This window comes from Strigops habroptila, chromosome W (genome assembly GCF_004027225.2).
Source record: "Strigops habroptila isolate Jane chromosome W, bStrHab1.2.pri, whole genome shotgun sequence".
Taxonomy (NCBI): domain Eukaryota; kingdom Metazoa; phylum Chordata; class Aves; order Psittaciformes; family Psittacidae; genus Strigops; species Strigops habroptila.
The window spans coordinates 35833578-35887893 of record NC_044301.2 but is presented as its reverse complement, the minus strand read 5'-3'; the positions used below and the strand labels follow the sequence as shown (position 1 = coordinate 35887893).

General features: G+C 42.9%; 1 protein-coding gene across 1 annotated transcript; it reads right to left on the bottom strand.

Moving 5' to 3' along the window:
• Nucleotides 1-11669: 11669 nt before the first annotated feature.
• Nucleotides 11670-36778, bottom strand: LOC115619023 (zinc finger protein 366-like). Its single transcript, XM_030511038.1, is given in 6 exon segments — nt 11670-11951; nt 11953-12119; nt 26132-26306; nt 35829-36056; nt 36058-36312; nt 36314-36778. Coding segments are annotated over 6 exon segments (1572 nt in total).
• Nucleotides 36779-54316: the final 17538 nt, after the last annotated feature.

Genomic DNA, 54316 nt, shown 5'->3' with positions numbered 1-54316 from the left:
TGGGCCTTCCGGGTAACTCCCCCCGGTTTATATACTGGGCATGACGTGCTGTGGTATGGAATACCCCTTTGGCTAGTTTGGGTCAGGTGTCCTGTCTCTGCTTCCTCCCGGCTTCCCCTCCTCCCTGGCAAAGCATGAGACTGAGAAAGTCCTTGGTTGGAATAAACATTACTTAGCAACAACTAAAAACATCGGTGTTATCAGCGTTGTTCCCAGGCTGAAAGTTAAAAAACACAGCACTGCACCAGCTACTAAGCAGGAGAAAAATGACTGCTATAGCTGAACCCAGGACACCACTGAAACCTTAAACAGCTGTAGGGAATGGACAGTAAGCTTGTTAAATTTTCTTGGACTTAAAGGATATAAGGTATCTCAGCAAAAGGCACAAATAATGAAGCAAGAAGTCACCTACCTGGGGTATGAGGTCTCAGGGGGGCAGCGGAAATTAGGACAAGAACGCAAAGAAACGATCTGCCAAACCCCTCAACCCAGGACACCTAAGGAACTTCAGACATTTCTCAGGATGACAGGTTGGTGTCGACTGTGGATCTATAATTATGGTATATTAGTAAAACTCCTATACCAATTACTGCAAACAGAAACAAGGGAATTATGGTGGACTGGGGAAGCAAAACGGGCATTTAATGAATTGAAGAAGGAATTAATGAGGGCCCCAGCCCTCAGACTGCCAGACGTCACCAAACCTTTTTGGTTATTTTCGCATGAGAGACAAGGCATAGCCCTCGGGGTCCTAGCTCAAAATATAGGACCCTATAACAGAGCTGTAGCTTACTTCTCAAAACAACTAGATGAAGTAAGCAAAGGATGGCCTGGATGCTTATGGGCAGTAACAGCTGTGGTCCTAAATATTCAGGAAGCTCGAAAATTTACTATGGGACAAAAGATGACTGTCCTGGTATCACATACCATATCTGTGGTACTGGAACAAAAAGGAGGGCACTGGCTGTCTCCCTCTCAGTTCCTTAAGTACCAAGCGATATTGGTAGAACCAGATGATGTAGATATAGTCACTACTAATATTGTCAACCCAGCCTCTTTTCTCGGCAATGCCACAACAATTGGGGAACTGGTAACTCATGACTGCCTAGAAACCATCAAAGTCACTTACTCAAGCCAGCCTGATTTAAAAGAAGAATCCTTGCTGAGAATAGAAACCTGGTTCACTGACGGAAGCAGCTTTGTTAAAAATGGAGTTCGGAAAGCAGGATATGCTGTAACCACTACTCAGAGAACCATTGAAGCTCGAGCCCTCCCAGTGGGAACATCGGCACAAAAAGCCGAAATTATTGCTCTAACAAGAGCACTAGAATTAGCCAAAGGAAGAGACATTAATATTTGGACAAACTCAAAATACACGTTTGGAATAGTTCATGCCCATGGGACTGTGTGGAAAGAGCGTGGGCTTTTGACGTCTCACAGAAAACAAATCAAGCACTCTGCAGAGATATTGAGGCTTCTTGAAGCTATAAGATTACCGAATCGAGTGGCAGTGATGCACTGCAGAGGACACCAAAGGGGTGACATGCATCAGGAAAAAGGGAACTGACTGGCAGATTTAGAGGCAAAAAGAGCGGCAGAAGAAGGAGAGGTAAACCTATTGGCTATAATACGAGACAGAGAGATAGTAGGTATTAATTCTGAAATTTCTTATTCAAAGGAAGATTTAAAACTAGCTCAGGATTTAAAGGCACAACTTAAAGATAAAATGTATGTTCTTCTTGAAGGACAAATAGTAGTGCCAGAATGAATATTATGGAAAATAGTTCAAGAAGAACATAAGACACACTGGGGAGCAGATGCCCTATATCACAGTTTAAGGAGACGAATAGTGGGACATAACCTGTACACCACAGTAACACAAATAACAAAACAATGCAAACTCTGTCTCCGTAATAACCCCCAGACTACTAGTAAACCCAATTTAGGGGCGATTGGGAAGGGCAATGTCCCTGGACAACAGCGGCAAATTGATTTCTCTGAATTACCCAGAAAAGGGGGGTACAGGTACCTTTTAGTACTAACAGATACCTTCTCTGGCTGGCCAGAAGCTTTTTCAACCTGGAGCAACAAGGCTCGAGAAGTAACCAAGGTGCTTCTTAATGAAATAATCCCCAGATTTGGAGTGCCAGCAACCATATCCTCAGATAGAGGTACTCATTTTTGTGCACAAATTGTACAGCAAATCAGTCAGATATTACTAATTCATTGGCAGTTACACACCCCTTATCAACCACAGGCTAGTAGACAGGTAGAGAAAATGAATCATTTGATTAAACAATTAGCAAAGATTTGTCAAGAAACTAATTTAAACTGGAGTCAAGCATTATCTCTATCCTTGTTGCAAATAAGGGTTAAACCGCAATTAAAAGAGAAACTAAGCCCTTTTGAAATGCTTTATGGACAACCATATACTGTACAATATCAAGGGGAAGATTTAAATCAGGTGGGAGAAGGGTATGTGAGAGATTACATTATAGAATTAGGTAAACAACTATTGAACATTAACAAACAGGTAATGGACACTTGATCAAGAGGTCTTGATCACCCATTACATGACATTAAGGCAGGAGACTGGATTTACATTAAATCATTCACAGGGCATCTATTAGGTGAAAAGTGGAAAGGACCATACCAGACACTCCTGACGACATACACTGCAGTGAAAGCTCACAGGATAACCACTTGGCTGCACTACTCCAAGATAAAGAAAGCCCCTGCACCAGAAAAGTCTACCGTGACATGGAAAGCAGAGCTTATTGGACCCACTTCTGTGCATTTACGGCAGTAAATGTATTCACCTTTGCAATTGGGAGAACTGCCGAGACTTCCAGGGTATGTAAAAAGCACTTTGATATAGAATATAATGACTCACTAGGTTGGACCAATGCATACAAAGGAAACGTTGGACTGATTAATATAGATAACGAGGGTGAGGTCACAAAAACAGCATATACTCTCCTGACCATAAATGGTCATTCAACCACTCATAAAGAATGGGAAAATCGACAGCTTGCCCCAATATTTACCTAACCTGTCACTCTGGCATGCCAATTCAAGCCAAAATCGATCACATGGCCATTTATTATTGTAAATCTTTACACAATACCTAGCCAAAATCCAGACTGCACCCTCTCTGTATCTTGCATGAGTGCAGAGTGTTCATATGCTTTTAATATCCAGGAAGACAGCGCTTTATCTTGTGTAGGATATTTAGTAGAGAACCACAGATGGAGACCAGCCTCTAGGCAAATTAACATTAAAATACCACAAGATCAATCCACTAAGAAATGTAATTCAAATCTTTCCCTCGGGGGAAAGATAGAAGGGGGAATTTATTTACAATATATGGTCGGAAATGATAAGAGGCACCTGTAAGACCTTGCTGGGGGGAATACTCCACAACAATATCTGTTAATAATAACACCCAAAATCTGATATGTGCCCAAAGATATGGAAACATATCCTATCCTAAACTTTTCTTTAAGGGTCCTAAAAACTACACCCCTGAGTTTACAATATCCCAAATAAGACCAGATCAAAATCAAATTTTAATTAACTGTTCTGATAGGGAAACCTGCCGACTAAGTCTTGCAGTGACAAAACCAAATACTCTAGCATTTAACTGGAAACTAGGACTGGATAGAATAACAATTAGGCTGAGAGTGGAAGTCACCACACTTACCATACCTGCTCCCTTCTACCCTACAGACTTCTCCCCTTCAGAATGCGCAGTCAAATATCACAATCTCTCATTTGCAGGACCTTATGTGGTAAGACAATCAAATGAACAAAAATTGATGCTAGACCCCAAATACTCTTTAAAGAAAGTGGTGGTAAGGCTACAAGCCGATATCTCAACCATAAAATCAGAATGTAAACCTTTTATTAACCAAAGCCTTATAGGATGGGGAACCTGGATTCAGTCTAGAACACCCCATACTAGACATAGAAGGGATTTGACAGGATGGTTCAGATTAGGAATGGGAATCTTAAACTCCATTGATCAAGAAGTTTTAGTAAATAAATTAAGTACAAGTCACCTCAGAGTTAGGAAATCTAGAAATTCTGCTCAGATCATCTCTCCTTACCATTGCCGAAACACAGCAGTTGGTAAGTGATCTTACAAAAGTGTTAGCAGAACACACCTCCCAGGACCTATATCACATTACTAACTTCATAGGGAATTTGTGAGGAAAAGTGTCCCTAGCTTTAAGCTGTATTCAGTCACAACTTTGGTTACAGTCTGTTGCAGCAGCTATTATTAGGGAAGGAGAAACAGGACTTTTGCCACAAGAGGTACGAACAATTATTGCTAGAAATCATACTACCACAGAGTTTGAGAAAACATATCAAACATGGTGGAAACTAGTAAATTTCATGTATAACCCATTTCAAAGAGAAATTACTGCTTTTGTATTGACAATTGAACATGCCAAAATATTAGACATATTTCCTGTATTGTCTCTAGGGACCATACACCAGGACGTTGTAGTGAGACCGATGGGCCACAATATATGGGGAAGATTTAACACTAAGACCCAAAATTGGCAAACTATAAGTACAGAGGCATGTACCCCAAGAGAACAGTTAGGGTTTATCTGTGAAAATGCTATAACTGAAAATGAAGATCTTTGTCTCGATACTGAGGATAGCATTTACATTTTCAAAATGACCACTGTCACTCATGCAAGCTCCCAAGTGTATTATATTGGAAAGGGATGTGCTTGTATAAGAACCGTGTGTGCGAATGTAACAATTGATAGCTATATTGAAGAAACAAATGCTGCTAACTTTTGTGCGTGTAATTTTACCGAAATCATTGGATACAATTTTAACTACACCATCCCTGTAACTACTAATGATTCTATGATTCTAATCAACTAATACAAGATAACTATGTGTTATACCACAATATACCTGTCCTACAAATTGGAATGAAAATAGAAATGCTAAAGAAAATGTTGTATCACCCAGACCTTGAGAAGATGATACAGAAGGTCAATGAAACTTCCTGCTGAGCAGTATGGACTGTTAAGCATAATGTAGAAGAAATTAAAGAAATCATCACTGATACCAAGAAAACTGGAGAACACCACTGCTGCGAAATTTTCTTGGTAGGGACAAAATGGCAATCTCTTACAGCAACTCAACTTTTTAATATTCTGGTCCACCCCGTTATTGTGCTACTACTGACTATGGCTTTATTAACAATTGTTAATTTGTGGATGTGGTGGAAAGTTCGTAGGGTAGGTCAACAAGTGTACATACTATGGACTGTGCAAAAGAATTTGCATGATTTTAAAGAAAAGGGGGGATATTGAGACCAAGCCATTAGGCCTTAGTTGAAATAACTTTACTTTTTAGCATAAGTATGAGTCAGCACTTAAACATGACTGCTCGCTTAGCAGGGGGCCCTCTGTGGGTGGGGACCTGCCCTTCTGGTGAGGCATGATAAGCAATGCGTTACAATTCGGGCCTGTAGACAGCTTGCGTCTGCTTCTGTAAATTGCTTCTAAGCAGGGACATCCCTAATGGTAAGATATGATAACAATTTGAACGAAGAACTAAGCACGTAGCTCGCAGGTATTAGCAGTTGATCAATAATACTAAAGCTAAAAGGTAAACACCTGTAAGAATCCTGATTAATACTAACCAATAGACTGTCATTGTAGCCCTAACCCAAGTGTGCAGTAGGATAAGAGAACTACAGTTATGTAACTTGCCAAATTGTATGTGTGGATGCTTTAGATAAAATTATATCAAGATGGAAATGTAAAGTATAAAAAAACCCCTGAAATTTACTGTGCTTTGGAGACGTGTATGGAGGTTTGAACCCCCATGTGCTCCCGGCGCCAATAAAGGTCTGTGCTTTACTTTATAGTGCGTACTGTGAAGTGATTTCTTTGAATCACTGTCCAGCCGAATCTTAAAATTTTCCAGTGTTGGGGAATCCACCACTTCCCTGGGGAGTTTATAACAATGGCTGATTGTTCCCATTGTGAAAAATTTTCTTCTTGTGTCCAACTGGAATGTCCCCATGAATAACTTGTACCCATTACCCCTTATCTTTTCCATGTGACTCCTTGTAAAAAGGGAGTCTCCATCTTCTTTGTAGCCACCCTTTAAATACTGGAACATGGTGACAAGGTCTCCCCTGAGCCTTCTTTTCTCTAGGCTCTTCTCTCTTTCTCTTTTACTTCCTTTCTGCTTCTTCGAAGACATTAGTGAGCATAGCTCAATTTTCAAGAAAAATTAAAAGGACCAAACATGTTTTTCTAAATTATGTTATTGCAGCTGGCAAAGAGGAAACTTTGAGCATCACTGATACTGAGACACATGGAAATGAACTAGGTGTCTCCCCAGCTCAAGAAACATATCCACCTTCTCAGGTAGTTTACCTTATAATAGTCATAATGCTTTTACTTGCAATCAAAACAGAAGGAAAAACGAAGAAAATAAAAAAATGAGAAAGCAAAAAAGGCTGTTCTGTTTCATTTATCCTCTTACATGTATTTCTAGCGTTTGTATAAGCTTTATTGCACTTTTAAAGGTATATACCTTTGATAATTAGAAACTGAATATCTTTTTTTTATTACTTGAGGTTTCTTATAGCCAGCATTCCAGTTGCTTTCTCTCTGTGTTCAAAAACTTAAAAGCTTAAAATCTGAAGTCTGATGATGCTAACTCCATCAGGTTCTCATTAAAACAAACAAACAAATCCAAAAGTTTACTCATCACTTAAAAGTCATGCTTTCCATTAGAAAAAAAACCTCTGAGCCTCTGAGTTCAGTCTTCTGCATATTCATTAAATTATAAGCATATTCCTACTTTCTTAACTTCAGTTTTATAACACACATGGTTGTTTTTTTCTTCTCTTTTTGCAGGATGAAGGTCTTTGAAATATCTTTAAGATAAGGATTAAATCTTGGTTTTAGCTTGTCTGAGGCTAAGTTAACAAATACTATAATCATTCCAGAGTGTTCTTTGCGTCCTTCCTGCAGTCTGTAATAATAAAGTGATCTCGCTGTCTCAGAGCACCTGGCAGCCCTTCTGCCTTTGTCTGCTAACTTGTCCTCTTTCATTCATTTAGGCTTCCCTTTACAAGGACCACTCTTGAGTGGTGCTGAGTGAAGTATGCCCTTGTTAGACCAGCCCCATGCATGTACTATGTAAAATAGCTAGGGTGCCAAGAACTTCTATTTCAATACAAAGTACAGCAGCATCTCCAGTATATATTTATTTGCTTAAATTATGCAGTACATCATACATGCTTTTACTATTGGTATAGAAAGCCAGAAACTAAATATTCACAGATCATTGGTCCATTTTTTTAGTTGGGGCTATAAACCAGTGTTCTGTGTGAAATAAATATACACCACATCAAAAATGCAAAAAATGCAAAATCTGTTACGAGTACAAAATGTTAACGCTGTTACATCTTGTTCAGCTAAGCAGACATGACTTATTTTCAAAACTAATAATAATAATAACCTTAATGGAATAATAAATATAATATTTATATTACTTCTTAATTGTACACTCATAACAGCAGAGTACAGCACCATATGAAGAAAGAAATCAGAGAATAGCTACTAAACCAGTACAGAGTTGTAAAAATGTGAGTGTAGTAGCTTTCCAGTAACTTTCCAAGAACATGTTTTATAGGAAACAGCACAGGATAAACTTCTATTCTAATATTATTATAAAGTGTTTTATCTTTTGAGCTGCTGAGCACATAGCACCTGTCTTTGCCTTTACAGACTGGAGGCTGTCCAGCAGCCAGGAGAACTTAGGTTCAGGAGATGTCTGAGTCCTGGTAGCCAGACTCAAAACAGCTCAGTCCAAGATTACCCACAACTACACTTTCTCAGTAAATACATCATATTTCTTTACCCTCAGATTTTATTAACCCAACTTTTGACTTTTTATCTACCTACTCTGTTCTGTACAGTGTCTTGCAGAATTCTCCCTGCTGCCCTTTACAGAAGAAAAGCCTCTAATTTAACAAACCATGTGCCTTCACTTGCCCAGACTCATTATAGTGTTGCCAATTTACCATTCCTCAGCAAGGCTTCTTGAGCATCTGGTTTGGCAAGTGTCTCAGTTGTATGAGTTTGTGGTCACTCTTATTTTCTCTGATGCTCTCCAAGAGGATGAAGTTAGGTTTCATATAATAATGTAGGGAAATAGTATGGATGTGATTTAATATAGATGTGTTGGAGACATACTATATCATCAATGTTTTATCACAAGCTGAAAACCCAAATAGCAGAGAAGAGTCAGATAGATACCTTTTTTCCCACAGCATTGCAAGAAAAAGGTAGATAGACTCAGATTAGGAAGGAGGAAAAAAGAAAATGAGTGTCCCAAGGTCCAGGACACAAACAATGTCTCTACAGGACTACTGGGCCGCTATTCAAAGCAAAATAAGGAAGCTAATCCTTTGAAAATGGAAAGTAACTTGGTTATGAGAGCAAATTTCTATAAAGCATTTTTCAAAGCTATTAAAAAACAAAGACTGTTACTGTCTGTTCCCAAAATGGTGCCAATGTAAATAGCATGAAAATAACTTATGTTTGAAAAGCAAGGTGCTTCACAATGAAAGATGTTATGTCACTTTTAATTTGTCCCTTGGGGCCTCTTTATAAGTGTATTTAGACCCAGCTGCATTATGTTCTGCAGTAGAGAGGACTATCATTTAATCCTTTTGCTTGGGTCACTTGGCACTGCCTCCTTACCTCAGTAATAATTTTGTTTGCAATTCCTCTGACTGGTTACTTAGAGTTTTAGATTAGTTCTTTACTACTCTAACATGAATTAGCTGTGAGTGCTTGTGAATTAGCTTAGTGCGACTATGTGACCAGACACAATCTCAAGGCTTCATTGTAATGAAATATTCTCCACTTTCTAGGAAGAATGCAGGAAAAAGGATTTTACATTACAAATTATTCCCAAATAGCATTGCCATTCTGGGGACCTCTACTCCTTTCTACCTGGCTGTATATTGTTGACAGTTGCTTTTGCTCCAATGAGAAGTGGGATTGTAGAAGTGGATAAATTGGCTGGAGTGAAGGTGTGGTTGAAAGTGTTTGGGTTAACCATTCAGACAACCCAGAAATGTTTGCTGTGAGTTCCTTTCCTGAGGACACCTCTGACACTTTCCCTTATGAGGTCTGTAAGGGAATTCTTTACTGCATACTTCCAGTAGACGTAATTTTTGTGGTTACAATATTATCTGCTGGAAGTTGAGCTCTGCTGAAAATGTCTCCTTTGTTCCATTTGTTCCATTTGCCTGGAATTCTCTTGATATGTAACCATTTGGCTCTTTCTTGATAAGGATTGTCTGGCTTTCCTGTAACACTTTCCCATTTATAGACAAGAGAGCTATGCAAGGGCTGCATGCCTTTCTGCTCTACTCACTGCAGAAGTGAAGTGACTTGCTAAGTTCAACTCATCTGCATGACCATCATTATAGAAATTGCAAACAGGTTTGACTTTTATTATAGGAACTTATATGGCTGCAAAGGTGGAGTGGACTGATCTTGAACGGTGCATAGCTGGGATCTATATCACCTTGAGAGAGACATTTCTGAGAGTCAGTGGTTCCCAGCTATTGGCTGTATACACTCGAAAATAGGAGCTTTTGTCAGGCAGAGGCAATATATTGGCAAGAAGGTAACTGAAAGACTTGTTCCCATTTCTAAGAGACAGTCTCCTAGACTGTTGTATACATTATTCCTGAAAGTTTTCCAATTCTTCTGCTTGACCACAATGTTTTCCTTGAAAGATGGTTCCTTTTTCAAGAGGAGTTATCTTGCAGTGGAAGCAAGGAAATTGAATGTATATGATAAAACAGTTCATCACTGACGAAAAATGGCTATGTACCTCTGAAATACATCTAATTTTGAAAGACATTATTCATTCTAGTCCTAAAGTGACCTACATTCCACATCAACTTGGTAGAGTTAATTACATTTAGAAGAGTGACCTGTATGTTAAAGCTTCTTATATCAATAGTTTTCTCTGCTCTTCATTCAGAATCTTTATTATGTTATGTTTGAGCCCTGAAAAATGAAACCATCTTCTGCAGCCTTGGACTACACAAACACAGTTTTATATGATGAATAAGGACTCTTGCCCTGTAAATGCTGATTAACTGGTAGGTGTGAGAATTACTTCTGTAAGGTGAGAGGTTTTTTATAATGTCAGAGAGCTGCAGCTACAGGCCTCTAGCCTTAGCAAGCCATAAGTATATGACTTTATATTTAATTATAACTTGCTGTATATTGAGCATGATGATAACAAGCTATTTCAAATCAAGATCTTGGCAGGTAAATGAAGAATGAAGTAATATTTGGAAATGATGTGCCATATATATGTTTTAAACTTTGAGCTGGGATGTCAAAATGACATAAGAATAATTAAACTACTTATCAAATCTTTATTTCTATATATGCAACAGGATGGCTTGGTGCTGTTTGTTGTATATCTTGAAGATGCAGGAATCAAGGGGCTGGTCAAGCTATTCATGCAATTAATGGAATGTGCTTAATGGAATGTGCTTTTATGAACATATAATTGTATATATATATTTGTTATGAACATAATTGTATGGGAATCAGATGATGAGAAGTTGGGAATGACTCCTTAAAAACTGCATTAATAGAATTCTTCTGAAAGTCCTAGAGCTTACTGGTCATGCCATGTTAATAAGGGAAAATTTCTTACATAAGAGGAAATTTAAAAACAGTTTTCCTCTGTGAGGTACTGCTTGATCTGTAAGGGCTCTTTTTTGGCATCCCTTCTAAAATAAAATCTTATCGGACCTGGGAATTACAAAATCATCCTTGTTAACCAAGATAAACTGAAGTGATAAACAGCAAAATTACATCATTTTCTCAGTGAAATTACTCTTATTGCTTTATGTGTAATTACAGCAAGACTTGCAAATGCTACATGCTGCTGCCTCTTCTGATTAAATGTATTAGTCTGAGCAGACAGTAAGCAAAATGTCAATGCAGTCCATGCTATTTCACTTGAAGATTTGCTGAATACTCCCATACTGACTGAAATAGCAAAACATAAACATTTCTTGTGCCAGAGGAAAAGCTTCTGTGACCATAACAAATTCCAGTCCTTTGAAAGCTTTGCAGACTTGCAGTTCACAATCTCACAAGATGTTAGTATTTCTTCTTAATTTGTTTTCCATTTGTCATTGTAAGTGGTTTAACAAAACAGTAACTTCAGTAAATTAAAGTACTTGGATTGTGTTAATTCTGAGAATGACAACACTTTCATGTACACAATATTTAACAGTACTCTTGCTTATACTGTGAAATACTTAGCATTTTGAGATTTTTTGAGACAGAAATGTTCATATATATTTAGTCAGATAATAAATCAAACACTAAAGTATGTTGCTTTTTGATAACTAAAAAATTGTGTATAAGTCTCTGACGCCCCAGATAAAGGAAAATAAACTTCTGTACCCACCCCATTGTTTGCTTTTACATCAATTCTAATTATTGTAAAATCTAATTCTAAAAATATTGTATTTCTTGGAAACCTTGGACTTCTTTATTCTTTTAATGTACATGTTTTACCTTAAATTATTTTTATTCATTTGGCTTGTTTATTTCTAAAGACTACTACAAATAATCAGAGAGAGAACGGCTAAGTCTGACTTCTTCAAAGGATCTAAAGCTGAGGTGTTCTTTGTCGTTTGCAAGATCTCTCTCTTCTTGGCTATCCTGTTTGTCTGAATTTCCTATTCTCTTCTCCAGTCCTCCCTCACATAGCATTTCTTCCTTCTCAATGCAGTCCTTCATTGCACACTCAGGCTTGCCAGACAGATCTTGAGCCACATCATACAGCTTGTTGTTGTCATGATGGCACATGCCAGGGCTGTAATGCTCTGTCTCATACATAGCAGTTGTCTTCCCCTTCTTCCTGGCATGAGCTTCCCTTGGCACTCCTGCCATTCAAATTAAATGAAATTCCCTTCCCTTGGCTTTTCTGGGAAAGATCAAAGGGTTCTTCCTGTTCCAAGCTTCTCCAGACATTTTTCTGGGACAGAGAAATTTTTCTTCTTCCAAAAACTTGTAGTGGTTTGAGAGGAGAGAAAAGGAAGAAATTATATATGTAGCAAATTTTACTATGTGATACATGGTTAAAAAACATGATATGGCCTTCTAATTAATATTTTACCTTTGTCTTCCACCCAGCTATCTCCAACCACTTTACTGTTTACATCTTATGGCATCTTTTTTGAGATGTGGTTAAAAGAAGTACTATCATACTGATACTGAATTAAATTAGTATTTCACTGTATAATTGATATCAAGTTAAATTAGTATTTCACTGAATATAGAGACTTAGACATAAACAGGGATACAAGGATTCTTAAACTAGAATTTTACTGCGTATAGAAGATATAGAGATAAGGAAGGCATGCAACAAGAGAACCAGTCTTCTCAAACCAATGGGGGCCTTCCTCCTGTTGATAAGGCTTGAGAAATAGGTAAACGGCTGTGAAAGAAAACTCAAGGAGCCTCTCAGGGTTGTAAATTAGACAAAACAAGGACATACGGTTAACTGGAAAGACTAAACACACATTCCAGTGTCCTTAACTAACAGATTTCATAGAATCATAGAATCATAGAATCGTAAGGGGTGGAAAGGACCTTAAGATCATCTAGTTCCAACCCCCCTGCCATGGGCAGGGACACCTTGCCCTAAAACATGTGGTCCAAGGCTCTGTCCAACCTGGCCTTGAACACCGCCAGGGATGGAGCATCCACAACCTCCCTGGGCAACCCATTCCAGTGCTTCACCACCCTCACTGTAAAGAACTTCTTCCTTATATCTAATCTAAATTTCCTCTGTTTAAGTTTGAAGCCATTACCCCTTGTCCTACCACTACAGTCCCTAAGGAAGAGTCCCTCCCCAGCATCCTTGTAGACCCCCTTCAGATACTGGAAGGCTGCTATGAGGTCTCCACACAGCCTTCTCTTCTCCAGGCTGAACAGCCCCAACTCTCTCAGCCTGTCTTCATACGGGAGGTGCTCCAGCCCTCTTATCATCCTCGTGGCCCTCCTCTGGACTCGCTCCAACAGCTCCATGTCCTTTTTATGTTGAGGACACCAGAACTGCACCCAGTACTCCAAGTGAGGTCTCACAAGAGCAGAGTAGAAGGGCAGGATCACCTCCTTCGACCTGCTGGTCATGCTTCTTTTGATGCAGCCCAGGATACGGTTGGCTTTCTGGGCTGCGAGCACACACTGCCGGCTCATGTTAAGCTTTTCGTCAACCAACACCACCAAATCCTTCTCTACAGGGCTGCTCTGAATCTCTTCTCCACCCAACCTGTAGCAGTGCCTGGGATTGCCCCCACCCAGGTGTAGGACCTTGCACTTGGCTTGGTTAAACTTCATAAGGTTGGCATCGGCCCACCTCACAAGCGTGTCAAGGTCCCTCTGGATGGCATCCCTTCCCTCCAGCGTATCAACCAAACCACACAGCTTGGTGTCGTCGGCAAACTTGCTGAGGGCGCACTCAATCCCACTGTCCATGTCGCCGACAAAAATGTTGAACAGGACCGGTCCCAACACCGATCCCTGAGGGACACCACTCGTTACAGGTTTCCAATGGGACATCGAGCCGTTTACCACAACTCTTTGTGTGCAGCCATCGAGCCAGTTTTTTATCCACCGAGTGGTCCATCTATCAAATTGATGTCTCTCCAATTTAGAGACAAGGATGTCATGTGGGACAGTGTCGAACGCTTTGCACAAGTCCAGGTAGATGACGTCAACTGCTCTGCCCCTGTCCATCAGTTCCGTGGCTCCATCATAGAAGGCCACCAAATTGGTCAGGCAGGATTTCCCCTTAGTGAAACCATGTTGGCTGTCACCAACCACCTTGTTGTTTTTCATGTGCCTTAGCATGCTTTCCAGGAGAAACTGTTCCAAGATTTTGCCAGGCACAGAGGTGAGACTGACTGGTCTGTAGTTCCCTGGGTCTTCCACCTTCCCCTTCTTGAAAATGGGGGTTATATTACCCTTCTTCCAGTCATTGGGAACTTCACCTGACTGCCAGGATTTTTCGAATATGATGGACAGTGGTTTAGTAACTTCATTTGCCAGCTCCTTCAGGACCCATGGATGGATTTCATCAGGTCCCATGGACTTGTGCACGTTCAGGTTCTTAAGATGGTCTCGAACCTGATCCTCTCCTACAGTGGGCCTATGGTCTTCATTCTCACAGTCCCTGCATTTGCTTTTCAAGACTTTCATGGTGTGGTCAGAGCATGTGCTGGTGAAGATGGAGGCAAAGAAGTCATTAAGAACCTCAGCCTTCTCCAAATCCAGGGTAGCCAGTTCTCCTGATAGCTTCTGGAGAGGGCCCACATTGTCCCTAGTCTGTCTTTTATTTGCTACGTATCTATAGAACCCTTTCTTGTTATCTTTTCCATCCCTTGCCAAACTTAATTCTAGCTGGGCCTTAGCTTTCCTAAGCTGGTCCCTAGCTTCCCAGGCAATGCTCCTATATTCTTCCCAGGCCACCTGTCCTCGCTTCCACCTTCTATAAGCTTCTTTTTTCCCTCTAAGTTTCCTCAGCAGCTCTTTGTCCATCCATGGAGGCCTCCTGGCCCTCCTGCTGCACTTTCTTCTAGTTGGGATGCAACACTCTTGAGCATGTAACAGGTGATCCTTGAATACTGACCAGCAGTCTTGGGCCCCCCTGCCCTCTAGGACTATATCCCATGAAACCTTACTAAGGAGGTTCCTGAAGAGGCCAAAGTCTGCTTTCTTGAAGTCCAGGGCAGTGAGCTTGCTGCATGCTCTTCTCACTGTCCTGAGGATCTCAAACTCAACCATCTCGTGATCACTAGAGCCAAGGCTGCCCTGGAGCATCACATTTCCAACCAGTCCCTCCCTGTTGGTGAGCATGAGGTCAAGCATGGCACCTCTCCTTGTCGGCTCCTCTATTGCTTGCAAGAGGAAGTTGTCTTCCACACAATCGAGGAACCTCCTGGATTGCTTGTGCCGGGCCATACCATCCCTCCAACAGATATCGGGGTGGTTGAAGTCCCCCATGAGGACAAGGGCCTGCGAGCGTGAGGCTGCTCCTATCTGTCTGTAGAGTGCTTCATCCACAGAGTCCTCTTGATCAGGCGGCCTGTAACAGATCCCCACCGTAATGTCCCCTGTTGCTGTTTTCCCTTTGATCCTGACCCACAAACACTCTGTTACCTCATCACCCGTCCCCAGACAGAGTTCCATACTCTCTAGCCTATCACTGACATAGATAGCAACGCCCCCTCCCCATCTGCCTGGCCTGTCTTTTCTAAACAGCCTGTAACCTTCCATTCTGACACTCCAGTCATAGGAGCCATCCCACCATGTTTCTGTGATACCAATGACGTCATATTCCTGTAGCCTTGCACACATCTCTAATTCCTCTTGCTTGTTCCCCATACTACGGGCGTTTGTATAGAGGCACCTTAGCCGAGCTCCAAAAGCAGCTGACTCAATGGCTGGGGCAGCTGGAACATCTCTACATGGCTCCAAGCACTTATTACAGGTGCTGGCAACTGACCAGGAGTGTTGGGATGGATCAATGCTCCCCTCCCCCAACACATCTAGTTTAAAGCTTTCCTGACCAGCCGGGCAAGCCTCCTACCAAAACAGCTCTTCCCCTTCTTTGTCAGACCAGCTCCACCAGCCTCCAGTAGATCTGGCCTCCCAAATGGAGCCCCATGTTCTAAATAGCCAAACCCCTGACTATGGCACCACCATTCTAACCATTTATTAACCTGCCAAATGCGCCTAGCTTTTTTAAGGTCCTCCCCTTTGTCCTGGAGAATCGATGAAAAAACTATCTGAGCTCCAGAGCCCCTAACCACCTCTCCCAGGGCTCTGTAGTTCTTCTTAATGTTTTCCAGGCTACTGCTATCTATATCTCTAGCACCCACATGGACCACTAGAAGGGAGTAATAGTCAGCAGGACTTACTAGAGCAGGCAGCCTCTCAGCAACATCCCTGATCCGAGCCCCTGGCAGGCAACACACCTCCCTCGAGACTGGATCAGGCCGGCAGATGAGTGCCTCTGTGCCTTTCAAAGTAGAGTCCCCTACTACTATGACCTGCCGCTTTTTCCTGGAGGCACCAGTAGTAATCCTCTTTACTGGTGCATCAGCAGGATGCTCATTAGGTGTGGTGGGTGCTTTCTTGTTAGCCCCCTGCAGAACTGCAAAGCGGTTCTGGGTGGGGACATCAGATTCGAAGTCCCTTGTCGTTAATTGTCCTCTTCCTCCTTTTTTGTTAGTTTTTCTCGTAACTAATTCCCAGCTTCCTGGGTTGCTGCCCTCTTTCTTTCCTATATGAGCAACGCTGGATGTTTGCGGCCCCTGTACAGTTTGAGCCTGGAGCAAGCAGCCCAGCTTCCTCTCAGCTTCCCTGGCATCTTTTAGCTCTCCAACAGCCTCCTGCAGCTCAGCCACCTGCTGCAGGAGGACCTCCACCAGGGCGCACTGAGTGCAGCCCTGTCCATTGTGCACCCTTGCCTCAAGAGACCAGTCAAGGCACTTTCTACACTCCGAGGTCTGCGCTGCAGCCTCCCCTCTCATCGGCTCTGTCTGGGTGCCTACGCTGGCCACCACCAGGGCAGAGCTCCCAGAGCGGGCCCTGGTCCTGAGGCGAGTGCTCACCATCCCGCTCGCCCTGCCTGCGTGAACTGCCGTGCCATGCCCTGGTCACCGTGCTCCTGGTCGCTCGCGCTCCCTGGGATGGGTTTTTACCCACTGAGGGCTGGTGCCGTCACTCCTGGTGCCGCCCCCTGTGAGGCAGCTGCTCGCGTCAGCTGAGCTGCCGGCTCCTGGGCAAGTCCTGTCGAGGACTTGAGGCTCCCTCGGTCGCTCTTGCCGCTCCGAACTGAGGCTCCTGGATGCTGTGCTTCCCCCCGCTCCGGTGTTAAAGGCGTCCTCTCTGGAGATACTCACCTCGGCAATTCAATACTCACCTCGGCAATTGATGGACTCTTCATCAGGGACTGTAATGATAGGACAAGGGGTAACAGGTTCAAACTTAAACAGGGGAAGTTCAGGTTAGATAGATATAAGGAAGAAGTATTTTACTGTGAGAGTGGTGAGTCACTGGAACAAGTTGCCCAAAGAAGTGATAAATGCTCCATCCCTGGCAGTGTTCAAGGCCAGGTTGGACAGTCTTGGGTGACATGGTCTAGTGTGAGGTGTCCGTCCCTGCCCATGGCAGAGGAGTTGGAACTAGATGATCTTAAGGTCCTTTCCAACCCTAACCATTCTATGATTCTATGAATTAGCTGGAAGGGACCGATCGCTTCTCAGAGACAGGTGGTGTGGTGAGCAATTGTATTATGCATCACTGTTGTTTATTGTTTCTTTCTTTTTTTCCCTTTCCCCTTTTAATTTTATATCTCTCTCCTTGGTTTTTTTCCATTGTTATCATAATTAGTAGTATTAGTATTATATTGTACTTTATTTATTAAACTGTTCTTATCTCAACCCAGGGGTTTTACATTCTTCCAATTCTCCTCCCCATCCCGCCCAGGGGAAGGGGGGGTGAACAAGAGGCTGCATTGTACTTATTGGCCGTCTGGGTTTAAACCATGGCACGTACCCACTTCCTCCTTCCCATTTTTTTTTAATGAAAACTTTGATCTAAACCATCATATGCCATAATCAAAGTCCCAGGTTTTGCACATTTTTCTCCAGAGAAGTGGAAGACATTAAAAACCTGTTAACGTACTTGTTCCATGGACCATCTGGTTCAAAGTTACTGCTTTAAAAATGAAAACACAATCATTTCTCATTAGTCTGCAATCTCCACTCTCCTTGAATTTCCTCTCTCATCTAGTGCTACTGAAAATCTATATGTACTAGATAGCGCTTCAGCTTGAAGAAATCATTATAATCAAATTATGATTTTGAGTTGTCCAGTATAAATCTGAGTATGGTCCTGGATCTAGTTTGTCTTAATATTTATCAGAGTATCTCCTTTCTGTTCCTCTTGTTGGAAACTCAGATGTTACCCAGGAGGCATCTGTGGACTCAAATGGGTTCTGACTATCAGGATGCACAGATGATTCAGACATTGCAGACACAGTCCATCTTAATTAAAAGAAAAATGACAACACTGTCATGAGAATTTCACCCAACAGCAAATACCTATGAAAGCCACTATATTACTTGCTTTGTTGTTTGTTGGGGGTTTTTTTCCTCAGTAATTGAACCCACTTTCTGCAGGATGCATGTAGCCTAACGAGATATAGCTGCTACTTTGCAACAGGTTGTATTTGTTAAAATTGTTCATGAGAAGGTGGCAGCCCTCACAGATTGTCTTATGTCTGATAAGCCTCAAGGGCTGAAGAATTTCTGTACACTGAAAAGCACTTAGGCTGTCTTCAGTTACAAGTAATTGTGTAACTAGCATGGTGCTGTAGGAGATTTACAGGGGAAAAAGAGCCATTTATACTATCTGTTAGGATCTTTGTAAATTTTATCCCAAATGTCATTAGAGTATGTGTTTTCCATATATTCCTAGCTGCCCTAAAGCACGAATTTGAGGAACACCAAGAAATCTTGCCCACAAAGCAGTTATTTATCCAGAAAATTTTATTAAACAAAATCTCTTGAACACTCAAGCTCTCAAAACAATCTCCCCTAATTCCTCCACTTTAGATAGAATTTGCATGTGTGTACACATGAGGTTGATTTTAGGAATTTTATGTGGTGGGCAGGAGGTAGGAAATGCTTTGCAAGATACCCTGAGTGGTCAAAATTCCATATACTTTGAGATGAGGGAGGAGCATCTCCTCCTGTCCGCATGCTTCTTTGTAAACTGGGCTTAGTAAATCTTTGTAAACTGAGCTTATGGCCTTTATCTAACATCAGCTATGTCAATACATCATAGAATAAACATATCTTAAGCAGAAAGGCTCTTGGATGTAGAGCCATTTGGGCTTCCATTCCCATTCCAGACTAGAATCCAATAAGCAGTGAACAAGATCCATGAAATCTTCTAGATTTTTTTCTTGACAGGTTTGAATGTATTTATTATTTATCCCTGTGTTTAAAACCATGGGGATGTACCTCAAACATGAGAGAAAAACCATAAACTCCTAACCAGATGTGTCTGGGAAAAAATGTCTGCTTGTTCATGGCTGCTAGGCTGCGGTGTGTCAGCATCTGGGAATCCTCCCCCCCCAAAACTGTCAAGTTTATTAAAAAATAATGGAACTACACCCTCAGTCAGGAAGATCAATGCAATTTCAGCCACATCCTCCAGTCATTCCCCTGGCCAACTACATGTGCCACAGTCTCACTAAGGCTGAGTCTCCACCAGTTCACTCCCTTTTGTGTCTCAGGGGTACCCACATGCTGAGAGAAACTTTGCGGTGATGTGGATGTTGCACCTTCCTCACAGTAATGGGCACCCTGGGCTTAAGTACAAGAATGTTTGGTATGGATTGATAAATTCTCTGCTCTAACATTACTGACTATATTTTCCCTAACACTTGAAAACATCAACTTAGTGCACTAAAATTATTTCCTTTGTGCTCACAAGTACTGTAACATTTTGTCTCCATCTACTACTCCATCTCGGTCTGTACCTCTGTATCATAAGATACATAGTCCGAAAGGTCTCTGAGACAAGGGTCACTACCGTGGGGATCTCTGAACTATAGCACTGGAGTAATATAAATAGTTAATAACAACCTCCCAGACTTATGGGATTTAATCTTTTCCAATTGCATTGGATCTATGGTATGAGATTGAGGAGAGACGACAATGGACCCTACACGATTCAATGTGAATCAAGCAGAAGCCACTTTATTGTTCCCACGATCCCTTTATATACAGAGTTTTCTATCTCTACATGCAGTCACGCGCCTTTTGATTGGTAAAAGCCCTCTTGCACGAGGCAATCATGCAGCTCAGTAAGTGTCCTTATTGGATCACCTAATTCCTGGTGTTCTTCCCATGTATCCGACTGCAGATGTTTTCTTCCTCTTATCTTCTTCTTAGTATGCGGCTACGTGTTTAGAAGAAGCTCTCTGATGGCTGGTTCGCATCCTCGTATCTTCTTCTTGGTATGCGGCTGCATGCTTAGAAGAGGCCCTCATATGGCTGGCTCATCACATGTCCACTGTCCTCCAAATACGACCCCACAATTCCCCCTTTTTCTCTTTGAACCAGCCAAACTTTCTTCAAGGAATTAGTAATCATGTTAGACACTCCCTTTAAGATACAGGGAACGATTAACAATACAATCACAGTTATACTTAAAATTACAATGCCTTGTTTACAAAGATCTAAAAGCCATCCCGTTATGCCCCAACCCCTTAACCACTTATCTAAACCTGAATTGACCACCGTTAGTTTGTTCATGTTGTCTTTCATCTCCTTGAGACTTTTATGAATTAACTTCAAATGGTCAGACAGACTCATACAACACATCCCTTCAAAATCCTCACACCCATGACCCTGTGCTAAAAGCAAAAATCAATTGCAGCTCTATTTTGCAAAACAGCATGTCTTGTGCTATCTACATCATTAAGCATTTGTGTAAGTACTTCTGACGTTAAATTTATCTACTTTGCAGCCCAACACCCTAACTCAGTCACGTCTCCTAATGCTTTTGCTGCAGCTACTCCAGGTGCAAACAAGGAGACGATAACTCAAGACGGCACATCCCAAAATTGTACCTGATCATTACAGTCGGGCCTCAGTTGTATCCTTGTTGATAAGTAATATTGAGCTCTAACTTAAACAATGTCATTTGACACATATCCCTTGAACCATTGTGACTGATAACCTTCTACCTCGCGCATGCTCTAGAACTTCGACAATACCATCTGACCCCACAATACTCGCAAACACACAAACTCCAAGGCTCCCAAGTTCCACAGTTATGGCACGGAGTCCTTAGGTGCTGGGGTGTTTTCAAGTGGGTCATGCAACTTTTCTTGCCATGGCTTTACCCACTTGGCTGGTATCCATCTGGTTCCTGTATCTGTAACAACACATGCATATCCTCTTCCTCATGTGATTAACTTAAATGGTCCTTCCCAGGCCCCTGTTATCCCGTTTTTAATCATTACCTTGCATTGTCTGCTCTTAACTTCTTCCAACCCTCCTTGTAGACCAGCCCCGTGTTTTACCATTGGTGGCACCAAGCTATCTTGCGGCAATCGTAAGAAATTTAACACATATAGGACTTTGTTTAATCTATCTGTTGGTGATATAGCACTTTCTCCCCCTTTTTGTTTTTGAAGCAAACGCTTCAATGTCTGATTCATACGTTCGACCATAGTCTGACCGGTAGGTGAATGGGGCGTACCTGTCACGTGAGTAATGCCCCAGAGCTGGAAAAACGCTTGCGTGGAATGAGCTACATAGCCAAGGCCGTTGTCAGTTTTGATTTCTCGTGGCACGCCAAGGGCCGCTATAGCCGAACGCATGTGACGCTGCACATGTTTGCTACATTCGCCAGTCTGAGCTGTAGCCCAAATTGCAAGAGAAAAACAATCCAAGCAGACATGCACATATTTTTGTTTACCAAATTCTGGGACATGCGTAACATCCATTTGCCAAATTTCTAAAGGTCCGGTACCACAAGGATTGACTCCAGGAGCCAAGCCTCCAGTATACTGTTGACAATCGGAGCACAGCTGGACAATGCCCCAGGCATCTGATTCAGACAGCCTGAATTGGTGGTGCAGTACTTTGGCTGACTGGTGGAAAAAATCATGAGACCGTCTGGCTTGCGCGAACCAGTCCGTTGAGGGAGCCGCCCATAGCGGCACTACCAGCTTGTCGGCTCTCCGGTTGCCTTCCGCTAAGCCTTCGATTATTCCTGTGTGACTCCGAATATGGGTGATAAAATATTCACATTGTCTTTCTGACAGAAATAGCCACAACCTCTGAAATAGTTTGTACAATACCTCATCGTTTATCTCTTTCAGCAATGCTCGTTCTATACGTGATACAACTCCTACTACATACAGTGAATCACAAACAACACTGACTGGTGTTGTCTTCCATCAAGCAAACACTTCTACCATGGCTCGCAACTCCAAATGTTGTGTGGAGCCTTGACAGTCTGTTAAAACTACATCATGCCATTGCCCATTGGCCTGCCACGTGATGGCAGCCTTTTGAGATCTTCCTCCTGCATCTGTAAAGACTGTAGCACTGTCTACTGGACATGCAGAGCATCTAGGTCGCTCTTCTATTTGACAGGAATGTAGTACACTAAAAAACTTGTGTGGTGGATAATGCACCTTTACTTCACCTGAATAATCCAGCAACGCCACTTGCAATAAAATACACTGGCACAAAGCCCAAGCTAAATATTCTGCCACTAAAGGTATTATGATAAAAGATGGTTCTTTCCCTGCTATTTCAACAATTCGATTTCGCCCCCTCATGATTAATTGTGCTAGCGCCTCCATTCGTGTTGTAACTGTCCGCATTGACTGTGCCGATAAAAACACCCACTCTAATAACCGCAAAGGATCTCTTCCAGGAATCCATTGCAGTATTACAGCAAAAGGGTGCTGCTCACTATTGATTACTGCTAAACCTATCCCATAATCAGGGTTCCAGCGATGGGTGTAGGCTTTATTAACTTTTACGCTAATCTGCTGTAAAGCCTCTTTGGCCTCATTTGTCAACGTCCGGGGTGTGTTTGCACCACCTCCTCCCCTGAGTAACCTCATCAGAGGTGCCAACTCCTCATTGGTAATATTGCATAGGGTCCTCACCCAGTTTAAATCTCCTAACAATTTTTGTACATCATTCAAGGTGTGGATCTCCATCTGGAGTTCCACCTTTTGAGGTCGAACAACTGCTTTGTCAATTTCCCAGCCAAGATACTTCCATACTTCTGTTTTTTGTATTTTTTCAGGGGCCAATTGTAGCCCGTTTGACTGCAACACATTTTGTAATTCAACAATCAATTGGTCTCCATTCAGCTGTTTTCCGGCTATCAAAATGTCATCCATGTAATGATAAATAAGCAAGTCTGGATGTGCTTCACGTACCGGAGTAAGTGCCCAGGCCACGTAAACCTGGCACATGGTTGGTGAATTTTTCATGCCCTGCGGTAACACTACCCAGTGGTACCTTTCCATAGGTTCACTTTTGTTTATGCTCGGTACAGAAAAAGCGAATTACTGATAATCTTCTGGATGCAGGGGAATGGTAAAAAAGCAATCTTTTAAATTGATAATTAAAATGTCCCAATTTTTCGGAATCATATTTGGGGAGGGTAATCCAGGCTGTAACGCCCCCATATCCTCCATGACCTCATTAATTTTCCTCAGATCATGCAATAGGCACCATTTGCCACTTCTCTTTGGAGTTGTAAAAATTGGGGTATTCCAAGGGCTTGTGGTCGGTTTAATGTGACCTTTCTCTAATTGCTCCTGTCCCTTATCCAAAGCTAAAATTAAGGGATCTGGCAGAGCTCTCTTAATTCCACATTCCTTCTGCCACTCCTGCTGGTTTCTTAATGTGAAAAACATATCTGCATACATTACTTCGCTCTGTTGATATCCCATTATTAATTTTACACACACACACAAGGGATCCCACAAACACGCTCCACACAACTACAATACCTAAAACACAAACAAAATCCAATTAGACAAACAGCTATTAATGACACAATCACAACATACAGTGCAGCCTTAACCATATTATATCGTCAACACCAAAATCGTTACTGTGATAATCCACAAAACTAGGTCAAATACCAGCAAGTCACAAACAGAAACAAATCCAAATGTATACCAATCGAGCGCTAGCAGCCGGGTATACGCCTTTACCTACGAGATTTCTATATCTCGATTTACAGAAGGCTCCAAACAAAAGGTTAACCCACCAAAATCCAAACTTCAAACAGACTCCTGAGCAGGACGTCTCCTACAACTTATGGAATGTTAACCAAAACAAAACAATATTTACAAAAGAATACTTTCTTAAAGATGGTCCTTGTCTGCTCCTGCAGTGATCCGAGTGAGTCGAGGGGTCCCTCCGGGAAAATTCCCCGGGGGCCCTAGGGAGCCCTGTTCTCAGCAGGTCCTGCAGCCGAGCAGAGAGGGTCCCATCTGGGTCGCCAAATTGATTCGTAGAACTCATTAAGAACTTGCCAACTTAATTAGTTTGGCAACGCTGCTGGCATAAATGAGTGATTTCTCCTTGTCCTTCTACTTATCAGTTAACTTCGCTACATCACCTCCTGAACATCTGCTTAGTTTCAGCTACTCCTTAGCTACAATCCTGTTTTGGCTACAATAAATTTTATGCGAAGGTCATAAGGTTCCAAAACTATGTCAGCTACAACGATTCATCTTAGACAAGGACCCTTATTGTGTTCTTTTGGTCGGGCCTTTTTTAGGTTTGGAAAGTTTTGTTGTTATATACAAAGCCACCAAGCTTAAAGTTACTTAGAACTAAATTTTCTTAGTTACAAAAGATTATATTTCATTTTGTACTTCCTTGTCTCAAATCCCCCTTTTTTCTATTCTTTTGCAAATTCTTTTGCAGTTTTCTTTTTTTTTTTTTTCCCCCCACTAACGCATTCTGAATAATCCCTCTCCATCGTCGTGTTGGGTCCCCGTCAGTTTTAGCAGTTTCGCCTCTCGCCTCCCCCCAGCCCCTGGAGCTTCCCACAGCTTCGCCTCTCGCCTCCCCCCACCGCCCTGTGTTCTTCTTGAGCGATCTTATCTCTTTCCAAATCCTCCAACTTTCGAAGTAGTTTCTGCACCCAGTCCGGTTCCCTGTGGGGCTCGAGCGTGGATGATTTTCGTGGAGACATTGGTGGGGGAGGCTTGGACGGAGGAAGAGGTGGAAAAAGCGATGGCTGGCTCTTGGAGTGAGATGGGTCAGGTGGGATGGGCGGCGGCTCTCCCCTAGTTGGCTTTTCTACGCAAGGGTCGGGAGGCAGCAGTACGGACCAGGATTCATCCACTTCCATCCCCTCGTCTTTCCAGGGATCCATCTCGTCCTCTATCGGAGGCGCCGACGGGGCAGCGGGGGAAGGGACAGGGAGCCGATCGAAAACTTTGATCTTAGGCGATGGGGGCTGTAAAGCTATAAAAGCTCTGGCAGCGGCTGATCGCTCCGCCCTCATCGCTTGAAGGGTTGTTAGAATCAGCTTCCAAGTTGTTGCTAGTCCCTTAGCTTCTTTGTTGCCGTCGCTTACGGCATCCCATAACCGTTCCCCAACCTTTTCCCAAGTTTCGACCTTAAAAGCAGCCTGTGGATCTGGGGGGAACCCGTTCTCTCTGCACCATATTAATAAGTTTCGGAGCACAAGCTCATCGTGTTTAATTCCTCTCTTAGAGAGTATATGTAGGAGCAGTTTCACAATCGCACTTTCTTCGTTACACTCTGCCCCATCTCTTATTACCGGCTGCTCACCTCTAAGGGTGTCCCGTTGCAACGTACATTCTTTTTCTTCATGGACCGTCCTCCGATCCATCCCGACTCCAGTCCCGCTGGCTCGGCTCTCCAGCTGGTCCTCTCCTTCGGGGTTGCTCCTGGTACTATCATATGACGATCACGTCGGGGTCACCAACTGAGGAGAGACGACAATGGACCCTACATGATTCAATGTGAATCAAGCAGAAGCCACTTTATTGTTCCCACGATCCCTTTATATACAGAGTTTTCTATCTCTACATGCAGTCACGCGCCTTTTGATTGGTAAAAGCCCTCTTGCACGAGGCAATCATGCAGCTCAGTAAGTGTCCTTATTGGATCACCTAATTCCTGGTGTTCTTCCCATGTATCCGACTGCAGATGTTTTCTTCCTCTTACCTTCTTCTTGGTATGTGGCTACGTGTTTAGAAGAAGCTCTCTGATGGCTGGTTCACATCCTCGTATCTTCTTCTTGGTATGCAGCTGCATGCTTAGAAGAGGCCCTCATATGGCTGGCTCATCACATGTCCACTGTCCTCCAAATACGACCCCACTTGAGATCATAGGTCTGTGGTACAAAGTCCATTTGGGTTTACTGATATTTCCCTTCAAACCTCTCAGAGAATAACTGAAAAATATTACCTTGAGAATTAAATCCTCTTTCCATGATGCTGTGTTTGACTTTCACGTGCCTGGTTAGGTTCCCCTTCAAAGTGAATTTGCTGGGACAGTAGAGGCACTTGAAAGGCTTACTGTCTGAGTGCAAGTGCATGCGTCCCATTAAATTGTGCATTCTGTTAAATTCCTTTCCACACAGCTGTCAAAAATAGTAAAAATGAAAATTACTTGTTTGTAGGGATACTTCCAAGAAGAACATTTTAAAAGGAAATAGAACCTACCCTTCTCAGCTTGAACCCTGGCAGCTTCTGGCTGCAATTTGTTTTTTAAAGATACAGGTAAGAAAACCTACAGACAAGAACATGTGGTTAAGTTTGATCTATCTAGGGCCTTCTGCACTGCTGCCGTTTTTATTTTTTTTTTTTTATTCGGTGACAAGGAGACACACAGAGTCAAGGATTCCCCAAAATCAGGGAATGTTGTTGTAAGGAGGGGAGAGGCTTAAGTACATAACCTGAAAGGGTCTTAACTTCAATGACATTCAAAGTATAACTTTCTGCCCTGGTGAAACATTTCATTTGTAGTTTATAAATCTAGCCTTTAATCAAGAACAATGCCAAGCAGAGATGGAGATATAAGATAAAGCCAGTAAAGGATTTCTGTGAAAGAGTCAAGCGAAATACTACTTGGAAATTAAATGGCTGCACATTTTGCTTAAAGCTAGAAAAAAATATTCCTTTTTCTTTCTTTCTTTCTTGCTCCCCCATTTTTTCTAATCCTCTTACCTTCTGTTTACCAACTTCGGTGTTTCAGTGTCTCTTGTGAGTAAGCTGGAATTTAAACAGTCATGGGGCTGCAAAAATGACTCAGCTTTCCCTGAAGCATGTTCCTGACAGCTCGAGTCATTGATTGTGCAGGTTTCCATTTGATGAAACAATAATGGGTTTTTTTCATAGTTGATCTTTATCTAGATGGGTCATTTTGTAGTCTGGTCCCTTCTTATAAATCAAATAAATACATTCTTGTGTCCAAAGAAGAGCAACAAAGCTGGTGAAGGGTCTAGAGCACAAGTCCTATAAGGAGAGACTGAGGGAACTGGGGTTGTTTAGCTTGGAGAAAAGGAGGCTCAGGGGAGACCTTATCGCTCTCTACAACTACCTGAAAGGAGGTTGTAGAGACATGGGGGTCAATCTCTTCTGCCAATTAACAAGTACTACTATAGTACTACTTCTGCCAAGTAACAAGTAACTACTATAGGATAAGAGGAAATGGACTCAAGTTGCACCAGGGGAGGTTTAGATTGGATATTAGGAAAAATGTCTTTACTGCAAGGGTTGTCAAGCACTGGAAAAGGCTGCCCAACATGTGAAGTATTTGAGTAACCATCCCTGGAGTTATTTAAAAGATGTGCAGATGTGGCGCTTAGGGACATGGTTTATTGGTGGACTTGGCAGTGCTAGGTTAACAGTTGGATTTGATGATCATAAGGGTCTTTTCCAACCTAAATTATTCAATGATTCTATGATTCAAGACATGTGAGTTTGGCATCACTGTTACAAGCCTCCAATCTTACTTGTCTTCTGGAATTTCCCTATCATGATTTATAATTTTATTCACATTCAAGTGGCTATTTACATCCTCTGCAAACTTCTGGAATATCTGGATGAAATGTAGGTAGTGGAATGATACTTAGTGAAGTAGTACTGTATCCTTTGCTTTTTAAACCATCTCTTGAGGGAAAATGGAAGCAGTTCATTAATATAAAAAATTGCAGTGGTATTGGTTTTTAATAAAAAGTAGAGCTGAGTCAAAAGAAAAGGAAAAAGGAAAAGGAAAAGGAAAAGGAAAAGGAAAAAATAATGGGAAAAAGTGGAGTTCAAAACATTTGCTTTAAAGTGCATTTCACTAGGCTGGAGAAAACTTCATTTCATTCTTTATTATGGGTCTGAAACATTATTGACTTCAGCACTAAAAGCAACTGTAAATTTCATAGGAACTTCCTCTGCAAATCAGAATTAGCGCTATTGCACCAGTTGGTGCAACTCCTTCAGAAATCTTCAGTGTTTTTGTTTAAAAAAGAAATAAACAAGGAAGCATGGGCTCAGGCCTTTAAAAGCTAGAGAAGTTCACTCTTCAGAGAAAACACAGATCCAGGCTGCAGCTGGATGAGGAAACAGAAGGGAAAACTGCTACACCCTCACTTCAGATAGCCTGTGCTTAGCTGTGATTAGACACATAGGAAAACCTCATGGGTTTTTTGCTGTGAGAAAAAGGTAAAGAAAGAAAACCGTTGCATGTGGTAAAAAGTAGAAAGGCTACTGCTGTGCTCTCTTTCCCCTGCATTCTTTTTTTTTTTTTTTTGCTTCAATAAGAAGGAGAGGGAGAAAGACTAAACTGTAGAAAAGGACTGTGAGAAAACAAGAAGCTTTGGAAAGTACAAAAGAAAACAAAATGAAATCTATTTGCAGGCACTTCCCAGGGGACATGAGCCATTGCTAAGCAGGCTGTTCATACAGCAATATCCTTCCTTCTGCTGAGGATGAGCTTGGTAACAAAAGGCTGCTATCTGATCATTGTCTTAACCCTCTGAATATCGCCTCTAAAAAGGTGGCAGGATCTATAGCCCAACTGAAGTGCAGCTATACCAATGCATGCAGCATGGGTGGCAAAAAAGAGCAGCTTGAAACAATCGTGCAGCAGGGTCGGGCTTGGTTAGTATTTGAATTGGGAGACCGCCTGGGAATCCCTGGTGCTGTAGGCTCAAAGAACTGTCATGGTTTAAGCACAGCCGGTAACTCAGAACCATGCAGCTGCTCGCTCACTCCCCCCCTTCTTCCTCCCCCTGCTCCCAGAGGGATGGGGAGGAGAATCGAAAGAATGTAACTCCCATGGGTTGAGATAAGAACAGTCCAGTAACTAAGGTATAATACAAAACCACTACTGCTACCACCAATAATAATAATAAGGGAAATAACAAGGGGAGCGAATACAATTGCTCACCACCCAACGAACGATACCCAGCCTGATCTGGGCTTTCCAGGTAACTGCCCCCAGTTTATATACTGGGCATGACGTGCCATGGTATGGAATACCCCTTTGGCCAGTTTGGGTCAGGTGTCCTGTCTCTGCTTCCTCCCGGCTTCCCCTCCTCCCTGGCAGAGCATGAGACTGAGAAAGTCCTTGGTCAGAGTAAACATTACTTAGCAACAACTAAAAACATCGGTGTTATCATCAGCGTTTTTCCCAGGCTGAAAGCCAAAAACACAGCACTGCACCAGCTACTAAGAAGGAGAAAAATGACTGCTATAGCTGAACCCAGGACAAAGTCTTTCAAGGGCTCTGCCAGAGAGGCAAGGGATTTTCTTAATGCCAAAGAGCAATTCCTGATTCTCCCTTTGCTTATAGTTAGGATCTCCACTCTATTCAGGGGCATTGATATTGATTCATACCCCTTCAGACACAGGAGAAACTGGTTCACTGTGCTGCTTTGTTTCTTTCCTCTGAAGAACATTGAGTGGGGAAAGAGACATAACAAAATAAGAAAAACAGGTATTCACATAGAGCTTTTGTTACTGGCTGGAAAACATACTGTTGGTACTCTAGTTCCTGGCTGGCTTTGCTTTTACTTTTTCAAAGTGAAATATTTCAAAGTTATCAAAGCAAAATGAGGAAGTAAAAAAGATTAATTTTGATATTTTCATATTAAAATTATCACTGAAAGACATATTTTCCTACAACATTTTGAAGTTCTACATTTTTCAAGAGAAAATAATTCCATTTAAAATTTTTCATCCAGCTTTGCTTCTCGATGAAAGACTCCTTATAAGACAATATTTCATTCCATAAAGATGTTGGATGAAAGACTTCAAGAAATTTCTTCCCGATCAATCTTCAGTTACATAGGCATAAACTGTGTAATATGCTCCACTCCATATTTATAGCCCTCTCAGAGCAGATCAAAGTGGGAATAAAACCTACAGCCTTTGACTTCACAAGGTATGACTACAATAATGAACCATATAGGCAGCAAAAGGAACAGATGTAGTGTCCAATACTGAATAAAACTATAAACATTCATAAGGAAAGAATTAGAGATTAGCACAGTCAAGAAAGACAAAGCCTCGAAGGTTTATGGGGAGGAGGGAGAAGAGGGGATGAAAAGGGAATGTCAGCCTCCAATGTATTGAAGGGAAGTAGCAAACTGGAATTCCCAGAGGATCCTAAAAAGGCCAGATAGTCTCACAGGCCGTTTCATTAGGATACTGGTAGTAGTGGTTTTGTATTATACCTTAGTTGCGGGACTGCTCTTATCTCAACCCGTGGGAGTTACATTCTTCCCATTCTCCTCCCCATCCCTCCGGGAGCGGGGGGAGGAAGAAGGGGGGGGGAGTGAGCGAGCGGCTGTGTGGTTCTGAGTTACCGGCTGGGCTCAAACCACGACAGTTCTTTTTGGCGCCCAACGTGGGGCACGAAAGGTTGAGATAACGACAGATCTGACCAGAGTGTGTTTAATCATATTTGTGATAAGCATTCATTGTTACTACTCGTCACAATGGTGATTATTTGGCTCTCAGACTTGTTGCGCTTGATCTCAGAGTTTCAGCATGTTGTACCTTACTTACAGTCACTATTTGCTGTTTCAGTGTTTATCGGCTGGGGGGCCTGGGCTAAGGTTCTTGTTTCACTGTACTTCATGGTAATGACTTGTAATACAATAGACTCATTGATCATGAAACTGGTCTGGTTTGTGCTTCCAGCGTGGCCATCACCCCTATACATTGGGTGGTATATAATGAAATATTTTAGCAATTGCATATCTTTTTTTTTCTCCTCGGGGGGTAAACTTACGAAGGAAGCATTCTCTTTCACCCCCCGTTCCCCCACCAGCCTATTTGCAACAGCAGTTGAGAGTTCTGAAGGTTTTAGATGGCCTTTGAATACCCTTGAAACCTGCCTGCTGATTGTGCTGGGGATCAGCATGTTGGCAAACATACGGAGTGTGTTTTACCCACGGCCATCCCGTCGTAGGAACATCCTATTTTGTTTAATGTCAAAAATTCAGCAGTATCAGGTTCGAATCTGGTCTAGGGTTAGACGACGATATAGGAGGACCACCAGGAGATTTTCCCTGAGGCTGGACAGTTATGAGTGGCAGGGTGTGTGGGATAGTATGGGCAAGTACCTAGGCCAGTGGGCCCCTCCAGTGCTTTGGAACTTCACCACTGAACAAGTGCAACATCCGGAAAAACTAGTAAAACACTTAAACGAGGTGTGCTGTCGTCCTGGTTATACCAGAGAGGGACAAATCTTGGAAACGTGCTGGGGCTTGGCCTATGCCTACAGAGCCCTGCTCAACACTATCCAGCACCTTCAAAGGGAAAAAAATGTCTCTGGATCTGATGGCAAAGCAACAGACAACGCAGCTATGCCAACTACAAGCACAGCAGCTACTCAGACCCTGACCACAACAGACAACACAGCTACTCCAAGTACAGCAGCTACATCAACCCCAGTGACAAGCACAACAGCTACTCAAACCCTGACCACAACAGACAACGCAACTACTCCAACTTCAAATACAGTAGCTACACCAACCCCAGTGACAAGCACAACAGCTACTCAAACCCCGACAGCAACAATGTGGCTACTCCAAGCACCGCAGCCACACCAACTCCAGTGACAAGCACAGTAGCTACTCAAACACCGATAGCAACAGACAATATAGCTACTCCAAGCACCGCAGCTACACCAACCCCAGTGACAAGCACAGTAGCTACTCAAACCCTGACAGCAACAGACAATATAGCTACTCCAAGCACCGCAGCTACACCAACCCCAGTGACATGCACAGTAGCTATTCAAACCCCGACAGCAACAGACAATATGGCTACTTCAAGCACCGCAGCTACACCAACCCCAGTGACAAGCACAGTAGCTATTCAAACCCCGACAGCAAAAGACAATGCAGCTGTTGGTGTTGCTCAACTCCCAAGCACAACAGCTGCACCAACCCCAGCAATAGACATTGCAACCACTCCAATCCTAGTGGCAGACACTGCAGCCACTCCAACCACAGTGACAAACACTGCAGCTAAACCAAATGGCCAGTTTGTGACAATGTCTGTTGCCCCTGTAAGCAAAAGCAGACGAAAGGCACAAAGAGCAACCCGCGAAGCGAAGAAAGATGAAGACCCAATGCCATTACTACATGCAACAGCATCTGAACAAGAGTTACTACTACGTGGGTCAGAGGAAGAGGAAGAAGAAGAAGAGGTCACTTCTCGACCCCGGACCTCAACCGAGCTGCGGAATATGCGAAAAGATTTCACCCGTCTTCCAGGGGAGCACATTGTCACCTGGTTGCTCCAATGCTGGGACAATGGGGCCGACGGTCACGAACTAGAAGGTAGGGAAGCCAAGCAGCTGGGATCACTTGCTAGGGAAGGAGGAATTGACAAAGCGATTGCAAGAGAGAAGCGAGCCCTCAGTCTTTGGAGGCGGCTCCTGGCAGCTGTGAAGGAAAGGTTTCCCTACAAAGACGATATTATGACTCACTCAGCCAACTGGACCACGATAGAGAAAGGCATCCAGTCCCTGAGGGAATCAGCCATTCTAGAGATGATCTATCGTAGGCCGGATGCCAGGAACACATCCGTAGATCCAGATGAAGTCGAATGTACACGACCCATGTGGCGGAAACTTACATGGAGTGCGCCATCATCATATGCCCACACATTGGCATCAATGACCTGGAATGACGGAATATCACCAACAGTGGATTGCCTGATTCGTCAACTCCGAGAGTTCGAAGACAATCTCACCCCTTCCATCATTTCAGCTGTGGAAAAACTGTCCCAGGAGTTCAAACAATTGAGAGACGATTTATCTGATCTATCCAGCTCCCCACGCATACCAACCCATGTCTCAGCTATCAACAGAAGGCGCCCTACTGCTCGAGAAAGAAAATATAGGAGGTACACGCCACGGGCCACCCTATGGTTTTACCTGCGGGATCATGGAGAAGACATGAGAAAGTGGGATGGAAAACCTACTTCAGCTCTGGAGCAACGGGTGCGTGAACTGAAGAGGAGAACAATGGTCAAGGATGATCCTCCCAGGAAAGCTGCTGCTCCAGTCTCTGGCGAGCAGTTTCCCAGATGGAGTGAAAGAGCTGATTTTACTCCAGCTCCTGTGATAAGGAATACTAATCCCTTTCTACAAGACAGAAGAGGACAATCTTGTGATCACTATTAGAGGGGCCCTGCCTCCAGCCAGGTGGAGGAGAGGGATAATCGGGTTTACTGGACTGTGTGGATCAGATGGCCTGGCACATCAGTCCCACAGAAGTATAAGGCTCTAGTAGATACCGGTGCACAGTGTACTCTGATGCCATCAAGGTATCAAGGGGTGAAACCCATTTATATTTCTGGAGTGACAGGAGGATCCCAAGCGTTAACTATGCTGGAAGCTGAAATCAGCCTGACTGGGAGGAAGTGGCAAAAGCACCCCATTGTAACTGGTCCAGGGGCTCCATGCATCCTTGGCATAGACTATCTCAGGAGAGGGTATTTCAAAGACCCAAAAGGGTATAGATGGACTTTTGGTATCGCTGCCTTGGAGACAGAGGAAATTAAGCAGCTGTCCACCTTGCCCTGTCTCTCAGAGGATCCTTCTGTTGTGGGGTTGCTGAAGGTCGAAGAACAACAAGTGCCAATCGCGACCACAACAGTGCACCGGCGGCAATATCGCTCCAACCGAGACTCCTTGATTCCCATCCATAAGCTGATCCGTAGACTGGAGAGCCAAGGAGTGATCAGCAGGACCCACTCACCCTTTAATAGCCCCATATGGCCAGTGCAAAAGTCTAATGGAGAGTGGAGATTAACAGTAGACTATTGTGGCCTGAACGAAGTCACACCACCATTGAGTGCTGCCGTACCGGACATGTTAGAACTTCAATATGAACTGGAGTCAAAGGCAGCCAAGTGGTATGCCACAAGTGACATTGCCAATGCATTTTTCTCAATCCCTTTGGCAGCAGAATGCAGGCCACAGTTTGCTTTCACTTGGAGGGGCGTCCAGTACACTTGGAACCGACTGCCCCAGGGGTGGAAACACAGCCCTACAATCTGCCATGGATTGATCCAGACTGCACTGGAACAGGGGCAAGCTCCAGAACACCTGCAATACATTGATGACATCATCGTGTGGGGTGATACAGCGGAAGAAGTTTTTGAGAAAGGGAGGAAAATAATTCAAATCCTGCTGAAGGCCGGTTTTGCCATAAAATGGAATAAGGTCAAGGGACCTGCACAGGAGATTCAATTTTTGGGAATAAAATGGCAAGATGGACATCACCAGATCCCCACAGACGTGATCAACAAGATAACAGCAATGTCTCCACCAACTAACAAGAAAGAAACACAAGCTTTCTTAGGTGTTGTGGGGTTCTGGAGAATGCACATCCCAAATTACAGTCTGATTGTCAGCCGTCTCTACCACGTGACCCAGAAGAAGAATGATTTCAAATGGGGCCCTGAGCAACAACAAGCCTTTGAACAAATTAAACGAGAAATAGTTCATGCAGTAGCCCTTGGACCAGCCTGGACCGGGCCAGATGTGAAGAATGTGCTCTATTCCCTGCTGGGGAGAATGGTCCTACCTGGAGCCTCTGGCAGAAAGCTCCAGGGGAGACTCGAGGTCGACCCCTTGGCTTTTGGAGTCGGGGATAGAAAGGATCCGAGGCCAGCTATACTCCCACTGAAAAAGAGATACTGGCAGCCTATGAAGGGGTTCGAGCTGCCTCAGAAGTGATTGGAACTGAAGCGCAGCTCCTCCTGGCACCCCGGTTGCCTGTGCTGGGCTGGATGTTCAAAGGCAGGGTGTCCTCTACACATCATGCAACCGATGCTACATGGAGTAAGTGGGCCGCACTAATTACACAACGAGCTCGAATAGGAAATCCCAGTCGTCCAGGAATTCTAGAAGTCATCATGGACTGGCCAGAGGGCAAAGATTTTGGGATGTCACCAGAAGAGGAGGTGACGCGTGCTGAAGAGGCCCCACCATATAATGAACTGTCAGAGAGTGAAAAGCAAATGCCTTGTTTACTGATGGGTCCTGCCATATTGTGGGAAAGCATCAGAGATGGAAGGCAGCTGTGTGGAGTCCCCTGTGACAAGTTGCAGAAACTGCTGAGGGAGAGGGTGAATCCAGTCAGTTTGCAGAGGTGAAAGCCATCCAGCTGGCCTTGGACATTGCTGAACGAGAAAAATGGCCAATACTTTATCTCTACACTGACTCATGGGTGGTGGCAAACGCCCTGTGGGGGTGGTTGCAGCAATGGAAGCAGAGCAACTGGCAACGCAGAAGTAAACCCATCTGGGCTGCTGCATTGTGGCAAGATATCGCTGCTCGGGTGCAGAACCTGGTGGTGAAGGTACGCCACGTAGATGCTCATGTACCCAAGAGTCGGGCCACTGAGGAACACCAGAACAACCAGCAAGTGGATAAAGCTGCTAAGATTAAAGTGGCTCAAATGGACTTGGATTGGCAACATAAGGGTGAATTATTTTTAGCCTGGTGGGCCCATACATTATAAACATTACTTAGCAACAACTAAAAACATCGGTGTTATCAGCGTTGTTCCCAGGCTTAAAGTTAAAAAACACAGCACTGCACCAGCTACTAAGCAGGAGAAAAATGACTGCTATAGCTGAACCCAGGACAGAGTGAAAGCCTTGTGACACACCTGGCACTTATGTGGCCTAGTGCCCTGGTGTGTCAACATATGTGTGTGCAAGTGGCTCAGCTGCTTGAAAAGTTTGCCACATTGGATGCAAGCATGTGGCTTTATGCCACTATGCTCCAAGATATGGGTGACCAAATTGTACTTGGATGTATAGGACTTCGCACACATGGGACATTGCCAGTGTTTCTGTTCACCCCCCCACATTGACATAGTAGCTGTTGTCTATCTGAAGGTTGACATCTACTCTTTCCACTTTCTGTTTATTTTCACCACTTCCTCTTACTTCAGCCCTCCTGAAGGGTGCCTCTGGAGGCCTTTTCATTTGAAATGGGTTCCTGAAATGAAAATTTTGGGCCTCAGTAAAAGGAAACATTAAGCCAGGATGGACTTTAGGATAATAAGGGTAAGGAACCTGCATGAATGCTGGGCTGCTGGGCTGCTGGGCTACTGGGCTGTGCCATATTAGGCATCGCTGGTTCTTGCTTAATGGGCTTGGCTCCAAAATGCTCCAGAGTTCTGTAGAACTGAAAACCCAAGTTGCAGAGGTCGATCATCTGGGAACTGTATTTGGGCTGTGCTGGCTGCTGAAAAACCAAGGGGAGACTGGAAGAGCCTATATCATTGTGATTTTCAGGTCTGTCTGCTGGTGATGAGGAACCCTCAAGAATGATAGGAGGTGGCATTTTTGTTGGCATGCTCTTGCATTTTTGAGACCCTCCTTCCAAGGACCCCTGGAAAGTTTCCATGTCTCCAAGAGGAGGAGGGCCATAGTGGAAATGTGAGAGGTGTGGTCTGAATTCTTCATCAAATGGAGTCATTGTGTGTGGCTTTGTAACAGGGCTCAGTGGCTGCAGGCAGCAGGAAAAGGGAGAAGCTTGTGGGCTGTCCACATTAAAACTCGTTTCTTCATTCTTCATCATATTTAATTTTTTCTGTGTTGCCCAAATTCCTTCAAACAAACAAACAAACAAACAAATCTCTTATTCTTCCTGTTCTCCTGGGGTTAACATTTTATTGTCTAGTTTATTGGTTTGGAGGTTGTTGGTTGTTTTAGGCCCATATAAGGCAAATGCCTTTTAAAGCAGAATTAAATTGGCTAGTGGAGAACAAAGCAGCTTTGGTCTTCCTGTGGTAGAATTGGTGATTTAAGTCGTTTGATGCATACAACATCTTTGCAACATAAACATGCCATACTGTGACACACTACTTAGCAGATGAACCTGTATGGCAATGTTTCTGCTTAATTTAATTCAGCCAGGCTATTTGTGGGCAAAATCCTGTTCTTGGCTGTGCATGCACAAGCTCTAGAAATTGGTGGTGCATCTAAAGGATATGGCAGTACAAACAATAATGTGCACATTTATTATGGCTGTGACATGAGAAGTCAAACCAAAAAAGTTTAAACTTCTTTGTGTCATCAACATGTGCTGCCGTGAGAGAAAACAATGGCCAAGTGATCTAAGGACATTGTGAACCATCAGGTTTTACAGCGTGTTTCCTGGCTTCTCTCACTTTGCATTGTAATAAGAAAGCAGAGATAAATTTATTTTCTTTGTTTTAATCCCAGAGATATTTACCTGGCAGATTTGGGGGAGGAAAGGCCTTTGACCACTCTCTGAATTACTTTCAGTTTTACAGGGGTTTTTTGTTTGTTTCTAAACAGGAGGGCAAAGCCCCTACTTTAAAACTAAATATAGAATTAATGTCAACAACCCCTCAGGTCTCCAGAATAATTGGCACCTAAAAATGCTCCTATCCTTTTATGGTATAGTGTGACAAGGCAGATGATTAATAATTGTCCTCTAGCAAAATTTTATATTCCACTGATTGTACAGGGAGCTTCTCGTGAATTTGGGGTTCATCTAAAATATTGATTATAAATTTTGCTTCATCTTAAATAAGGCTTCTACCTTTTACCTTGGCTCTCTAGGTATGCACTTATCTGAAAGTGTGTATGTCTGTGTCCATGCATCTGTCCAACCAGGCAGAGGTTATGTTGGAAAACTAGACATATTTTCCTTCTGTTACCTGTGACATGTTGATATTATCTATAAAAGCATTCTTGGAAATATTGGGTGGAGAGCATGAAGGTGGTTAGAGTACTAAAGACACTCCTGTTTCATTTCAGGAAGCTCTGTGCTGCCGAGATGAGTAACTCCAGAGAGGACGCCTTCAACCCTGGAGCATGGGAAAAACACAGTGTCCAGGAATCTCAATCCTAATCGGCAAAAGCCACCAAGGGAGCTTCAAGTCCTCGTCAGGACTTGCCAAGGAGTCGGCAGCTCTGCTGATGCAAGCAGCTGACTCATAGGGGGCGGTGGCCAGGAGGGACGGCACCACCCCTGAGCAGATAAAATACCGCCCTAGGGAGCAGGGTGACTAGAGAGGCAAAGAGGGCGTGATGTGGTGGTTCTCACAGATGTGCTGAGTGGGACACTTGCCTCAGGACTCAGACCCAGTCTGGGAGCTCTGCACTGGCTACCCTGGCCGTGGCCAGTGTTGCCACCCAGATGGAACTGATGAGAGGGGAGGCTTCAGCGCAGACCTCAGAGTGTAGAAAGTGCCTGGACTTGTCTCTTGAGGCAAGGGTGAATATAGGATGAGGGAGCTGGGCTGCTGGCTCCAAGCCCAAAATGTGCAGGGCCACAAGCACTCACACTAGCACATTAATCCAGGAAGCTGGGAACTTGTAACAAAAAAAAAAAAAAGGAAGAGAACAACTAAAAGTAAGGGGTTTCCTCCAACATCTGATGTCCCCACCCAGAATTGTTTTGCAGCTCTGCAGGGGGCTAATGAGGAAACACCCAACACACCACCAAAGGAACAACCAGTTGCCACACCAGTAAAGATAATTACTAGTGTGTCCAGAAAAAAGCAGTGGGTCATAGTAGTAGGTATAGAGGCATCCATCTGTTGCCCTGACCCAATCTCAAGGGAGTTGTGTTGCCTACTGGAGGCTCGGATCATAGATGTTGCTGAGAGGCTGCCTGGTCTAGTAAGTCCTACTGACTATATTACCCACTTTCGGCGGTTCATGTGGGTGCTAATGATATAGACAGCAGTAGCCTGGAAAGCATTAAGAAGGACTACAGAGCCCTGGGAAAGGTGGTTATAGGGGCTCTGATGTTCAGATAGTTTTTTCATCCATCCTCCAGGTCAAAAGGGAGGGCCTTGAAAAGGCCAGGTGGATCTGGCAGGTTAATAAATGGTTAGAAGGGTGGTGCCATAGTCAGGGGTGTGATTATTTAGATCATGGGACTTGATTTAGGAGGCCAGGTCTACTGGAGGTTGATGGGGCTGGTCTGACAAAGAAAGGGAAGAGCTGCTTTAGTAGGAGACTTGCCAGGCTGGTTAAGGCAGCTTTAAACTAGATTTGTTGAGGGAGCAGGGCACCGATCCATCCCAACACTCCCAGTCAGATGTCAGCACCTGTAATGAATGATTGGAGCAATGCACAGCTACTTCAGCAGCTCCAGCTAATGAGTTAGCTTTATTTGGAGTTCAGATCGGATACCTCTATACAAACACCCATAGTATGGGGCATAAACAAGAGGAATTAGAGATGTGTGTACATCTATGGGGATATGAAATTATTGGAATCACAGAAACTTGGTGGGATGGCTCCTATGACTGGAGTGTTTTAATGGAAGGTTATAGGTTCTTTAGGAAAGACAGGCCAGGCAGACAGGGAGGGGGTATAGCTATTTATGTCAATGATAGGCTGGAGAGCATGGAACTCTGCCTGCGGATGGGTGATGAGCCAACAGAGAGCTTGTGGGTTAGGGTCAAAGGGAAAACTGCAATGGGGGACATTACTGTAGGGATCTGCTACAGGCCACCTGATCAGGAGGACTCTGTGGATGAAGCCCTCTATAGATAGATAGGAGCAGCCTCACGCTCGCAGGCCCTTGTCCTCATGGGGGACTTCAACCACCCCGATATCTGTTGGAGGGATGGTATGGCCCAGCACAAGCAATCCAGGAGGTTCCTCGATTGTGTGGAAGACAACTTCCTCTTGCAAGTAATAGAGGAGCCGACAAGGAGAGGTACCATGTTTGACCTCATGCTCACCAACAGGGAGGGGCTGGTGGGGAATGTGATGTTCCAAGGCAGCTTTTGCTACAGTGATCATGAGATGGTGGAGTTTGAAATCCTCAGGAGAGTGAGAAGGGCATGCAGCAAGCTCACTGCCCTGGACTTCAAGAGAGCAGACTTTGGGCTCTTCAGGAACCTGCTCAGTAAGGTCCCATGGGATAAAGCCCTAGAGGGCAGGGGAGTCCAGGATCACCTGCTACAAGCTCAGGAGTGTTGTGTCCCGACAAGAAGGAAATGGGGCAGGAAGGCCAGGAGGCCTCCATATATTGATAAGGAACTGCTGAGGAAACTTATAAGGAAAAAAGCTTATAGAAGGTGGAAGTGAGGACAGGCAGCCTGGGAAGAATACAGGGACACTGTCCGGGAAGCTAGGGATCGGGCCAGGAAAGCTAAGGCCCAGTGAGAATTAAGTCTGGCAAGGGATGTGAAAGATAACAGGAAAGGTTTCTATAGGTATGTTGCCACCAAAAGAAAGTCTAGAGATAATGTGGGCCCTCTCTGGAAGGAAACCAGAGAACTGGCTACCCTGGATTTGAAGAAGGCTGAGGTTCTCAATGACTTCTTCACCTCAGTCTTCACCAGCAAGTGTTCTGACCATGCCGTTCACATCTTGGAAGGCAGATGCAGGGACTGTGAGAATGAAGACCTTAGGCCCGCTGTAGGAGAGGATCAGGTTCAAGATCATCTAAGGAACCTGAATGTGCAGAAGTCCATGGGACCTGATGGAATCCATCTGCGGGTCCTGAAGGAGCTGGCGAATTAAGTTGCTAAGCCACTGTCCATCATATTTGACAAATCATGGCAGTCAGGTGAAGTTCCCAGTGACTGGAAAAAGGGAAATATAACCCCCATTTTCAAGAAGGGGAAAATGGAAGACCCGGGAAACTACAGACCAGTCAGTCTCACCTGTGTGCCTGGCAGGATCATGGAGCAGAATTTCTTGGAAAATCATGCTAAGGCACATGAAAAAGAACAAGGTGGTTGGTGACAGCCAACATGGCTTCACAAAGGGCAAATCATGCCTAACCAATTTGGTGGCCCTCTATGATGGGGCTACAGAACTGATATATAGGGGCAGAGCAGTTAACCCTGGACTCGTGCAAAGCGTTCGACACTGTCCCACATGACATCCTTGTCTCTAAGCAGGAGAGACATGAATTTGATGGATGGACCACCCGGTGGATAAAGAATTGGCTGGATGGCCGCACGCAGAGAGTTGCAGTCAACGGCTTGGTGTCCAAGTAGAGACGGGTAATGAGTGGTGTCCCTCAGGGGTTGGTGTTGGGACTGATCCTGTTCAATATCATCTTTGTCAGCGATACGGACAGTGGGATTGAGTGCACCCTCAGCAAGTTTGCTGACGACACTAAGCTATGTGGTTCTGTTGATATGCTGGAGGGAAGGGATGCCATCCAGAGGGACCTTGACATGCTTGAGAGGTGAGACAATGCCAACCTCATGAAATTCAACAAAGCAAGTGCAAGGTCCTACACCTGGGTCAGGGCAATCCCAGGCACAGGTAAAGGTTGGATGGAGAAGTGATTCAGAGCAGCCCTGTGGAGAAGGACTTGGGGGTGCTGGCCAACGAGAAACTGAACATGAGCCAGCAGTGTGTGCTCACAGCCCAGAAAGCCAACCATGTCCTGGGCTGCATCAAAAGAAGCGTGACCAGCAGGTCAAAGGAGGTGATCCTGCCCCTCTACTCTGCTCTTGTGAGACCCCACTTGGAGTACTGTGTACACTTCTGGCGTCCTCAACATAAGGACATGGAGCTGATGGAGCAAGTCCAGAGAAGGGCCACGAGGATGATAAGGGGGCTGGAGCACCTCCCGTATGAAGACAGGCTGAGAAAATTGGGGCCGTTCATCCTGGAGAAGAGAAGGCTGCGTGGAGACCTCATAGCAGCCTTACAATATCTGAAGGGGGCCTACAAAGGATGCTGGAGAGGGACTCTTCATCAGGGACTATAGTGATAGGACAAGGGGTAATGGGTTTAAACTAAAACAGGGGAAGTTTAGGTTAGGTATAAGGAAGAAGTTCATTCCTGTGAGGGTAGTGAGTCACTGGAACAGGTTGCCCAAAGCAGTGTTAAATTCTCCATCCCTGGCAATGTTCAAGGCTAGGTTGGACAGAGCCTTGGTGACATGGTCTAGTGTGAGGTGTCCCTGCCCATGGCAGGGGTGTTGGAACTAGATGATCTTAAGGTCCTTTCCAACCCTAACTAATCTGTGATTCTAAAGATAGATAAAAGCACATGTCTCTGAGCTAGTTAGGCTATGGACAAGAGAAGGCATCTTAACCTTCTTGCAAACAGATTACTTCCTTCTAATAGAATAGATTGTGGAGTTATCTTTAAGATACTTTGTGAAACCAAATGCTCATTGAGAAAACTTTGAGATGGAAACTTTTGTCTAAGGGATCAATTAATGCACAAAGAATGAATAGTAATTGAATTTAAAATTGTAGGATCTCTATGATTCTAAAAACACCTGTGATAGGGCAAATGCCTAAAAAAAAAAAAATATGCTTAAAACTGGGGAAGTATCTAATAATTATACCAGGATGTGCCTTTCCGTCCCTAGCTCGTTGATTGGCAGTAGTGTGTGTATGTGTGTATATATACGTATGCAAACTATATATACATATATATGTGTGTGTATGCATATATATAAAATATATATATCTCTGTGCATGTGTGTTCCATCAGAGAGGATTGTTAGGCAGTATTCATTTTTTTATGTTTCCTTGTCACCCTAACTCCCTGGGCAAAATAAGGAACAGTTAGATCTTGAAGACTCTTTGGATACAAATAATTGACTTATTAAAAAGGGAGAAGGGGAAGGGAATCTTCTGAATACTCCACTTCTTTCCAAAAGGGAAAAAAAGTTTTTCAAAATTAATTTTGAGCAATGTTAAACAATTTGAACATAAAAAATGCCTGTAGACCAAAATCTCCCCTTCAAAGTATGGTCCTGTCCTTCAAATGTCTTTTATCTTGTGTATATGACTCTTTCCTGGCAAAATGAGTATAAAATGCTTCAGAAAGCCCATAGCAATTGAGAACTCAGCTATGTTATTTACTGGCTTTGTTAGATTATTGAAATGCTGCCAAAAATACATAGAAGTAACAGTGAATTGTGTCTAATTGCTCTCTTGTGTCTTGGCTGCCACTTCCTCCCTTCTTCCACAGCATATTTTATGCAAAATTTCAGTGTATCTGGAACATGGAGTTATGGCAGATGCTGTAGAACTGCTTGAAATTACTAGAAATAATTTCCTTGCACCACTAATCTTTGGTTGCTTTCACAGAGCATATGGTTTTATTCCACTGCCCACGGTTACACACATCATGGGACCAAGCCTACAAGGGAAAGTGTTTAAACAGTCAGTGACCAGTTCAGAGAGGTGCTGTATAATCCAAGAAAAGAGCACCTAAAAGGGGAGGAAAACTACAGATTTACAGTCTAAATATGGATCACCTTGCTGCTTTATTTCCCTTCAAACTGCCAAGCCCCATGATGTAGAAATTCATCGAGGAAAGATTAAATCTCACCTCTCTCCTAATCTCCTTTCATGTGGGTAGCAAACCCTTGCTAATGTGAATGGAGGCATGGTCTTCACATTAATCAGCACTTAATTCCATAAACATGTGAGTCCTGAGGAAACCATAGAAGAGACTGGAGATTTGACCACCATGCAAGAAATAGTTAAGGAGCAGTCTCTTCTTTCATAGAATCATAGAATAGTTAGGGTTGGAAAGGACCTTAAGATCATCTAGTTCCAACCCCCCTGCCATGGGCAGGGACACCTCACTTCAGTAGATAACTTTAAAGCTTTTAATAGCACAGTTCCCCATTAATTTTGTTCTATCTGACTTTGGAGTAGCTGATCTCATTTTAGTACTCAACAATTAATAAGGGGGGATAAAGTGAAGGATTTTTGTATTAAATATCTCCTAGGGACCTTTTGTCTTTCCTATATAAGCACTTTAAAACTTCTTTCTCCAGCACCTTGTTATTTAAGATGGAATGCTATCTAGTGCAGTGGTGTGCGATTCTAAATATTTAGTTTAAACCTGAATAAACATTAAAAATTCTATCTTTTATCAGCAGTATTTCAGCTTTTCAGTTTTGAAAACTTGGTCTGGAAACCTCACTAAGACAGATGTTTCCATGCTATGTTGGCACTTAAACATAAGAAAACCCTTAAACCTAGCACTCCAGAGCTTATAAAAAGGTTAATTTCTTTAGAACAGACATGAAACCTCACAGTTACTTTCTTTATGTAAATAAGTATATTTGGAAATACACTATTTCGATAAATAGAACCACAAATAATCTCTCTCCCTGCCCTTTAAACAAGAAAAGAAAGGCTACAGTGAGTTCAAATAGTTGTTAAGGCATTTCCAAAATAGAATATCTATGCAGCATCTAATAATGAATTAACTTCCATGAAAGGGGAAGAGACTTTAACATAGAATATTACCATTTACTTTCTCATTTCCACTCATCATATTTCTACAAAGGATTAAAAAAAAAAGTAAATCATGCTATACACTCTACAAGCATACACACTGTTATAGTCCTCAGTTACAATTCCATACTAATGTCAACAGCAGAATTTATTTAGACTACAGTAGTACCAAGGTTCTGCTTCCATGAAAATGCCTTCTATCTATATAATAAACATAAGCTCAGCAATAAAAATAAGAGGTTATGAAGTTACTCCAGCTTAAACACTGACTGCTACTGTTCTGATTTTACTCTTGGGCAACACAGTCGTAAAAACTGAAGTGAGACCAAGATGAGTGAAAGTGATATGTACCCTCTGACAAGCAGGCTACTTTATTATGACGTTTCATTTCCGTTTTCTATTTCAAAAGAAGATGAAATAGAGGAAAGTGTAGGAAGGTGTCCTGGGTTCTGCAGTAGCAGTCACTTTTCTCCTTCTTAGTAGCTGGTGCAGTGCTGTGTTTTTGACTTTAGTCTGGGAACAGTGCTGATAACACACTGATGCTTTTAGTTCTTGCTAAGTAACATTTACTCTGACCAAGGACTTTCTCAGTCTCATGCTCTGCCACGGAGGAGGGGAAGCCAGGAGGAAGCAGAGACAGGACACGTGACCCAAACTAGCCAAAGGGGTATTCCATACCACAGCACGTCATGCCCAGTATATAAACTGGGGGGAGTTACCCGGAAGGCCCAGATTGCTGTTTGGGTCAGGCTGGGTATCGTTCGTTGGGTGGTGATCAATTGTATCCTCTCCCCTTGTTATTTCCCTTATCATTATTATTATTGGTGGTAGCAGTAGTGGTTTTGTATTGTACCTTGGTTGCTGGACTGTTCTTATCTCAACCTGTGAGAGTTACATTCTTTCGATTCTCCTCCCCATCCCTCTGGGAACAGGGGGAGGAAGAAGGGGGAGAGTGAGCGAGCAGCTGTGTGGTTCTGAGTTACTGGCTGGGCTTAAACCATGACAGAAGGCTAAAGGTGGTTGAATAGGCTGAACAGCTGCTCTTAGCTGGAAAAAAAATTCATTGTTTAAATGAACGTATGACTGTAGAAACCATGCACTCTAACAATACATTTCTGTTCTCCTCTTCAAGCCTGAAATATTGTCATCTCTAAGGAAAGAATGAAATATAACAGCTGTTTCTGCATTGGATGTGGTGAGGATCAGTGACAAATGACACACTATTACATTTCTTGAGCTGAAGTTGAACAGTCGGAGAGCTCCAGCCTTATCGAACAAGCTGTTTTTTGTAGGAGAGGATGGAAACTATTTCATTATTGCCAGAGAGAGGTAGCTGCTTGGCTGGAGAAGAAAGAGTTAAAGAAGAAGCAAAGACCGGAGAGCTGCAACCCGGGTTAAACAATCACCGTTACAGAAGGTGAGAGGCTGGGGCATAACAATGGGGGCGAGTATGTCATCGGAAGAAAAATCTATTGTCTGCATTTTCAAAAAGATTCTGGAGAGAAGAGGTATCGCTTACAACGAGAACATGCTCCGCTTGTTACTCGCCTGGCTTAAAAACAAAGGCGTAGCAGTGGATGCACAAACTGCTTTTCATGTAGAAACATGGTCGTGAGCTGGGGAAGTACTGTGGGACACTGCTACTAAAGGCGACAATGCCGCCACAAGATTATTGACTACGTGGCGGTTGGTAATTGACTCATTGAAACAACTTAAAGCAGACCGTGCCGCTGATGCCGTCACATCTGAGGAAGCTACCAATGCTCGTAAGGGGGTAAATTCTCCTGAAGCCTCATCACCAGCTGTCTTCCTGTCTGCACCTCCTTTGCTGTCGCAGTCCTCGCCGCTGACCTCGACGATCTTCACGGTGCAAGCGCCTCTGTCGGGAGCAGCTGAGTTGAATGATGACCCTACAGACCCCTTTGATCCTGGTTTTATAGATCTGGAGAAGGAGCCGGACTTGTTTCCTCCCCCTGCTGAGTTACAGACATTTACAGGGAAGCAGGGGTGGGGTCTGGAGGACTGATGGCAAGACTGCAGGCGGGAAGCTCTTAAGCAGGGGGACATGGGGGTAGCGGTGGCATGCCCGGTTGTCTGTCGGCCACACCAGACTCCCGAATGGCAACCGTTGCCTTGTGAGGCTGTTAAAGAGTTGCATATGGCTGTTCGGGAAGGAGGAATTCATAGTACATTTGCCATGTCCCTTCTTGAAGCGACAGCAGAATCTTATGTATTTACACCTCATGACTGGAAATCATTGCTCACCCCAATTCAGTATACAATGTGGATGTCCAACTTTCGCGAGCAGTGTGTGGTGACCTCAATAGACAATCTTAATCGGGCACTTGCTATTTCCTATGAGCAATTAGCTGGGGAGAATAATTATGCAGCTCCTATTGCGCAACCTGGGTATCCTAGGGAGGCTTATTTACAGATTAAGGAGGCTGTGCTTAAAGCGGTCCGGAAAATACCTGAGTCCAGACGTGCCTCTAGTGAATCTTTTGCCAAGGTTTTGCAGGGTCCGAAGGAGCCATATCCTGTCTTGGTCGATAGCCTTCAAAATGTTTTACAATGACAGGTCGAGCATGAGGAGGCTCGAGAGTTATTACTAAAGCAATTAGCATATGATAATGCCAATGACAACTGCAAGCGAGCATTACAGCCTCTTCGCAGTTGTAACCCTACCTTGGCAGATATGGTTTGAGCATGTCAGAATACAGGAACCACAGGACACCATGCAGCAGCTTTAGCCTCTGCATTGGCCGCCCAGATAAAACATGGGGTCGGGGCTATGCTTGTGTCTCCACATGTAATCAGCCCCGATGGGTTCCTGCGCGCTGTATTCGGCCCTTCTTATCATCTTCGCTTGTGGTTAAGGAGGACGCTCGTATAAACCACCTGTGTTGCCTGACACCAACGTTTGGCTCACACTTGCCAATGTGACTAACCAGTCCACAATGTGATTTATTTCAGTAGCTCTAATTGCTGTATTAATGATTGCCTTATGTCTTCCTTGTCTTTTTTCTTGTGTTCAACAATCAATCGAACGAAGTATGAATCAGGTTATGGTCACACAGTTATATGTGAACCTTGCCCTTTCACAAATAAATAAAGAAGGGGGAGATGTAGGAGAGGATGGAAACTATTTCATTATTGCCAGAGAGAGGTAGCTGCTTGGCTGGAGAAGAAAGAGTTAAAGCAGCAGCAAAGTACACTGTGTGATTAAGCAGAGCAACCCAGCTGGACAGGAGTAGGAGAACAGAAAGATAAGGAACTGGCTATTCTGGGACTGTTTGTGAAACAACGAAGAATGTTGAATAAAACCAAACTGTAAACCAGGAACTAAACATGATGTGATAAAATAGTTTGGCATAAGAGTTAGAGTAATAGGCTAAAGATAGATAGCTTTGCTAGAATGGTATAAAAGTTAGAGCAATAGGCAATAAAGTGATTTGCTGCATGAAGATGCACTGAGTCCATGCCATTAATTTCCACAGTTTTTTCAGTCACTGACTTTTGTAAAGTCTTACTATAGAGGTGTTATGCTTGTCTTACTAGGTTTAATGGGATCTCCTTCATTCAGTTCACCTTTCAGTATAGTTTTTGGTTCTAAATGTATTCAGTCATACAGCTGTTGAACTAAACACCAAAGTCTTTACTTATTTTTCACTCAGTTGCTATTTATAGAATCATAGAATGGTTTTGGTTGGAAAGGACCTTAAAGCTCATCTAGTTCCAACCCCCCTGCCATGGGCAGGGATACCTCCCATTAGACCATGTCACCCAAGGCCCTGTCCGACCTGGCCTTGAACAGTGCCAGGGATGGAGCATTCACAACTTCCTTGGGCAACCTGTTCCAGTGCCTTGCCACCCTCACAGTAAAAATGCAAAAACTTATGCAAAACTTGCATCAGTCTCAGGTTCTGACCAAAGGGGCTTCACTATGCTGGATTCATCTCTGTCCTGGTTCCAGCTGGGATAGAGTTAATTTTCTTCCTGGTAGCTGGTACAGTGCAGTGTTTTGGATTTAGAATAATGTTGGTAAGACACTGATGTTTTAGTTGTTGCTCAGTAGCAATTACCCTATTCAAGGACTTTTCAGTTTCTCATACTCTGCCAGTGAGGAGGGGCAGAAGAAGCTGGTAGGAAGCAGAGACAGGACACCTGACCAGAACTAGCCAAAGGGATATTCCATACCACACAGCACGTCATGCTCAGTATAGAAAGTGGGGGGAGTTGGCTGGGATATGAACAAATGGGTCTTCTCTCAAAAAACTATGCAAGAGAAATACCTTCCCTGCATTGTCTTTGTTATTCCCAAAATTTAACATTTTAACTTACTTAATTTTTGTTTTATTTTAGCTGGGAAATAGAGATATTTAGGAAACAACCCACTTACCTGCAATGCTTATAGAGTGGCTTTTGGAATCATCTTGGATGGATGTGTAACTTCTTTTTCTACTCTGTTTTCAGGGAGCAAGACACTATAAGCACTTATACAGGAGTATAGTTACTTTGGTATTTCTTGTAATAGAGAAAATGCTTAAAATTATATCAAATTGCATGCACATTCACTTTTCCATAACTTACAGATAATTTTTGGTTTGATAGTTATTGAAAATGTTAAACTAGATTCTGAGTTTTCCTCTGCTGAAAATCTGGAGCAGTCCCACCACCTATGCTACCAAAGCTGAGGCACTGTTGGTGGCATTAGATGTGCTTATAGAGTGGGTTATGGCATAATTTGCTCTTCAGTGGTGGCATTTTTCTCAGTTTAGCACAGTGGTTTGCTATCCCTCTCACTGCTTTTATGTGTGCTCTATCCTTAGTTTAGCAAAACCTTTTCTATCATTCTCATTACTTTTTTGTTGCCTAACAAGACAGTTGGGCGTTTCTTCTTAAAGTACCCTGAAACCCATGTGTACTGTAAATCATTTTACTTATGCCCCACTTTCCATCTCCCCACCACTCCCTGAACAGCTGATGCTGTCCTGCTTCAATTTCTCCCAGCTTTTGAAACTGATCTTTTGCCACTGCAAAGCTGAATCATTTTTGCTGATAACCCTTGATCTGCATATTCTTAATTGGTTACATTTTTTTTAATGTACAAGCAGGCTAACCAGCGTGTGGCACTCAACTGTTCTTGAAGGCACTCCTGTATTCATGTCAAGAAGAAATTTTCTTAGGTACCTCAGACTAGTTTCATCTGTTCTGAAAAGAAAACAAAAAAGCAAGGCTGAGTGATGAGAGTTTTTGGCCAGGAAGCAAGTAGAGGTCTGAGTTTAAGCTGAGGATGTTCCAGGCCTAGAAAAGTACCTTAATAAATTGCACTCGCCCATACTATACCCTGAGTCCCTTCTTCTGGAGCTTTGGCACTGCAGAGAAAGGGTTATCAGGAAGAATGAACTGAAAGGAGCCTGACTTCATAGCAAAGCCATAAGTGCAGTCACACAGGAGGGTGAAGTACATTTAACTTGTGACTGTTCAATAAACCTGCTGAAGTGACGCCTGGAGGGGGGGCCAGGCCTATCTCTAGAGAGGATGGAGTCTGCAGCACCTGACTACCTTGTTTGACTTCTCTCTGCTCCCTGCACTTACATTTTTGGCTGCATAATGGCCCAGCTCCAGCCAAAGGAGAGCAGGGCACTCCCTTAAGAAGCTAGAGATGGGGGTCCAAATCCCTCTGGGGGAGGAGGGAAATGAATCTGTCCCCTGCTTCATGTCTGTTATATTTTACACTGAATTTGATGCTGTTAGTGTGTATTCTGTTTCATATAAATATTCTTACAGGACTGGGTCCCCGTTTGGGCATAGGTATATTGAGTTTCCACACCCTTCCCAGACTTCAGAGCTGACAAGATCAGATTGGCCAGGATGGTGACATCAGGAGCACATACAATAGCACAAATTCAAATGTGCAAAGCTTAACTGGTGCCAGCAGACTGGGTGGAAATGCAATTTGATCCTGCCCTCACTACTTATTACAATCAATGATGGGTTGGTAAGCTCAGTTAATTGCTCAATTAAACAATGGCAGTAATTCATCCTAAGTAACTGTCTTAATTCTCTCCCTGGCATCATCCACGCTGTACTGAAATCGTTATGAAAAATTATTTGAGCTGATGCCAATAAGACAAATTTCTTCCTTTTCTTAAGTGGATAAAGAGCTCTCATGTCAGAGGCTGGAACCATGGATCTGCCTCTGCCTTTATAAAAAGTGTGCGGAGTCACTTTAATAACTGTTGATAGAAGTCCTATCACTCCATCCCTGTTTCCTGTCTACTTCTATATCTGCCACTGCAAATTAAAATAGTTCATATTTGGCAATCCGATGTATTAAATAATTTTTCTTCTTGAATATTAAAAAATTCCACTAACACATTTTTAGGTTTGTTTTTTTTTACCATTCAGATATTATAAGAGACAGGGTGAACAGAAGAACAAATAAATAATATAAATATAAGAAGAGATTTGGTGGTAAAATAGTAATATTGAAGTCCTTGAAAGAACACTTTGGACAGAATCTTTCTACCTACAAAGCACAAACATTAAACACTATAGAGTGAAGAGGAGAGAGAGGGTTCATGAGCTGTGCAGTAGTATTGTTTTAAAACAAATAATGGAAATATGCAGAACACCCAGAATTAGAATGATCAAAAAAAGTATGCCTTTCCATGACCCCTATGCTGTCCTGCTTGGGGTGTTGTTTTGAAAGTAAACCTTTCACTGGCATTCATGACCTTTAAAAAGGAAATTGATTAACTTTCCTTCCTAGTGTAGTCCCAGTGTTATCACCTCTATGGAGGCCAGAGAGATGATCTGGTCTCCTCCCACCTCTTTGTTATCTTAAAGGGTAGCTGAGGGCCACCTTCAGCCTTGGTTCTTAAGACAGCCCACCGACACTTCCACACCATTAGCATTTAATGTATGGGAAAGCAATTGCACCTTCTGAGCGTTCTATGTGTAAAGCAACAGGTAAGTACCAGGTAAAATGTGTGCATATGCTTGGAGAAGGGTGGAGAAGATCATATGGGAGAGCTTTCATATAAAGTCTCCAAAAAAGATTAATTTTTTAATGAAAGTCTAGTTTTACTTAAACATGGGGAGTATTGTTAGTCTTCAGCAGGACCAAGATTTTTCTGAGTTTATTTTGCTTTCAATTCTTTGTTTCACACAGTTCAAAACTCATAGTGAAACTGAAGGTTGCCGAAGTGGTAGGTATCATGTGTTCCAGTAAGACATGCTATATCCTACAAGAACTGAAAGTACAGGATTTCATCCAGAAATTGACAGAATTAAGAAAAATGTATCTGTTCTGAACACTTCTATTTGTGTCCAGTTTCTTAAAATGAATTACCAGGTGATGCTTTCCTAGTCATTTTGGAAAGATGAATAAATTTGGTTTCATCTGAAGTTTGAGCAGATTTCTTACTGAAAAAGCTGTTTGGCTGAAAAGACTAATTAATCGCTATTAACCTCTATTACTCCTTTGCAATTAAGCTGTCTCAGTAGTGACTTATACATTTCCCTCTGAACAGAAGGTTAATAGGAAACACAGCAAAAGAATTAGAGATGTCAGTGCCATTCCTAGGACACCACCATGTTTATCCCGTTGATACCTAAACAAGAGTAGAAAAAAATAAGAATCATGGGCAATGAGACAGAGTTAAAAATGGTTCTTAAGGCAAATTACTGAGGCATTGGGAGTAAACTACTTTTGATGTCTGCACTGTGATTAGGGAGCTCTGCTTTCCAGATCACCACAGCATAAAATACGTCTTAAAGCATTCAAACCATGCTGAACTAAAATATGTGTTTATTGTTAAGAAAAAAGATCACCTTCACATACATCTCACAGTTGCATTCAAATGAGGGCTCATTTTTTTAAATAAATTTATTTTATTTTGTTTAAAGAGTAATGTGCTTAGTTCTTCAGCTCCAGAATAAAATGGGGTTTTTTTTGACAAATCATATGAAGTGCTTGCAAGGAAGTAATTTAAGGTAATTTCCTCTCTGGCTTTGCTTATCACCTGTGATGCCAAACTTGAATCTTCTCATTGACTGAACAGCAAAAAGCAAATGTTTTCCCTTTCTGATCCCCAAAATACATCCTGTATATAGCACTTTATTATTCTGTTAACTTCTAAAGAGTTTTAAAAATAAGTATTAGTCTGTTGCAACAACTAAAGGAAATCTGAAATTTACAACAAATTTTATATTGCTTCTGTGATTTTGATCACTTGGAAAACAAACCTCTATGTAAATCAAATAGCAGGGACAAATTCCTGAGATTAATTATTTATTTTAAACTGAAACTGATTTTAAAATGCTGGTTTTACAGAATTCAATAAACTAGCTACAGAGTGGGAATGGCAGGTCAGACTTAGCCGAATGTCATCAGCAGATACTGGAATAGAGACTAGAGCTACAAACATATAAGAAATTAATTTTTGCCCTGCCCACCCCACCCAAAAAAAAAAAAAAAAAGGAAAAGAAAAACAGAAAAGAAATTGAACATAGTTTGAAATCTGAAATTCTGAATTTTTCCCAAACCACTTTCCTTCATCATTTGTGATGCCAAAGGATGGTTCTGTATACTAACTCAATTCAGATTTTCATAGAATCATAGAATGGTTTTAGTTGGAAAGGATATTAAGATCGTCTAGTTCCAACCCCCCTGCTGTGGGCAGGGACACCTCCTACTAGACCATGAACACTCCCTGATGAAGAGTCCCTCTCCAGATTTTCATCACGAGAAAAAGGAAACCATAAAAAACATCAAACCACTGTGACTCTACCCCACGTCTAAGAATGGCCAACCAGCAGTATCAAATGAAGTTTTGTAAAAAACACCTTATATATTAATATAACTCTTGGGGGGGGGGTGTTTATCCCTTTCTGTGGGCTAGGAAAAAAAATTAATGTATTTGCGGTTAAAAGACTTTAATATTTTGATTTCTCTGGCAGAAAGGAGATATGGAGGAGGAGGTGGTCAGCACCATTTCTCTGATGCATGTGACTGCTTCCATAGTATCTTGAAAAAATGCTACCTACAGGCATATAAATGGTTCTGGAAACCTTGGTGACTTCATATTGTGAGTGGAACATTGTGCAGAATAACATTCATGCTGGCGTGATTCCTTGCTGTGGCGCTGCAGAAAAAAAAATAATCCTGCACCTTTATAAAATAATGGTTTTAGTTTCTGGTAAACCTATGAGCACCCTGTTGTCAGCTTGCTCTTCCAGGAGGTTCTCTACAGTTTTCTGTAATTCCTATCACAGGACAATAGTTTTGGACTAATACAAGATGCTCTTCATGACTTCAGAAACCTGCACTAGAGAAACAACCCAGCGTGGGCTGGTGCCTACCAGATGGTTCAAACAAGTTCTGTTCCTTAGAAGCTGGCTGATGACCTAAAAACAGGTCATCCCTTTCCTTTTCATCTCCTGATATTGTTTTCATTACAGATATATTCAGAATACTTTTAAGAAAAATTAGACAGGTAGAAAAATATCCTGCTACCCAGAAGTACTATATGAAAGACACCCCCTTTTCAAATACTGCTTTCAAATAATTTTATATGGAGCTGAAACACCAAGGAGCTACTTGCTTTAGAAAGCACCTCAGAGAAAGGACTAAACCTGAAATAGAGACTACATTCCACAGTGTGTTCTTCCTGATATCTTTAGAATGCATATATTTAAATTTGGTTTAAATTTAGTGTATTGAATGTTAGTAAGAGAGACTCATTCCAGTTTACGAAGACCTTAGGAAACCTTTAGATTTTAACCATTTCCAAAGGAGCAGTAGCAGATCCAGCATAGAGCCCTCCACAAAACAAAAGGTCTTCCAAAGGGGTTGTCATGGTTTAAGCCCAGCCGGTAACTCA